This window comes from Semicossyphus pulcher, unplaced genomic scaffold (genome assembly GCF_022749685.1).
Source record: "Semicossyphus pulcher isolate SPU_LCO1_2020_fin unplaced genomic scaffold, fSemPul1.0.p SCAF_12, whole genome shotgun sequence".
Taxonomy (NCBI): Eukaryota; Metazoa; Chordata; class Actinopteri; order Labriformes; family Labridae; genus Semicossyphus; species Semicossyphus pulcher.
Genome location: NW_027211626.1, coordinates 10859262 through 10931350, shown reverse-complemented (window position 1 = coordinate 10931350; position 72089 = coordinate 10859262). Strand labels below are relative to the sequence as shown.

Here is a 72089-nt window from a genome sequence, read left to right as displayed (position 1 = left end):
TTTATTTGGGGGGAACCTTATCGCTATGAAACGCAGGACTGCTGAATCCTCACATTAGAAGGTGTTTTATTCGTTTCAGAAATGCAGCAGTTTTCACAGCTGAACATTCGTTTTGTAGATGCCACCTGCGTTTAAATTATCTTGGCTTCTCCTGAATGTAGAAGGGGATTAGATTCCCTGTAAAAACAGTCGACACCGCTGCATATATATACAGACGCACAAGAGTAAGCAATTCTGAAATCTAGAGCATTACACTATTTAAAACAGGCCTGTTGTGCTCTGCAGGTGTGTTAATACCTTGTTGAAGCACTTGTAACTCATTTCAGCTGCAGGTTGATGACTTGTGTTATCATCTCAATGACTTAATGCCTTTTATTGATGAGGCAAATGAGCATCACTTGCAAACTGTTTAAGTATATATTCTTATAGTTATAGTATATTTCTGCAGTTGCAAACTCTAAGTGTTCTGGTTGACATGAATATAATATTTACTGTTATTACCCCACATTCAGCTCTCGCGTAATTTACTAGTCAAACCCCCGGCACGCTTCTCATTAACCAGCCAGGCTCCACACAGTGGAATTAACTGTCACCAGCATGATTCAAATGACATGTGAGTAGTGTTAAGTGTCTCAGTGCTTTCAACCTACTAAAAAGCAGCTCGAAAGCCATTGGCTCGCCTGTGTCAGTGACATCTTTAAACTGCCATCAGAGCTCTCACTTCATTATAACACCCAGTAACTCCCTCATGCCACACTGGAGAGCTGCCACATATATATATGACTAACACTCCGCAAGCCTTTGGTGACTGCACTGAATTAATAGACGGAAGCTAATGTGAAAGTCATTTGAATGTTATTGATATGGAGATTATGTTTATTCACATCAATTATGAATTGGGGATATTTGGGCTAAACTTCCCCTAAAGTCCAAACTGTCGATTTTTATTTGGATACGGAGCTGAGAAAAGGGAGAGAAATCCATAACTCTGTTAAAGTCCAACAACAAAAATGACAACAAACCCACAAGAATTGTATAATGTGGATGTGCAGTATGCAGACTCATTTATTCATGCTTAGGGACAGTGGTGTATCTAGGACATCTGGACTGGGGTGGCCAAGGCCCGGATCTGGACTGGGTGGCCATGGTATGAAAAACCTTAAAGAATGGCGGTTGTTTAATGCATCACATTGTTTCAGCATTAGGATAAAAGAATCATGAATTACAAAAGTTAGCATCCTTTGTAATGTTTTTATTTAAGGGCCATTTTATTATAAAGCATTTAACTAATGCTGACTTCCTCATTAACTAAAGGTTATATTACAGCCCTCACTTGCAGCTATCATTGCATCCAGCCAAAGTCTGTGCAGAAGAGATCAGCTGGTATAGCCGCACTATTGATGTCCCGCCCTTCCGCAAACCAAAACACACATTTATCTTCCTTCATGTCAGCACAGTCAACAGCAGAACGGCTTCTTTTGTTGGTCTGAAGCGGATATTTACGGTTACGTAAAGTTTAAAGGCTGTAGTAAATGTTTTAGTTATATGTCCTCTCACCGTTCCTCCTCTACTCTGCTAACCCAGAACAGATCGGCTCCAGGAGCAGGATTTGTCAACAGAGCTGTCAATCATCCTTTTGACAGCATCAAATGAGTAAAACTAAATGATCACTTGGGTATACATCAGCATGATATTAACTAACTATAATGACAGAAACCATGTTTGAGAAAAATGTATTTGACGTGTATTTTGATTTTATAGTTTGACTCATGTCCCATCTGTTAACATGGAGGAGGCGGGCTTTATGACCTATACTGCAGCCAGTCAGCAGGGGGCGCTCGAAATGTTTTGGCCTCACTTTTAGGGAGCTGTCATGTCGTCCATCTTTTTACACAGTCCAAGATTTTTAATCATTAACTACGCTGTGCATTGGCTAACCATGCTCTAAGAGTCATTTCCTTGTAGTGGATTAAAACAGTCATCTCTTTAAAAAGCAAGCTAGCACTGTGCAGTCTGCCTCAAGGGGTACTGCAGTAAATTAAATATTAGTCATTCAAGATTACAATTACACTTGACCAGAATCAGAGGAGGTACCAGGCTTGAAAAGGAGGCAGAAAGGCTGTTTGCTCTGGCAGGAGTGAGTAAGGTTGCCAGCTCTTTCCTCTGTGCTCTTCAGTGTAGGTATAAATGCAGGGATCAGAGATGTTGGCTCAATTATTAACTCAAAAGAACCTGATCTGCAGTTTGCCAATGTACGCTTTTCAATGTAAACTTGACGTAACATAAACAAATATTATGTCCTGTGTTTATTTTTAAGGGGTGTCGTTTGTGTTTCAACAACGTGACTCAGAGCTAGTGACCACTAAAGTCAGAGAAATGACTTCCACAATCGGGAACTGGAGTTAGACTACATTTTCATTGTTCAGCAGCATCTTGTCTCCCTACAACAATGTCACCAAGCATCTGTCTAGCATATGCTGTCTACCCTGCTTATGGTGCTGCAGATCAGTGCTGCGTTCTGATTGGCAAAGGCGCTTCCCTGTTGCTAACTTGTTGCGGCCAAGCTGAAACTAGCATATGCGCTGACGTGTTGATGGACTAAAATATGCAAAATATCAGATCTGGGATGGACAGTGATGGTGGCATTGGATGCAGTGGCCCTTTTAAAACTGTGGCGAAAGAGAACTGTTAATAAATTGGCAAAATCCCCTAAAAAAAGATGTGCAAAAATGTGCTGCCTTATTTCTTGATCCAAATCTCAGAGGTTGTTCTTGTTTCATGTAAATAAGCTTTGAAAATGTTAACCAGCAGATATTGGAAGGGGAGGAAATTATACCTGAAATAGCCGGCCAATGGCAAGCTTTAACTACGAGAGAAGGCCTCATATGATTGCAGTGTTACATGGACTGTAGCTGGCATAACGTGGCTTGGCAGCAAACACAATAATGTTGCTGCTGTCTCTTTTAAAGCCTTTTTCTGGAAAATATAAGTACTTTAATTCTAACTTTCCATGTTAGCAGCGTACTCCGAATAAGACCTTAAAATAGATCCTCTCACTGTCTCGGTTACAGTGAACACAAACACTTCTACAGTAAATCCCTGTCAGTCGAGCTGAGGTTGAAAGATGTTTATTTGAAGTCTCAATACCTGGCGGGACTTGCTAATGGAGAATAATCCTTTTACAACTTCCTCTGCAAATCAGAATATGAATAAGGATTCTTTTCCATCATCCAGGATACGTCCTTATATTAATAACTCAGACGACCCATATGAGAATGAAAGATGTCTTCGGAGTGCAATCGGGGAAATGACAGGGAGCATCGTAATCCGTTCCAATTTGGGCTTTTTAAACCTTCAATCTCTGAATGCAGTGTGTGCGTTTGTGTGCTTTCTGTCTGCATTTTTCTCTTTTCGGAAAATCACATTTAATGTTATGGAAAGGAGGCACTGAAGCTTTCACCAAACAGTCAGGCAACCTAAAGCCTCCAACTGTTTATACGTTAGCCCTGTACATATCCATCTACTTTCTGCTTGGCTGTTTCCCACATCAGACTGTGAATTCAGACGCAGCCTGAAGTAACCTGAATAATGTTTACTGCTTTGCATGGATTCAAACAAATCGTACATCTGTGTGCGTGTGGAGGGGGGTCACACCTGGTTAATTCCAGCACTATACCGAGCCTTCTTCAATCTCGCCGCTCTGCTGTTGCCTTTGTAAGGGGGGAGGTGTGTCTGACTGGGGCATTGTTGGCGCATTACTGTCCATTGATTCAAAATGATGCATGCTGGCTGAGGACAGAGGGTCTGAATACAGATTAAAGGGAAGAGCAGGCAACAGGTTGTTGATTTGTTTTTGTATCGAGTGTGTTGGATGCAGCGGAAAGAAAAAGAAACAACAGAGACATGCTGCAACCTCCCTTGGAAAGTGTTCTGCTTTATCTACCGTAAAATACATACAGCATCTAACAAACAGTACATGTGATTTATTATTACACAGAGGTTAGCTTGCATCTGAGCCACATATTATAACATATACTCCATTACAGCAGAAGTATCCTTCATTTTAAAAGCAGTGAAGCAGGACAGTATTGAAGCAGGTTGTATTCCTTTTAACTCTCAGGCTGCAACCCCACCTCAACCCCCTCCTCCTCCTCCTCCTCCTCATCCCCGCTCGTCATGATGAAGAATGGAAACAGAGGACATGTGTAATGGTGTTCTCCACTATCACTGACGATCATTCATGGAGAAGGAGAGTCTATTAACTGGAGGTTCGTGGTGCATTTCAGACCCTCATTTTGTCTTACGGTAGTCCTCACTGTGTTTGCACCATTCACACTGGTAATAGAGAATGTGTAGAGGATGGTACATTTCATGATAGATTTAAAGACTCTTTGTTGGTTATTTTGCAGAAATAGGGGATTTTATAACTTGCATTTTGTTAAATATCTTTCATACTTTAGATCTAAACAGCAATATTCAACGGTACATGCTGTAAAAGTCCTTACATTTCATTGTAGACTACAGTGTTCATTTTGGCAGCTTCTTTTTAGATGTATCCACATTTTAATCATTTATACACTTTGTAGTTTTAGTCAACGAAAACTCAAAGTATTTAGTCCAGTTTTAGTCCATAAAAAGTCATCACATTTTAGTCATAACTTTTAGTCAAACATTTTCTCTCTTTAAAGCTGCTGTGAGCAACTTTCCGTTTGTGTTGATTTTGGCGCCCCCTGTGGACAAAGCCATCTTATCTCTTTGCTGATTTTGTCCTGTACATGCTTAAGTGGTGGTTTTTAACAAAAAATCTCATCCTGCTTTCTTTAACAGTCATATGTATCACTCACTTTAAATTTCTGCCCTGGAAAATGTAAACAAAGGCAGCGTGCAGTTAATCACCTTGTCTGACACCTACCCCGCGGAAGCAGTTTCAGGCATTAAAAATAACTACATAGATATAATCAATCTTGTCGCTGATGGTCTGGTTTGCTTTTGTAGCTCATAAAGAGTAATTAGAATTAATTTCAGTTTGTTTCACAACCAGTGAAAAAACTCATCACAGGAGCTTTAAACTAATTCAGTTAGCTTTATACAGGTTCAGTCTGCTGTAAAGCACCATCCTTTCATTAGTTATTTCCTGACAACGTTCTCCACGGGCAATATAGATCCTCAGCTGAGGTTATATGCATATGGACACTTCTGGAACGTAACGTTACGCATGTAAAGCCACAGAACAAAGCAGTTACAAATACTGCACATTCCTCTCTTGCCTTATTTGCAGCAGTAGTGTTGGTATTTACCTTTAAAACTTTTTAAAGTCATCATCACTTCTCATTTAAACAGTCTGACTTAAGCAGACAGCCGGTGATCATTCCTTTTTCTGTCAGCACATTTTAGTCCCGTCTCGACTCGTCAACGAAAACAAAACATAGCCTACATGTCGTCACAGTTTTTTTTTTATCAACGATCCATTTTTAGCTCGTCAACATCTTGTCTTCATCATGGAAAAAAGATGTTGACGAACATTTTTCGTCATAATTGTCAGTAACGAAGTTAACACTCACAGACAAACATGTTGTGGCTCCAGATGTGCCCAACATGAGTATTCACATAACCGGCTCTGCTGATGGTGCACATTATATCCTACAAAGAGAGAAAGAGAGAGGGAGAGAGGTATCAGTGATACATTTACCTTGTCCATTAAACACTATGATAAAATATTGCTTTCTGTATGTTTGGATCAAATGACTCAAATTCGTGAGCATAAAAGCGCCATCAGAAGATAATCCTGTTGGGTCCACTTTATTAATTTTATGCATGATACTCTACAGAGTGGATTAGTAATACTAATCTGTAATGTAGGTTGTTATGTTGCCTGGATACAGTATGTTGGCGATTTCCATCTGAAATAGGTCATTTTTTTTGTTAGGCAGCTTAATTATCATGTGATGCGTTGCACTGCTTTGATGTTCATGTATATAGGAAAACAGGAATAATGCATGCTTATTGGCACCAATTTTCAATGAAAGCAACTATTTATATATGTATAGGTTTTTATTCAAATGTATCTGCGAGTCGAGATTTTAAATGACTGAAAAGGAACTGGAGAGAGAGACACTGGACTTGGACAGATGTTGGATTTTTATTGGAAATGAAAATTAAGTTGCCGTCAAAACAAAATGTTGGCTTTACATCAACCACCGACTTTATTAGATGTGGGATTAAAGTTGAAATTTCAAACTGGATAAAAGTCAAAACGCGACAGTTGCTTTAAAACAAACATCAGCATTGGACAGATGTTCAATTTGGTTCCACATCAGAATCGGAAATCCATCAAAACCTAACGCAGAGGTAACAACAAAACACAATCTGGAGAGCTATCACTCTTTCCTTCCTCTATGGTTTATATCTTTATTTTCTAGCCTCTTACATACTTTCCTTCTTTCTTTAGAGAAGCAGAGTTGATAGAAGTGCTAATGTAACATTTTGGGATTCCACCAGAGTCCTGTGGTGATTCCCCGTTGATGTGTGCAGTAGCTGAGATGCATGGGCAATGATGCTGGCTGAGTTTAAAAAGAAGTGGGTGGTGCGGCTGAGGAATCGGTAGGAATTAGCCCTCTAAAGTGATGTGCCCGGGGTGTATAAGGAACACGTATAGTGCTGTGGGAAAGTCACACAATTGGGAAAAAGATTCCTGATTGCCTCCGTCGGTCATGATTTAAGTGCTGACCTCTGTTCAAGTGCGAGCTCGCTCAGCTTTGCAGTGGTGTGTTAAAGAGCTAACATAAGGCTCATTCTGGACATGTGAGGATGAGAGGATGGTGAGAAAAGCAAAATCTAATGCCCTTGTTATTTGAGGCTTCAAGGCTTTAACCTAAACTGCACATGAATATATAAATCTGTAACATTTTGACATGAGTTTTTTTTATGTGTGTGGCGCCCCGGGTTGGGAAGAAGAGCGGGACTGGTGCTTGCCCCACACGTCGTGTTTTCCCACTGTGCAGGTAAAAAGGGCTGCATGCATTGAGATGCAAAAATGTCACGCATAATGTGATTACTGTCTCAGCAGAGCGAGCAATGGAAACACATCTCATGCCATTATTAGGCTCCCTATTCAAAACACCTAGCGAGAATTATTCGTTCGCTGCATGGCAAAGTGTTGATTGTTTTCTTTTTCTCGGCATTTCCGCGCTGCTGACGAGCTCTTGAGGGAGCAGCAGGTGCTCCTTGATCCCCGCTCTGCTGCTCCTGTTCCTCACTGTGCTCCCTGCCAGAATGACACCTACCCCTGCTACTTGTTCTCTCTTCAGCAGTCTGTTTACCTGACAACAACTAAATAAAGCCTCTCTACTGTATCTTCACACCTGCTCTGAAAGTCTGTGGGTGAGCCTGCTGTGCTTGAATCACCCTGTATTTTTTCCCTCTCATAATAGATTTACTGTGGAGCAATTAAACGGCCTAGGGAGAAATAAATCTGAGTCTAATTTATACACTCACAATTCAGTCAAATTAATCGGTATCATAAACTGCACTGCGGAGCACTTATTGAAACTCATACTTAAAAGCAGAAAAAATATTTAATTATCCTTCTAAACAATTAAACATTTGCTTAATCCCCCCCGAAGAACAATTTTCCAAACAAAGTTTAGCAACTATACGCACAGCAGGCCAAGATTTGTAGTTCTGCACATTCTGAAGTAAGAGAGATACTGTATTAAATAAAAGTTTTGGAGGGTTGGTGTCCTTTTTTAGCCCCTAAAAAACCGAAAGATTTTCAGGAACATATTAAACAACAGCCCTTTGTACTTTGTTCAAGGATGAACAGGACGTCCCTGTTACACCTCGCTGCCTGTATAAAAGGTACGATAGAGGAAAGGTCAGGCAAAGTAAAACTCGCTCTGTTTTTTTCAAACGGTGTGCCTTTTTTGCTCCCGCAACTACTTAACACTTTGTAATAAAATCACACACTGGGACACCAATATAATGGTGTTTTTTGGTTAAACTTAAAAGTCTAATTGCGGCGTAACAGTGCAGCTACTCTTCTCTACTTAGATTACTTTTTTGTTGTTGAGTAGTGTAACGGGTTACTTCTGCAATCTGAAAAAATAAAATCTGTTACTTGGAAAAAAATTGCCGTATTTACCTTTTTCTTTTGTTGCCATTAGAAACAGGAAATCTCCACAGCACTGTTAATCTCCTACATTTTGGTAGGGGAAGGTAAACACGGTTGTGTCAGTGCGCATGCGTAGCTAGCTAATTCAATTAGTGAGAAGTCAGAGAGGAAAGCATTTACTTAGTGGAAATAGTCAATGGACAAAAGGGACAAGAACAACATCACGGTGAAATGTAAGCTGTATGCTCATCAGGTGTTAAGAGCTCTATTTCTAATTTGAAGGAGCATCTGCTAGCTAAACACAGCTCTGCAACACTGGTGGGACTAAGAGCCTGTGTTGTATTGTTGTTATTGAAACAGCTGTGTCTAAAACTGTATGCCTCTGCCCAGTTCAGTCAGATTGTTAGCATAATAAAGAGCTGTAAAGGTTATACTGCATCTGTCATTCCTGTTATTAGGCTGCAGAGTTACAGATTATGGGCTGTAAACGAGGCTATGTAATGACGGTAGAGTCAATAATTCAAAGGTTGACGAACAGTAGTTTACACGCCGTCCTGACAATATAACCGACATGAGTTTTTTTTTTATTTTTGGTAACCATAAGTAATCCAACGCACTTTTCTCAGTAGGTATCACAGTAATGCAACAAGTTACTTTTTAATGGCAGTAATCTTGTAACGTAAGGTGTTACTTTTAAAAGTAAAGTTACCCACAAACTGATTGTTAGCATATCCATTAGCTGCCAAGCAAAACCTTAAACTTTTTCTATTTTAACTTTAAAGGGGAAATAAAATGTTTCTTTTTCCTTTTCATTCTTTTAATGCTAAGAATACTAAGAAAAAATGTGTCATACACTGGGATCATGAGCTAGTGAGGATGGTGACTTTTCGAGTGGGACAAGCAGCTTTAGGATTAGCTACAATTTAACATGATATCATGTAGCATATAACTGCATGTTGAAGACCTTTGATTAATTTTTACTGAAAAATGCTTCAGCTAGAAAAAAAAAGTCAGCTGTCACTTTCTAGTTACCTCCACTCTCATCAGTTTTAAAACGCAAACACCAAAAATGATTTAAGCTGCAATGACCATGTGTAGGGCTTTGTTGTTCCAGGGACGTCTCTAAGACCCTCCAGATGCTGTATTGATGTGGGTGTTTTGTGGCGGCAGTGGGTGTTGAGGGTCTTCTAGGCTTTGGCATTACTGGAGGCCGATGATGCGCAGCTTTTGATGGCCGCTAATTTTGCCGTAGGTGGTTATTGACTGACGTACTGTTTTTTTCCGTGTACTTCGGCTGGTCACTGTAGGCGTTAAGGCAGCTTGTTGCACCTTATAACCTTTTTGGTGCTTGTTCCGCTACTTAAAAGTATAGGGGTACTTAAAATGCTTTCAGTGTGTTAAGCTAACATTAGCTTAATTAGCTAGTTAGCTACAACTGCTAAAATCTGGCAGCTACATTTCAGCCAATACATTTAAAGGTCTCCATCTAGAAATAAAAAGAACTGTGATCATTGTAAACTATATGAAGCTTGGAAAGCATAACCACAGTAAGAAGGGCCGGTGTAGCATACTGAGAAGTTTTAGATGTCCTTGTCAAACCTCAATCTAAAGGATGTTCAACCTTAATGTGTCTTGAAAATGGCACGGAAAATTGTTAGGGCATAGAATATAACATAGCTGTACAATTCCATTTTGCTTGGATGTGTCATTGGCCACTTTCCAAACCATGCATTGCTCGATATCAGTACTTATTATGCACTTTTAAGTGTAATACAAGATGGCAGAGAGGCACTTTTGCCTTACAGACCTGGCAGTGGATCAGATCATAGGTTATTTATAAGAAATTAAATCAGAAGACATCCACTGATGGTTAGATTTATTTCATTATTTTTGACTTGTTTAAGGAAACATGCAACATTTATCTGTGGGTTATGTACCGCTGACTGCAGGCGACCACATCTATTTCCTGATCGAAGAAGTTCAATCAATATTTAATTGCCTTTTGTGTAAGATGTCTTAAGTTCAACTCAAGTATATAGCAAGGACTTTTGTCTGGACATTAGCTCTCATCTCTCTGAAGTGACAGGCTAAAATATTTAGACGGATCAGTCAATCATTGTAATGAAAACCCGCTTCACTGGGCCGTACTATTTCTAATGGACAGAGAACATCCTGTACATTAGTCCTCAAAAATCCCCCCCAAAAACATTTTTCAGCTTAAAACTCGCTGTCCTGCCTGAGTGTTACATTTTCCGACAACCTGCAAAATGAAATTGTATGTGCAGCTGCTGCGCTTCTTTAAAGGCTGCTTCACAAGTCTCCAGTGTTGTTTGTGAGGCTGCTCTGGTTGACCAAAGCAATGACATCTAACTACAACAGCAATCCAAGTAACAGCCCTGTGATCAATAAAGCACATATTGTAGCTGAAGGGGAAAAGGGTGAAGTGTGGGCGGGGGGACCGCTTTCATTTTAATGGACACGTGTTTTGAAAGAACGTAGAGAGAGAGAGAGGGGCGGTACGGTCAAATGTCTCAATCTTTGTCTCCCTTATCAGAGGACTCATTATGGTGTTTTGTCAGAGTCCTTCCTTGTCGATCGTTTGAACAATAACTTATTTCAACCTCTGACCTCAATACATGTTCACTTGACATTTTCTGACACATTTGATCCTTGCCCTTTTGGTTGTGTTTCCCAGTTTAGATCCACTGTAACAAAGAGCTATTTGACGCTGCTCATGGATGACTGATGAATTTATTTAACAGTTATACAGCTGCCTGTAAACCTAAAACCTCTCACTGCACTGCTGGCATTTTCCAGATTTAATATTTCGAGATTCAAGATGTCTACAGGTCGGAAGCACTTCCGTTGTGTTCACTGGATTTGCAGCGTTTTTCTTTTGCATGTGTTTTCTGGATGCGTTTCTGTACTTGCAGCACGTTTGATGATAATGCATTTATTTCAGAAATTTGCGGTACATTCATTTCATTTGCAGCATGTTTCCATTGTTGAATTTATTTTACACTTTTGCATGAATTGAAGCCTGTTTCAGTGCAATTTCCCTCGTCGGCTGCCATACTATTGTCACTCCGGTTATACAAGAACAATCGTGTGAAAGTCTTTTGCTGGCAGGCTCCATTTCAAAAGGGTAAATATTGAATATAAAGGACATATAAAATATAATAAATAAAATAAAAGAAGCAGTGATTAAAAATAAGGATATTTGAGAACATATGTACATTTAGGGCTAAAATTCATCCGAATTTCCTCCCTGGGGATCAATAAAGGATTATCTTATCTTAAATATATACATCTATGGCAGAATATAAACATTTAAGGCAGAGGCAGACATATTTAAAGTGATGCTTAAAGCTCCTGTGAGGAGTTTTTTGCTGGTTATAGAACAGACTGAAATTAATCCTGATTACTCTATATGACCAACAAAAGCAAACCAGACCATCAGCGACAAGATTGATTATTTATATATAGTTATTTTTAATGCCTGATACTGCTGGCGGGGGAAGGTGTCAGACGAGGTGATTAACTGCACGCTGCCTTTGTTTACATTTTACAGGGCAGAAATGTGAGTCATACTTTAAACTGAGTAGGACAAGATTACTTGTTAAAAACCACAACTTAAGCATGTACAGGACAAAATCAGCAAATAGATAAGATGTACAGCTTTGTCCACAGGGGGCGCCAAAATTGACACAAACGGAAAGTTCCGCACAGGAGCTTTAAATTTAATTTAAATTTACATTTAAGATCTTGATATTTCTTTTAGAAGTTTTTTTTACTGGATTTTGCAACAGACTCAACTTCATAAAGATGCCTCTATATGTCCTAAAAAAGCAAACCAGGCAGTTAGCAACTATCACTAGTAGGGGTAGGACAAAATATCGACATGGCAATGTATCGGTGTCCTAACTCCTGCAATACAGTTATCGATAGGCTGGCTCCAAATATTGATATTTTAATTTACAAATATACGGCGCTCTAAACATATTTTGCTGTGATTTTGACTCACCGCATCACTACTTTATGACTCCTCATGGTGGCGCTTAAGACATGAATGAAGGTACCGTGAATGGAAATTAATTGGCCGAAGAAGAAGAAGTTAATTAGATATCGATTAGATATTAGATGTATATGGATGTCTGGAAATATATCACTTATCGCAGAATCGTTGTGTCATGATATTATCGTTATTGGGGGCCACGTATCGTGTATCGTATCGTGAGTTACCCTGTGATTCCCACCCCTAATTACTTCACAGTTATTTTTATTTCCTGTTAACTCTGTCACCAAAAGACTTGCACAAAACACACCAAAGACTTACTCTTCAAGTCACTTGTGTGTGAAGCAGCATACAGGTTATGGTACCTGCTATTATCGTCATATGTGCAGCCAGGGACACCGAAACAGAGATATCGGGATTGTTATGTAAACAGAAATGTGTGTTCACTCTAATCCATAGGAAGGTTTCGTAGGCATCACCTTAACGTTAGGTGCTGCCTCGGGAATTTGCTTTATCTCATGAATTAGGAGGCCTTTATTTTTATGACCTGATAAGTGACAGCTGCATCATGTAAAGCAAAAAGTGATTTTTCTTTATCTCTCAGGGGACAGTAGTTTTGACTGTGCCGTGGTAAAGGCACACTGGAAATCCCTTCTATGCTGATGAGGGTTTAAGAGAGAATAGCTCATATAATGGGGTGATCCTGGGTGACTTATCCAAATCCCTCACTCATCTTCTTTTATTGCTGTTCACTTTGTCCCCTGTGGCCGCATCACACACGGTGGGTGAGCAACTCCGGAGAAATCCTCGGTGTCCTGCCTGTTAATTTGATCTGCTCAGGTTAGGTCCCACCGGGATGGACAGACAGTTATCAAGAGCATATTTCTGAGTGATTATTTTGAGTGCAAGTTTGATTGTATTACATAACACAAACTTAATTAACCAAGAAGCTTCCAATTTGATATTTTTAAAGCCTGTAAAATACATTAGTCATTCAATCAATTCATCTTTTAGTCCTGTAAGGACCACTAAAAAGTTAGAAATGCTAAAATGTTGCCCGCTTTTTAATTATCATGCTGAGGCAAAGTTCATTTACATAGTAATATGCTACATTTTGGTACTACTCAGTAAGATGTTCTCTTAGAACAGTATTTTGATGCTGAACATTATCTGCTGGACACTTTAATATAAAAAAAGTGAACATGTTCTGTCTCATACTTTAACCAAAACAATCTTTCCTAGCCTTAACCAAAGAGCTTTTGATGCCATAGCCTGACAACATGCAATGCAAACCTTTGTCCTGTCCTTTCCCATGTAGCCTAATTCGTATCCTGTTAGATTGAAGTAAGGCGCCTTTGCTGCATGTTGTACACTTAACCCCCTCTTTTCTTGCCTTTTCTTTGCCTTTAAAAAGGCATAAATAGCAGAAAGAACACCCTCATTTGTATGACTTGTGAGTGGTACAGAAATATAGCACTTAGCTTGGAAAAACAGTGCCTGATAACAAAATTCAGATACAGTGTTGTAGACGAGTCCCCAGTGTTCAAGTCTGAGTGTGAGTCCCTATTACCTGAGTCCGAGTCTAAGTTAGCTAGCAGCTAGCTAACGGAAACGTTATCAACAGTCCAAGTAACTTTAGCATCTCACTTACTTTTCTTGGTGCATCCTGGACAGATGTCTGTTAACGTCTGAGGTTGTCCCTGTCTTCTCCTCAATGGTTCTTTGACATATCCGACATGGTGCACTGCTCTTGCTTGCATTTGCTGTAAACTCTTTGAAAGCAACACACATGATTTGTGTTGCCTCTTTAGGCAGAACAAGACGGCACGTGAACGCGCATGCAGGTGAACAAAAGTGCCAGCCCATGCTCGAAACGGGATATATTATTAGGGCCTTTTCCAAAAAACAACAACAATAAAACAATCGTCAGTGCTCGAGCCACAAGTCCTGAAAATCAAGACTTGGAGTCCTGGGCTCGAGTACTGAAACACTGGTATAATGCTTTCCAACAAAACATAAATCAGAAAGAACTCCTGTGCAACCTAATTTTATCACACAGGCCAAACAAGGTAATTAAAACAATTTCAAAGACCAGGGTTGCTGCAGGTAAAACACACAGTCACACAACACGATTATGCCTGTCTCCATATCTGCTGCTAAACTGTGTCGGGCCTTTTGCATGTGAAACAATGTTTGTCCTTCTTTAACGGGCGAACCGACTCATTCCTGTGATCACTATTTGATGTTTGCACGTCAGATCCCCATAGATCAAACACTCATTCCACTGATGGCAAATAGTTTGAGCTGACAGACAAACGCACACAGTTAATGTTCTGAGTCTGATTGTTATGTTTGTGTAATTACACTTTGCAGGCGTTTATCAGCATGAGATGGTGTTCCTTTGTATCTCATTATATGCTGTAATTTCATGAATTAATCATTCTTGCAACATATCTGCCTGATCCAATTACATTGTTCTTTGCATGACCGGTGTTCAATTTCTCATCCTGGCATACCTCATACTCAAGTTTTGAATTAGGCACGTGGTCCTTAATGATGATTCAGCAACTAAATAGAGGATTAAAAATATAACCCCATAATATTAATCAGCGTTATCAGGTTTTCCTGAACACCTTCAGGGTAAATTAGAGCCTGCAAATGTAATGTAGACCTTCTTTTTTTATAACTTGAAAGCAGAAAATACAGAGAAGGGAAGATTGGCTGGAAAAGTAAGTGAACAAGAGTTGACCTTTTCTTTAAAAACCACTTATTGAGTTCACAGAGATGTTTCAGTTATGGATTTGTAGACTTTAAAAAAATATAAGGGGGAGTACAAATGGACAAAGTGCCCAGGAGACTGTGCAACATTGTTAAAGGATTTTTTTGTGACACACTTTATGTGTGAGAGTTGCAGTTAGCACTGCCTGTGATAATTTCTTCCATTATCATCCGGCATGTTAGAGAACAGATAGTTAACACATCTGCTGCATTTGCAAGTTGCACATTTCCTGCTTTGTTACAAATCTTTACACAGTTCTGTATCGAGCTGGTTGGTTATTTGGCCGCCAGCCCGTGTTGATTACTGTTGTTTTCCAGTCAATGGCTACAACCAATCCATCATGTAATGTGTTTCTGCTTGGAAATGTTGACCTCAGCAACTAAAGGACATAAAAAATAACATATATTGAATTGCACTGTAACAGGAGAGGAGTAAATAAAGATTGTTGCACTTTTAATGACGTTAGCTAAAGACCGCTGTAGCATTGTGCTGCTTAGCAATACTGCTGCTGCTGCTGAGAGAAGTGCTGATCTTTCTCTTCTCTTTTTACTTTTTGGTGAATTCCCATGTGACGTCATTAAAGGTGCAGTTCTTATGTAAAATATAGCTGCAGTGGACACAATGAAAAAGGTTTTTATCAGCTGTTGTGATGTGAGGTAGCATGATAAAAGGCCCCAATCCAATAGATTTAATCTGGTGAAGGTCGTCAGAGTCGGCAAATAACAAAAAAGTGCACTGGAATACAACTAAAAAAAACCTAAAAGGATTACAGTTTCTATTTGGAGGGATTACATCAGACCAAGATTACACTGATTGTTACTTAACCACTGCTCTGTAACCTTGAATATATTCACAGCGGCTTTTAAGTGTGTTTTCTGTAGCCCTAAATAAAATTATAACATCAGGAAATTGAAATTTATTTTTAAATTGAATTCTATTTTTTAGTTTTTATATAGATTAGAATACAATAGAAAATACTTAATGGTCTACTTTTGCATGCAAATATATGCCATATAAAACACAGGGTTACACATTTATAAAAGGTGGCACATTTAAAAACCATTCAAAACGCTTAAAACACAACATATACATACATACAAAAAAAGATACAGTAGAGCTAAGGAGGGCACCAGGTTCTTAATGGTAATTATTACAGGGGTTTATAGATGGATGATGCGTCTCCATCTGCTGTCATACAAAACAGAAGCCAAAATAGCCCCTGTGACGGGCGTTTTCATCTTGCAATGGTGACGTCATTTGGAGCCAAAGTTGCACAACAGAGATCGACGAGTGGAGCTGCTGTAGCCACTTCCGCAAAACACACATTTAACTTACCGAAAAAAACAGCCAGGATCCTGCACGCCGGCGTGTTTAACAGCAGAACAGCTTCACAGATATGTAAACTTCAATGACTGTAGTGATTGTTTTAGTTATGTCTCCTCTCGCCGTTCCTCCTCTACTCTGCTGATCTGGAACAGATCGGCTGCAGGAGCCGTATTTGTCAACAGAGCTGTCAATCATCCTTTTTACAGCATCAAATAACTAAACTTATCATAAAAATGACACTTGGATGTAAATTAGCATAATAAGAACTAACTATAATGACAGAAACCATGTTTGAGAAACATTTATTTGGCGTGTATTTTAATTTTATGGTTTGACTCATGTCCCATCTGTTAATATGGAGGAGTCAGGCTTCCATGTTGTCCCTCTTTTTATACAGTCTGTGGTTGAACCACTTTGGAAAGCTTTGCCTTGCTATTGGCACTCATACCATGATACGATGTTAAGAGTGAGCATACTTCCAATTACTGATATACTGTATATATGTGTCTTTTACTTCTTTGTGTACATGTGGGATACCAAGATAGAGTTTGTATACTTTCTCACGCCATTCTCACACTCTATTTTTGTGTGTGTGTGTGTGCGTGTGTGTGTGGAGGTTATTTGGTGTGAAGCACTTGTGTTGCCTTAACGGAGGAATTGGTCACTGGAAGATTCAATTTTTTTAAATGTAAGCCCAAAATAGTTGAATTCATCCATCTAAACTCTGCCCTGTAGTGAGACAGTTTTGTTTGTGTACTGCGTGTCTTTGCCTTGTCCTATGAGGACTTTAGTATTCTGGATCAGGATTCCTCACAGGGTAAAATTACCAGCCACATCAATGACAATGGCGATGTTAGTGTATAAATAAACCAGTAAAGGTCAGAACCTCCTCCCCTCTAAAACCACAATTAAAGCCAATCCTAAACTGGTGTCTCTTGAGTACCAGGGTTGTGTACATCTGACCCCCGCCCCCATGTTTCCCACCAGTTTAGTGTCAAACAGAGCGAATGTGAGTGGGAGGCAGATTGACTGTGATGCTCTCACACTGTTTACGATTTTTCATACAGCACAGTGGCAGACTGCGAGTGATGCTGACATATGCAGCGGGATTCTCTCTTCTTCTGTTGGAGCTTATTCGCTGACACATCCCGTGTATGAGTCATGCATCGCCCGATGGTTACTTTGTGGAGTTTACTCCGGTGTTATTAGATGTGAAATCCATTCAATATTTAAAAAGCCTCTACAGCAATCCAGGATCTGGCTGACAAATATGTTAGTGATGAATAATTTAAAGGGAACAATTTACAAAGGCTAGCCACAGCAAAGGTTATGATGCTCTCTGTGCAGTGGCGTCTCTGTGATATTAGAGTGAGACGGAGGAAGAGGATGTGCTTGAGTGCTTGTGTGATATTTTATCTGCACATTATTTAAGATATGCTTACACGTGTGGGTGCAAGATAAGAAAATTATTTGTAGGGCTATGTCCAGAAGGTTTTGACTGTGCTGGCCCAATTAGGGCACTGACCTATGCAGGGATGGCATGAAGTACATGTACCCACTAATGACTGTATGGATGATGCATCTCCACCTACTCCCGTTGTCCAGAGTCTGTGCAGTAGAGATCGGCTGGTGGACCAAAACCCACATTTAACTTGCAATTAAAACAGCAAGATTCCTCATGTTCTTGCATTCAACAACAGAGCAAATTGTTTTAGTTAAGTTTCCTCTCGCCGTTCGTCCTCTACTCTGCTAATCCGGAACAGATCGGCTGAAGGAGCCGTATTTGTCCACAGAGCTGTCAATCATGACGTTAAAGCCCCTTTTTAAAGCATCATATTACTAATTAAAACTAAACTTGTCATTAAAATCAACACTTAAATCAGCATGAAACAAGTAACTATAATTAGAGAAACTATGTGTGTATTTTGATTTTATAGTTTAAACAAAGTCCCATCTGTTAACATGAAGGAGGCGGGATTTATGACCTATACTGCAGCCAGTCAGCAGGGGGCGACAGAGATGTTTTGGCTTCACTTTAAGGGAGCTGCCATGACGTCAATCTTTTTTTACAGTCTATGGTACCCACACATGCACTTTAACAACTCACATTAACATAATCCTGATGTTACTTTTTTTAGTGGTTTTATTAAATTAAAAGACCTATACGCAGTAAAGGGGCAACATAACTCTTTTATGCTTAATTATTTAAGGAAAGAAGCATCTTCAAAAGTAAAGTAAAACATGTTACATTGACATGCCACAAAAGCTAGAGGCTGCCTATTAAAATAGTAATAGTTTAAGGTGTGGTCAATCCGATTACAGGGGGGCGCATGCCACCCCAGGCCACCCCCTGGATACGCCCCTGCTCATGGAGCATCAAGGGCACGTAGATATTTTTGCTGTAATGGCAGCGGCAACAGAATACACTAAATCTGTTTCTTTATAAAAACTGATTAAAGCTGATCTAGGTGCTACTTTATTATCAAGATATACAGTTGTTTTTAGTTTTTTATGAAGCCGAACGAAGACTGTCCAAACTGTGTAATCATTGTTTATGATACAGCGATGATGCAGCCAAACATTTCCAAGGTGAAATGCACATTACGAAATGTTGTTTATCCCAGCAGGGGAAGGAGATCTGCCAGGTAGAGAGAGCTAACCTGTAAAATTTATATTTGTCTCATTACACGCTGAGAAATCTGGCTTGTAAAAGTTCACTGTAAAACCAATCTCAATGATGGAGAGAGTCATGGGCCAGGAGGTTTATAAGAGACAAAGACTCGGACAGGGTGAGCAGAGAGATGCTCTGATATCTCTTTATGTCATTGATTCCTTCACACATGGAAATGAGGGCAAAACAGTATTTCATGAGAGCGATTAAAACTCAAGAGGAAGAGGGAGCCCTTGTGTCTTTGTCGTCGCTGCATATTCATGTGGTTTCACGTGGAAAGAATAATTACACATTGATTATCCATGTCCAACACCCAGGGCCGATCGTTACCCTGTGAGAGAAGCCCACCAGTGTCCGCAGACCCCGAAAGACGTCCTTATCTGAGGAAAAAAGAGCGTTTGTGATGTATTACGTGTTGAAGATGCTAGTAATGATTTTTTAATGAATAATTAGTGATGATTAATTCTTACGTTAACATTGAAAAAGGGTACTAACATAGGACGCTTTCAGCCATTTAGTTAATGATGCAGTATATGAAGCAAACACTGACCAAATCATAAGGAAGAAGGAGAAGAACAAATCAAAAGTCCTCTGTATTAATCACTGAAGCTTTTATGGTTTTCAATAGCCTGGGTGTGAATGTATCATCTTTTAGGCAAGGTGAACCTCGCAGTAATGGAAACAGTACGCTGATGTAGAATGCAAACTTCTGACACCGGTCACACTTCAGGCATTTGCAATTAAAAAGTTGTTTATCACAGCTCCCAGTCGTTGTATTGAAAAGCATAGCAATGAGCTGCGGAAGCTTTAATCAGACCAAAGCAGCGCTAAGAATTAAACTATCCGGGTGAAAGATGATAGCCACTGCCGCTTTTCACTATTAGCTTTATGACACCTGCTGAATAATTAAGAGGTTTACTAATTGCTCTGAAACAGTTTATCCCATCAGCGGTATAGGAAAGAGTTCACCTATGATCTTATTTCAGAGTGATCAACAAAGAATATGTTGTGCTTGCACAAGTGGGCAGGTAATGGGGACCAGCAGAAGAAAGTGAGAGATACAGTAGTTAAGACGGCAATGAGGCAAAACTTAATATGGTGCCTCTGCAAAGAGAGCCTAATGATTTGGAGTTAATTGTCATTAGAGGCTTTGCTGTAATATGTTTGAAAATGTAGAGGGTTTTTATGTCTTTACTGCACACATTCTGCAAATTAGCTTTAAAGGAGGAACAGAAATGTGCTTTTTTTGCTTTCTGGAGAAGATGAGTAAATTAATACTACTCTTGTATCTGTCAGTTAGATATCAAGCTACTGTTAAGAGCTGGTTAGCTTAGCTTTTAAGGTTTAAGTCGGGCACATGAACTCATGTAAAAAAACACAACAAAACATAATGTCTTCAGTTTTTGTATTAGTCACACAATATAGAAGATATAACATGTAAATAAGTAAGCTTTAGAGATGCTGAATGCCCATTTTGTTAGTGAGCTAGGGTACCTGTTCCCCCCTGTCTCCTGGTCTTAGTGCCATGCTAAGCTTAACCACTCCTGACTGAAACCTCCCCTTGAAGGAACATATTTTAGGCTGGTACTGTTCTCTCATCTGACTCTCAAAACTATCCCTGTTTTAACACAAATATTCTACATTTATTCTATAACTTTCCAGCTTAATATGAAGCCACTGCCATTAGCTAGTTAGCTTATTTTTAGCCTAGCTTAAAGGATTGAGGCAAGAGAACGGCTGAGCCTGGGCCTGTTCAAATGTAGCTATTCAGAATATAAAGTCGGTCAATTGTCGGTTTTACACTTTTTTAAAAAATTTATTAAACTAACAAGATATAAAAACATGAATTAGTAAGCTTTAGGGGTTTCCGACTCAGTGCTAAGCTAAGTTAACCAACTCCTGACTGTCCTATTGAAGGAGCAAATGTGAGGATGGTACTGTTCTCTCATCTGAGGCCACTGCCGGTTAGCTTAGTTAGCCTAGCCTAACAGCTGGAGGCAGGAGGAAACAGCTTGTTCAACGGTAGTACAATTCAGAATATAAACTTGGTCATGTGGTTTTTACACTTTGTTTTTTTTAGGTATTGACCTAACAAGATATAAAAACATGAAACAGTAAGCTTTAGGTGTTTTGATCTCCTGACTGTCGCTTCACAGATGTAGGCCTACTGACCATCTCATCTGATTATCGATCAGAAAGCAAATGATGATCAAGCATTCCTTTAAACTATGACATTGCTTAACACAGTTTTACACAAGTATTCTACATTTATTCAATAACTTTCCAGCCTAAATGTGAACCCACTTCGATTAGCCAGTTAGTTTAGCTAGCTTAGCCTAACCCAACAGCTGGAGGCAGGAGGAAACGTCTAGCCTGGGCCTGTTTAGCACTTCAGAATATAAAGTCGGTCAATTGTTGGTTACACTTTTCTGTATTAAGCTAACAGGATATACAAAGTGAACTAGCTATTGGGGTTTTGGTCTCAGTGCTAAGCTAAGCTAACCAACTCCTGACTGTCACTTCATACTGATCTCTTGTCTGATACTCCATCAGAAAGCAAACTACAGATTTCTTGGTATTCCATTAAACTATTGCCAATCCTTCACTGCTTTAAAATGTTGTCCTCAAACATTCTATAATTATTAACTTTCCAGCCTTGAATGTTTTTTTCTGCCTTTATCTCCTCTTTGCCCTTCCCTGACTTATCAGTTTATTTCAGCTCTTTGTGCTCAGCTCTGACTTGCAGCATACTTAGTTCTCCTCTCTTTCGTCAAGGACACATATATCATCTGATGTGTGTCTGTGTGTGTTTGGGGGTAGAGGTGGCGGGGGTATGCAAAAGTCACTTAATCGCTTTCACTGTGTTTGTCTGCCTACATTTTAGATTCTCTATTTTTAGTCCGTTGCCGCCTCACTTTGTCATGACACTCAGCAGGGTTGTTCTCTCAGCCAATATTCTTCATTACTTCTCTTCCCCCCTGCTGTTTTTACCCTGCAGACATCTTTTTTTTCTTCTTACCTGGCTTGCCTTGTGTAGCTCACCCCTCCCTCTTCTTGCACACAACTCTCACCTGCACTCCTCAAAGCTGCAACAAAATGCTTTAAACTGGCAGCCATTTATAACTGAGAGCCTTTGCAAACCAGAAGTCAAATCATCATCTGTCACTGGCTTTCTTTGTAATTTCAGTAACATTTTGTGAAATGTTAAGCTCTGATTGGCAGCCGTGTCAATGAGGAAATTGTTCTATTTACAAAGAAAGCTGTGTGTAAAGTGTGGTCAGGGAGAGTTGATGCTGTGGTTTGTGGTTTTTAATGGATTTCTGCAGCACGTCTGCACACTTGGTCATACCTAATGCTTTTTTTTGCAGGTTTAAGGAGGCTTGTTGCGTCTTTAGCTCTCATCTGTATTTTCTGAATACCAAATGAAGACATCGCGTGTGAAGAATCTGGATACCGGTTTATGTAACAAAAGAAACATTTCCAAAAAATATTCTGCCCCGCTTCACTTCTCGCAGCATCTGTACGGATGCATAAATATCAAGATTGCTCTCGCTGTCGGAGGGAAATGTCAAAACTACAATGAAAAGCGGTGCAGAGGTTAAAGTCACAGAGAGCCCTACACACACACACACATGCACCAACCTTTCTCTGTTATATTTAATTCATACTGACTGAACAAACTGTCCAAATGATGCTGCACCTTTGTTTATTTATGCGTCCTTTGAAAGCAGAAGAACAAAAAGTGGGTTTGACACAGTTACAGCTCTTTCATCTACAATCAGATCACGCCAGATGTTGCGGGCTGTGTTTGTGGGCCATATGCTCCGATGCAAGTCTTCATTCATTCATTCTACATCAATCGTACCGTATAACATTGCGGGCTGCTGCGGGCTGCTGCTCGACACGGATTCAAGTTTTAAAGTTCTGACCTCGACGCTGCAGCATTTTAAAGGTACACACAGTTAGCCCAAACTGTGAGGAGCTGTGAGATCTTCGGTGTGGACGAGCGTCTTCTCGCAGGCCGCTCGCAGTGTTACTCCTGTAATGGGTTTAGGCCGCGCGGTGACAAGTTCCCTGATGGATGAGGTGATTATATCCCTCTTTTGCTTCACTCGAGGACAGCCCCCACTTCCTAATTGGTAAGAGAGCAGACGACAAGAGGAAGAGACGTCTCCCTTTCTCTCTGTCTCCCCTCTCCCTCTCTTACTACTTCCCCAGTACCCAGTCATTTAACTAATCTTGTTTTATCCCCTTGTCGACAGGCACAGGACTCGGGCAGTAAAATGGAGTGCGGTAGAGATAACTTGCATGGCAGGGCCACAGTAATTTAATGGGAACAGATGTTTCCCCTGCTAGAGTGACAGCAGATCCTTCTCCAGCTCCCTGCGGGGAGGAGCGGACACATTACAGATGGTTGTTGTGCCTGTGGTCATCATTACTACGGCCCAGGTTTAGACTGAGCGCCCATCTTGGTGAAGATATGAGAGCAGTGACGGACAGAAGAGCTGTCGGATAAAAAAAAAAACGACTTAAAAAGGCCGCTAGCTTAAACCTTTGAACAGAAGCAGTGATGCAAACACCGAGAAAGCGACAGAGAGAGGTGTGTAGACTCTGCTGTAAGTGTGTGACAGTATGTGTGGGCATTTGAGACACAGTCTGTACAATCTCATCACTAGAGATGGCCTCCGCAGACAGACGCTGATCGACCCAGGCACTGCACAACAAACACAGGCAACAACAGAAAATATTAACACTCCCAAAGAGAGAAAGAAGTGTCTGGAATATTTCCCTCTCTGCCTTTTTTTTTTCTCTCTTTCGCGCTTTGCAGTCAAAAGATGAATCTCTTTGTATAACCTTCTCAAGTTGAATTCTTCCCTCTTGTGTCGTGCAAAAATGAGAAAACATTTCATCAAGTCTTTGCTTTTGCATCATGCTTGTAATGCGAGTTGTCAGCTGTGCTCTGCAGGTCAACAACACAGCACATTTCCCAGGCTGTAGCACTGTCTTTCATAGTTTTTTCCCCCTTTTCTCTATGTTAAGACAAATATTAAGGTTTGAAAGATACACAGAAATTAAAGCACACTTTAGTTTCCCTATGAATATGAAGTTTGTTCTGAACACAGGAATTCCTGTGCAACTTGAGCTTAAAGTGATAATCCTGAAGATTTTCATGTAAATAAATGTCTGTTAAGTCACTGTCTATCGCCGAATGAGGTAACACAATGGGGATTGAGCCTATGGCCCACTGATGAAAGCCTTTGCACTTGCAGTATTACAGACTGGGTGTCTGCTGCACCTTTCGCAGAAAAAAATCACCAGCGGCGCCCAGTTAGTGACGCGTTTTCCATCAGCCAGCAGTGGTTGGTCTGCCAGAGAGGGTAGGTGGAGCTAAGCAGCTGTTTTTCCGGTCTCAGCAAGTGTTACTAGTAAACAGTAATCTACTATGGCTGAACAAAGAAAGAAAAGATCGATGACTACAGATACAACTTCAAAAAGAAGTGAAAATCCAAAGAAAAAGAAACAAATTTGACGCTCAGATGAAGGCAAACAGTCTAAAAAGGAAAGCAACCGTCAGCGAGGAAAATCAAGAGTTACAACCGGAGCCAACTGTGGACGTCACACATGCAACACTGTCTGGATATCTGGGAAGTGTGCTCCCGCAATTACACTTTATCGCCATAGGTGCCGCCAAAGAGAACGAAAATTAGATCTTTGAGATTACCACTTTAAATAAGTGAAAATATACTGAAATTTAGAAGAAGACACACTTAATTAATCCCTGAGGAACTCTGTTATTACAAACATGCTACACACACAAAGGCCTAAAATCTACAGGATTCTATGGACATGCACTAATGAGGAGATGTCAGAGTGAGGGGGCTGCACAGGGACATGCTTCCTCGACAACCTCTCCAGCTACCAGCTCTAATTCCATGCTTGATCCGTACTGGGACTTGAACCGACCGCCCTCTGGTTCCTGAGCCAAGTCCCCTCAGACTGAGCTACCGTCAACCCCATTTAAGGGGGTTTCGTGACGCTGTACACCCAAACTTACACGGAATAGAAGTAGTCACACGATGATTCATTCAAGAAACATGACTGAAGTGGACCTGCACTCTTAAAGCACAAACCTTTACTCTCAAACCTTGTGACTCCGGGTGAGGATACGAGCTCCATATAAAACATCCGCCCCAGCTCTTTGTTTTGATAGTCCTGCGAGTTCATTCTGCACAGAGATTTCCCGGTGATTGCACATCCTAACAGTTCCGCTGAAAGGTAATCCATTCAAGTAAACAGTGATTTTGGCAATCACTCTCTGCGCCCTCCATCCCCAACCCCCCTCTGCACAAATGCATTTTTACGATACAATCTAACCACATTGTACAAAGGGAGACATTCTGCTGTGTGTCTCCCATGAGTGTGTTTCTTACAATATGTGTCCTGCAAATCACTTCTCACCGGTCAATTGTTCTCGTCGGGTTTCGAAGTGTTAAGACGGCTCTATTTCTTCGTGTTGTAGCTTGTTGGCAGTGCACATTACGTATTAATGCCAAATAAAGGTGTTAACATGCATTACAGCTGCTTGATTACAGCGTATATGAACCGTATATTACTCTTTGACATGCATCTGCACTCAGAAAATAACCCACACTTTGCATGTGTTAATATTACATGACCCCAGATATTAAATTAAGCCATATTTCAGCGCATGCATTTGCCAGAAGGAGCCTTTTTTTTCCTCAGATAAACCGTGAGGATGTACGAGAAAGGCGGGCACAATGGGATCATCGTAACTTCCACAAACAACTGACACATCCAGTGTCAAAAAGCAGCGTCATACTGATTGTACCGTATGTTCTCGCTCCAAGCGGCTCCAACTGAAAAATGCAATTTATGTGCATATTAAATGCAAGATCACTCCTGGTTTGGGGAAAGAAAAGCTGTCATATTCGTAAGAGGATGTGCCAATTGGAAAGGTCACAACTGTCTATAGAGAACAAATGAGGCCGGTAATCGTTTTTCCTGCCAGCCTTCTACAGGCACATAAAAGACCAGGTGCTTGTCTGAATCTTGATGATCCCCTCTAAGTGAAATCATTGACGCACATCCAGCTCAATTAAGCAGCCACTATGGTGAGCAAGAAATGATCACATTCTGTGGTAGTCGGTGAAAAAAAAATAGTCACACTGTGCGGTGACAGCATCATGGCGAGGAGTTAAATTACTGGTTATGATTGGCTGCGATGTCGGCGACGACTCTGCGAGGGATTGTGGAGTTAAGAGCGCTCCTTAAATCCTGTTTCAAAACAACTATTTTTTTTTTCTCATCCACAAAATCCAGCAGCAAAAGTGCCTCTGACATTTACAACACCTCTGTGAGAACTGTGGAGCTGTTAAAAGCCGTGTGTACTGTTACACCTCAAGGTCGTGCGTGGCGGCGGGTGAGGAGGATTACGAGGTCTTAATGGACAGTGCTTGACTCTAATGAAGAGCCCTGATGAGGAGGCAGATTGGTCCCCATCGACAGATCAGATACTGCCAGCTCCATTTTCATGGGTGCCCTGATGCATCGAGGGGGGATTTTCACGGTTTGATGCTGATCCCTAAGGACAAAATGTACCCTTGCAAATACACACGTGTGTGTCTGTATGTTTCCAAGAGTTTCGGCTCGGACTGATCCCTTTCAGATACAAGTTCAGCTGGATTTTCAACATTGAATTATCTGATTCTTCTGAGTCTTGAATCACCAACATGAGCCCCATTCAGAGACATAATGTACTGTAAATGGATTCCAGGCTCGAGCTAGGGCAGCTTTACACACATATGGCTCATATGAAGAGTTATTGTAAAGCTCTAAGGCCTCCTGATTAGAAAAAAAACCCTCTGATGCAGCTTTTTTTAGCTACCTGGAACATGGATTGGATTCTTGTTGCGTCCATGGTACTTAATCTTTTTCTTATCAGCGGTTGCTGTCAGAGCTCAGCTAAGGAATGACCCCAAAAGAAAGAGGAGAAATGAAGGACGGAGGGCGCCACATGCTAGCCCGTCGTCTCCTTTCTGAGCTGAGTGCAGTGACACATCTGCCTATTGACACCGGTGCTTTATTCCACCTGAAATCCCCTCCTGATACCGACTCTGTGAAGGTTAATGGGGGATAAAGCGTTTTGTCATAAAGCTCACAGCAGCACCTTTTCTTTGAGCCAACAGGCGGGACAGAAGGAGAAATTTATATCACCGCCAGCGGTCACTAGCGAACAACTTGTCATCATGGCCTATTTCAGAACAATGTAGCCGCTAGTGGCAAGCTGTGGATGCTTCAAGTACAAGGGCACAGCTTAAGATGTGGAGTGCTGCTTTGTCATTGGTCGCAGGCAGATTACTCCAGCTCTGTGGTGAGCATTTATAAATCAGATCAGGGCAACCAATCGCGGTATTCCAGTCGGGATAATACAAGACAAATCATAGAAATGGTCTCATTAAATGTTTTAAAAAAAAAACACTTGAATTAAATCCCTCAGATGTGATACAATGAAGTGATGAGGGTCAGATTGGCTTGGTTTTTCAAAATAAAAGGCCATTTGACATGCAGGTGGAAACATTTTCCTCCTTAAGGTCTCCTGAGCCTTCAGGAAGTGAATGCACCTACAACATACTGCCACAGAGTCGATCAAAGCGATATCCTTTTACAGTTAAACCAGTACGTTTTAATATAATCTGGGAAAAACAAACTAAAATGAGCAATTTCAGAGCAATCAGGTATCCATTTGACACACCGACCCTCTTAAGTGGCACACAGCATAGATGATTTAAACTTTAAGGAGTGAAAATAAAAGATTGTTGCTTCACCGATTAGGACAAAAAAAAAATGCTCTTTGAAGAGTCTGTATGTAAAAGATAATTTATTTTCTTCTTTTCAGCAGGATAAATGTTTCTTCGATGGAAATCAGCCTCAGCAAGGCGAGTATCCACATGATCACTCACACCGCTTTTCGGTAATTACAGCAGAGCATGACGGTCGCATCTCTTCTGACTTCAATGCGGAGTGAAACCAAAATAATTCAATTATATGATGAGGTAAATTAGGTGAGTGATTGAGTCAAACACACACACACACACACACACACTGAACTTTCTGAATCAGTAAGCAGTGTGCAGCATTGGTAGACGTTTCCGCAATATTTATGGAGCAACACTGCCCCCAGCTGAAACATGGTGTGAGCTACTGGTGCTACAAGTTCAATGGAGTGTCTGATTTTCAGCTGGTAAGTCACAGCCAAAGATGAAGTGATGCAGTAAATGAAGTAGACATGCTTTAAGCATTACAGGCTGGAAAAAGAGATCATGTTCTTTGGGGAAAGATCTGCCCTTTCAAGAGCTGCAAACAATCACCCGAAAGGTTTAGGAATTGTTTTTCATTTAATGTAGAGCCTCTTTCACTGTGCCAACTGCCCAGCACAAAACACCTCTATAATATGTGCTTTATTTTGCAACAGGCAGGCCTTTTATAACAAAAATGGCAATGGTTCTCAAAGTGGGATCTGTGAACCATAGCCTGGGGGTCCACAAAATAATAATACATTTAGAATAAATTATAAAATTGTGCTGCATCATTAAAAACTGCATGTCTACAGATGAGGACCATTTTTGCCAATGAAACAAGCATACTGTGTCCATTACTCCCGCCCACGTTAGCTTTGGACTAATAGATACTGACGTGATTGTGACACATCAAGTCAATCTGTCATGAATCACTCAACTCACTGACGTCGCAGCGAACCGTTCCTGCGGCTGTCTTGCTGCTATAAATTTTCTGAAAGCTTTTAAGATCAATTACTTGAAAAATATAAAGGCTATCAAGTTGAGTCCACACGCTGTTTGAATAAAATGACCCTCTGTTTTAAAGTATATAAGTGGTATTAACATGATTCAAATTGAAATGTTTTTCTGTTTATCACTATGGAACAGGTCTGAAGTATAGATGTTGATAACTTTTACAATACAATCAGAATCAGGTTTATCGCCAAGTAAGTTTACACATACAAGGAATTTGTTTTGGTGAGTTTGATGCAGAACAATTAACACAGAACTACAGTAAAAATAAGTAAAAGACCTAATAGAATAAGCCATCCATAATCACATCCTCTGCAGAGCGGATGATACGCTGCAGCTTGCGCATGTCCTTGGCAGTGGCAGCAGCATACCAGACGGTGATGGAGCAGGTGAGGATGGACTCAACAATGGCGGTGTAGAAGTGCACCACCATTGCCTTTGGCAGGTTGGCAACTATTTCAGCTGCCGCAGGAAGTACATCCTCTGCTGTCCCTTTTTGATGAGGGAGCCGATATTCAGCTCCCACTTGAGGCCCTGGCTGATGATGGTGGGTCCTGGCTGATGATGGTTAAGTCCTAGCTGATGATGGTTAGGTCCTGGCTGATGATGGTAGGTCCTGGCTGATGATGGTGGGTCCAGGCTGATGATGGTGGGTCCTGGCTGATGATGGTAGGTCCTGGCTGATGATGGTAGGTCCAGGCTGATGATGGTGGGTCCTGGCTGATGATGGTTAGGTCCTGGCTGATGATGGTGAGTCCTAGCTGATGATGGTAGGTCCTGGCTGATGATGGTAGGTCCTGGCTGATGATGGTGGGTCCTGGCTTATGATGGTTAGGTCCTGGCTGATGATGATGAGTCCTGGCTGATGATGGTGAGTCCTGGCTGATGATTAGGTCCTGGCTGATGATGGTTAGGTCCTGGCTGATAATGGTAGGTCCTGGCTGATGATGGTGAGTCCTGGCTGATGATGGTTAGGTCCTGGCTGATGGTGGTGGGTCCTGGCTGATGATGGTTAGGTCCTGGCTGATGGTGGTGGGTCCTGGCTGATGTTGGTTAGGTCCTGGCTTATGATGGTTAGGTCCTGGCTGATGATGGTGGGTCCTGGCTGATGGTGGTGGGTCCTGGCTGATGTTGGTTAGGTCCTGGCTTATGATGGTTAGGTCCTGGCTGATGATGGTGGGTCCTGGCTGATGATGGTTAGGTCCTGGCTGATGGTGGTGGGTCCTGGCTGATGATGGTTAGGTCCTGGCTGATGATGGTGGGTCCTGGCTGATGATGGTTCCAAATAGTTCCAATGGCATCTAAGAGTGCAAATGGTGGTAACGGTGTTACGATTATGAGAGGGTCCTTGGAAAATGTTCTTCCCTGTAAGGGGTCCCTTGCCCCAAAAAGTTTGAGAGCCCCTGCTCTAAGGCTTGTATAGTCTATACAGACAGCTGAGAAAGGCCCCAGCAACCAAACCGGGATTTGAACCATCTGTGAGGTGACTGCAGTTACCACTGCACCACCATGCAGTTTAGTATTGTTAATATTAAGAATATATAGACAATTACATTTATTTAAATCTTGTCAGTAAATCCTCAATAAGTGTCAAATTCGATAACTGATTTTGTAACCTTGTTCCACTAATTCCATGAAGTTTGTGAATCAACCTGCTGCACCGATGTCCATCTTGTTCACAAACTCACTACATCTCTTGATTTACTAAATCTTTGCCCTGGTTTCGATCTTACTGACACATTACATCATCATTTGTAAATGATTCCTCCCACCTCCTGAATGTATTTGTTTGGCAGCAGTCTGTCCCCCCTCTAAATGAAGATTAAATCCCTCCATTAAGTGAATGCAGCTTCCACAAGAGGTCAGCAGAAACAGCACAGTTGCACTGACTAATTTGTTTTCATGTCAGCGGAAAGTCAATGAAAGCCACAGAGAATCATCCCACATGCTGCGGCGCATTTATTAATCACATTCTCTAACCATGATAAACAATGTCAAGGAAAATGTACTTCTTGTGATCTTCACAAACCTCTGACTGCAGAATGTGCTTGTTCAGCTGCACAGCCTGGGAACAGAGAAGCTTTTTTACACAGCTGCCCTTTAACAGATCTGCCCTCCAGTTTGCCTTGAAGCTCATATTTCTGACTCATGAGTCACTCGTGCAAATGCCACTTGTTGTACACAACTATAACATGATTGTGCTCTTAATCTGTAACGCAGCAGTAGATAAAGACATGCTTTCAAATAGTGTACTTGTTGGACATAATTAAAAAAATAAAATAAATGTAATTAGATGAAACAAGTACATAAAATAAATGCTCTTATACTCTCCTACAATGCTTAACTTACACCAAGGCATTTATGTAATATTTTTTCATTTAATTGCTGACAAGAAATTCCCATGTTACAGCCTATACACTCACCGACCACTTACAGGTACACCTGTTCAACTGCTCATTAACGCAAATAGAATGAAAGTATGGATCCATCCTGCCATGTATCTGGTTCAGGCTGCTGCTAGTGGTGTAATGGTGTGGGGGATACTTTCTTGTCACATTTTGGGCCCCTTAGTACCAATTAAAAATACCCTACCTGAGTATTGTTGCTGGCAGTGATTTCACTGTACTAAAATGGCCTCCACAGTCACCAGATCTCAATCCAGTAGAGCACCTTCGGGATGTGGTGTAATGGGAGATCGGTATCATGGATGTGCAGCCGACAGATCTGCAGCAACTGCGTGATGCTGTCATGTCATTGTGGACCAAAATCTGTGAGGAATATTTCCAGGACCTTGTTGAATCTATGCTAAGAAGAATTAAGGCAGTTCTGAAGGCACCTGTGTAGGTGTACCTAATAAAGTGGCCTTTGAGTGTAAATTATGCCCTCATTTTACTGTTTGCTAATCCTATTTACAACTTTTTTGGAGCACATGAAGGCAGCATGACAGGTTCACCATTGCCAGCAGATGGCTCTTCTTACATTAATGGCCTAAAAGTACTTCAACCTTTAGCTAGTTCTTATCATTAGTAATTAGAATAGAATATGATACAATAGGCACTTTATCGTCATTGCATAAAAGAATACAACGAAACTCTGTTGGGCAGCAATCCCGTGGAGCAGCAAATCTATATTATTATAGTTCTACCCTGGTATAATCCATAAAATGTCTCAATATGGCACCGAACACACAAGTTTGTAGCATAACATGACGTAGAAAATATAGCATTACGTTTGATAAGGTCAATTTTAATTCCTAATGTAAAACCCCCAGAGGAACACTACAGGAATGTCACAGCTTAAAGCCTTTATTTACCTAGCTATTGAACAAACGTCACGCGTAAATGTCAACCGTGAAAAGTACCAAAGGGGAGAAAAACAAGAACAAACTGAGCCTTTTTCCGCACACTTCTGCCCTTTTCCCGTCCAGTGATGCAGGAATGTGAAGGATGCTCAGTGTCCACCTGATACACTCCTCTGCGCCCGGGGGAGGGTCTCCAGTCTCCACTCCGGCTGCCATAACAGGATCCGCTCAGCTCGTGCAGGCAGGCAGGCATCCTCAGAGAGATCTGCCGGGAACATGATCATCAGGGGAACCTAAACCGCGTTATTCGGCTCCGGTCAGATGATCCGACAGCTACGTGTGTTTTGTGTTATTCTCAAAAGGACATAACAGAGGAAGAAGAGCGTTGGATCCGTGCAGGAAAAGACAGAAGCCGACATCATCAGCCGCTGCGCCGTGTGAGGCGAGGTCACCGCAAAGTACCACGGTAAGATGCGGGAAAAAACAACAGCGCTGAAAACCGGCCGGGCTACTCAGGCTATCCATCTGCGTATTTATGCGTAAACACCGACGGATTTCTGTCTGTTATTTACCCTGCCTTATTTCTGAAATCCCTCCCCGGCTCTGAGTGTATCTTTGATGCGTAATACTCCACTTAATTCTCTCATAATCAGACCTTCTGCGTTTCGCTAAAAGCAGAAAATGCTTCAACAAATCTGCAGGGAGGGAAACGAATGCATTCTGCCTGCCATTCCTGAACACAGACCAACATGGACTACATACAGTAAATATGGGTTAGTGGAGCAAATCCATACGCCCTGCGACCACTAGGATGCTCCATGTGATGATTCTCGCTTTTACCAATGACATTTACATTAGCTGCATAGTGATCAGATGCGTTTCATATTAAAATCTCGATCAAGTGAAATGGGGAAGGGGTGCATTGAGTATGCAACATCCTCACTGGTCTAGACAGAACGACAGAGGGGGCGAGTACACGTTGTATACATGTAGTAGACAGGCCTGTGGGCTGCATGCTAAACACTGGATGTTGCACGAGCTTGCAGGGAGAGTAATACTGTGTCTGTGGATTGCAGGGGTAAATTCAGATCAGATTTTTTGCTATTAAAATAAATCTCAAAACCCTTCCTCCAATTGCTGCCATATATGTACCATTTTCAACGTGGCACTGATTGCAAATACTTTAAGGAGAATGTAAAGCGATTGTACTTTGATAGCTGTAATTGATGAGCACAGACTCTTATGCTAATGTGACAATGAGATAACACTATGTCTTAACTGTTGCAGTATGGGAAACTGGTGGAAACGCCATGTGTTCACACATGAATTATAAATGTCCCTCTTTCACAATGACTTCACCTGCAGCTCTTTTCCTGATTAAATGGCCCAATAAAAGCTAATTATAGAATTACCTCAGATTCCTCATCTGTGGTATAAATATGAGACTACATAACCCACATCTCGTTCACTTGGGGAATACACGAGCTATACTTGGACGCATGCTAAGCTCAACTCCCTGATGATGACTTTAGGTGAGAATGATGCTGATGTTCATCCACGCTTTCTAACTAGCGCAGCACAGCTGTGTATGTTACCCTGCATAAACCCTGACACATGAATGCAGGACATTGATATGACAACAGCCTGGGTAGAAAAACATGAGTCATTGTTGAGTCAACGTGATCCACTTCCCTCGGTTAAAATGATATCCATCTGCTCGGGGGATAATTCAGAGGGTTGCCATAGATGTTCCGTCCAACGGCGGTCATAAAAAGTAATTCGGTGCTTCCCTGTTGTCATGTGATTTGGAGATTGGTGTTGAAAACATGGCATGAAACTAGAATGGATTAAGAGAAGTGGGGGTGGAAAAAGAGAAGTTGAGTTGAGGACATTTTTATATGTAGGGCATCTAAAAAGAATCATTTAAAAAACACTGGCATTAACTTTTCCAACCTAAAACTCTTATGTAAAATGCTTTCTGACTCCTCTCCCCAATCACAGCCCGTCTCGTGTGCACTTGAAGGTTTTGTTTTATAGATTTTTTGTACACAGATTAAGCTGTTTTGGTGAGTTAATGCTTCACACTGAAATATTTAAACCAGAGAGGATTTGTACAGCGTGAGAAAGCAACTCTTTCATCCTCCCTGATTTATATTTGAACACTTTATATTCCTGATTGCTCTGTTACGTCGCGGCTGGCACATTCAATAATGTGTGGGCTTACCAGAGGTTAATTTAGCTGTATGCATTTTTCATTAGGTGCCTCGGTAATTACCTCTCACTGATCTTAACTGCCTGACTTTTGTCACTGCTGCAGTTGTTCCTGAATGGACTGCTCTGTAACCGTCCCTGCAGTCTTCATCATGACAAAGTGTGTAGGATGGAAATTAATGTGTTCCTCATGCGTCTGGATGTAGGCCAAGGATGTTCTGCTCTGTTACCACGCTTAGGCACCGTCCACTGCACCATCACACCCCAATTTAAAAAGATCTGAAATCATATTCAACTCCTGACTCAACTCTGTCTCCTTTTTTTTGCATCATAATTCATAAATGCACAGCAGCTATCTGAAGCGTAGCTGCTTCCAGTGCTAACGTGCTAGGTCAGTGTTTCATAAGTAAACCATGACTTGTGGTGTAAGTTGCTCAGAGGAGAGGAAGTGCTCGTGTTCTCAGATGGTGAGGGAAGATACAGAGTGTTCATTTTAATGAGAGCTTGCACTAGAAAACAAACACACTCATGCTGGAGGAGACAGAACGGAGCTGCAGCAAAACAAACAAGAACAGGTCAGACTGTAGCCACAATGTTGTTTAATCCATTGCAGCTAACATGAGTTTGGAGATGTTCTGGTAGGGTTTTTTTCCTTCTGGGGCTTTTTTCACAAAGATGTTTTAGACTGGTCTATAGTGTTAGGCCAGTATTAATTTTGCTCATAGATTAGTCTAATGCAAGTTAGACTGTTTCACAAAAATTAGACACCTTACCACCAGGCTAACTCAGCTCTAAGACCCATGTTACCATGGCAACAATCAGTAACACCTGCTGACCAGTAGCACCAAATTCTGAACGTCTTTGATGGTTGGATTAATAGTGTTTACTGTTGCTGCAAATTTTTTCCATATCAGTTTTTTGTTGTTGTTGTTGTTGTTGTTGTTGTTGTTACACTCTTGGCTGAATTTTCAAAGTAAAATGCCCTTTTAACCTCCAATAGACAAACATTTTCTGCTGGGGTAAACGGACTTGAGCGGTTAAATGCGGTTACTCGGTCGGCCAGTTTTTTTGTTTTGAAAAAAGTCTTAATTTTCCCAGAATTCAATGCACCATAGTCCTGCTTAAGATAGTCAAGAACTAAACTGCTTTGTGAAACGGATGAATTTAGACGTCATAGTCACCGATTAAGATACCTAAACTTTCAGTTGGCCAATTCCAAGTACTCTTCGTAAACAAGAGTGATAAAACAATATCCATTCATTTATCCATTATCCATGCCGTTTATCCTGTTCAGAGTTGTAGGGTGGCTGGAGCCTATCCCAGCTGTCTTTGGGCGAGTGGTGGGGTACAGCCTGGACTGATCACCCTGCAATCACAGGGCTGACACATAGAGACAGACAACCTTTCACGCTCACATTCACACATACACAGGCCATTCTAGAGTCACGAATTAACCTTAAGAGCTTGGCTTTGGACTGTGGGAGGAATTACCCGGAGGGAACCCAAGCATGCACGGAGAGAACATGCAAACTCCACACAGAAAGGCCTCCTACAACCAAACCGGGATTCGAACTAGCTGGTAGGCAAACAAATGATGGTATTGGATTGGTGCATAGACTGACGTCTTCAGAGCAACTTTAAATTTGTTAATATCATACATGTAAGTATGTAACAGTTAGGATCAGTCTGCTGTTGCAATGTATGCTTGAGTCACAGTTTTAACCTACTTACACTGGACTCTAGTGAAAGGAACATACTTGTTATCCCTGTTGAGCCTTAGTAGAACGAGTGGAGGAGCTGTAATTGCAGCGATGATTATCTCTTGTCCCTGGTTTCACCTACACTGTGGCCCAGAAGTGTCATTTTCAGACTCCTCAAACTTGAGGCTGGAGATTACTGCGCTCATCTTCTGATATGAAGGCGTTAAAATAATATTCCTCAGCTATTTCCCTCGGCGTCAGCCACTTATTTCACGGTATGGGTGTTCTAGAATCAGGCTCTGACATGCTCAGTAGACCAGACAGTGTGAGCTCAGGACTCGTTTGAGGAGGAAGTATGAAGTCTCAAAGTGAACATTAAGAAATCTATTTGATTTATTTAGTAAAAGACTCAATTGTTTCACATTTCTTTTAGCATGGAATATATTTCTCTTGTGCCTCAAAGGCAGCATTTTGTCTTATTGTCCAGTTAATCTCTCTGCAGGGAACGTCACAAATCAATTGGAATTAAAACATACAGATACTCGACATGGTCTGAGCTTGTGTGAAATCAAATTCTCCATCCTGACTGACATAAAACAGCCTCAGCTTCCTCTCCACGTGTGATGGTTATAGCAGCATGCATCTGTGCTACAAGATAACCCCCATTATATATGAAACAGCAGATTTGTCATCTTAGATAACTCTGTGCTGCTCTTGGTTAGAAGCCATCAATATTAGATTCGTGCATCAGGAAGGCAGCATGTGATAGCATGAAGAGTGAGCTTCATTAAACTCATTGAATATGTCGGGTGTTTGAATATCACCCATTTGAAGATGGATGTCGTTATTATTTTTCAAAATAAAGCTCTGACTTTTCCTCATAATCGCTCTTAGCTACAGTAATCAGTGTTGTCTGTTGTCCTATGAATTAATGATCGAACCACAGAGCGCTGGGTGATGACTGCACTCCCATAAAACTTTAATGGCCCTGCATGTTTCGTCTCTTAGTCAATGGACAGAGCGGCACAGAAAGGAAGTGCTTGTGCCTTCAGTGATCGCATGTCGTGAGCATGACTCCCCCTGCTTTAGGCTGAATGTGGAAGGCTGAGACGAGAACAATAACTGTGTGTGTGAGAAAAGATGAAGATGACCTCTTCAAAATCTCCCCAAAGACTTTTAGGAGAGTGAAATATGAATATGAATTGATACATTTGAATATTTGCCACATACTGTATTTTAAACCTATTTAGCCCAGCCTGTAATAGTGTATAACAATGCTAAAAAGCCTGGCATAGTTCTCCGGAGCGTGTTATTTCTTCAGTGTTGCATGTTACCTTTTATCTATTATTAATATCTCAGTATCTCTGCCTGGTAACTAAACTTTTCTTTAATCTTCTGAATCACAATCAGCAGCGAGTTAAGCTGCTCACATCCTGAGAACAGCCTCGTTTCTCCTCGTTCTCTGCCTGTGATTCATCTTTGATTGACAGACTCGGTAACGAGATTAACGTTTGCAGGCCAAAGGTCAAAGGTCACATGAACTGTGTAGTGACGTTTTTTTTCTAAGTATATGGTTCTTTTCTTATCCGCACATTCATCAGCTCCACATATTGAAGAGTAACACATTTCTCTGCTGTTCTAATCAGAGACATTTTAGCCCCATGTTTCCTCTTTGTTACCCTAAAGGAGCACTTCAGTGTTATGTGACAGCTAACTAGTTATAGGGAGTCCCACACAGCCAGTGAAAGCAGTTGTATAATGCTGTCTGTGGTTCAGGAGGAGTCCAGCCTGAGAAAATAACAGAAATTACATCATTTGAGTCATCTTAGCTTGGGTGTGGAGTTTGTAATACATGGGTGTTAACCAGGCAGGGACTTTCTATAAAAGAGTTACATTTTGGTCAGTGTAGGTTTCTGAGTTTGTGGACCTCAACCCATACCAGGGACACAAAGTCAGGATAAGTGGGCTGCTGCTGCTTTGATATGAACCTTTGTGCTTGTATACCAGGTGCAATTATGGTGAACGTCTACAATCTGATGTAAATAACTTGTCCATTTTTGAACCGCTCTAGTTTGCAAAGCCCTTCAAAATACAGATTTTATTTTACTTGCGAGTTCTAATTTAAGAAAAAAGATCAATCCACACTGTTGAATAGTACAGTATGGATAAATCAGACATTTCTTCCTGTATTCTATTGTTTTTAGTTTTTACTTTGTGCCTTTGATCTTCTTCTTGTCACAGTGTTAAAACAATACGGAAGCGGACATGCATCCGTACAGTTTATTTCCTGTGATAACCATAGACTGCATAAAAAGATGGACGACAGCTCTGGCTCCAAATGACATCACCAGTGCAGGATGGCGACGCCTGTCACCGTAACATCAGATAATTACACCTTGTATCGCCAGAGATGCGAAAGCACAGATCAAACTTCGTAATAGACTTAACTTACCTCATTAGTGTGGGCAATGGCAGCATGGCATGTTGTGGTCTGTCATACAAACAATTGCCAAACAATTATCCCGTTATCAAGAGAGAGCAGAGTAAATAAAATGTATGGATACATGTGCACTCAGGGCTTCTGTAAAGTCTTTAAAATGATACCAAGCATAGTTAAGTGAAACAGTAATAAAGTTCCCTGAATTAAGCCTAAAGAATGCACCAGTGTTTATTTGTCGAGTGGTACATTCACTGCAGTGTGTGGGTAAATTCATGGGCTGCTTACATTGACAGAGCTGCCAATCACTAATAGCTATCACATCAACATGGATTTCTCCATCATGTCTGGCTATGGACTATATCTGAGTGTGTGTCACTTATTATCAAAGCCTGGCTGTGGTTTTTAACAACAGAGAGAAACTGAACCGTAGGAGTGGGAGTACATTTTAAAGCCGCATTTATTAAAAGTCTATTGACCAGGTTTACAGTCCTCGGGTTAAAGTGTGTGCTTTTAATGGCAAACATGTTTATGTTCGGATGCCAGAGACTTTGCATCATTTGGAAAAGTTGAGCACAGCTCCTGCAGCACGGCTGGGAGGAGAGGTGTTTTCCATACCTTGTTCATTCATTCTCCTCAGACTGAGTGGGCCCGTCCAGCTGTGTCTGTGTGACTAACTCACCTCTTCTTCTCTGCTTTCTGCTCGGCTGCGTCACAGCGGCCAAGTGTTAACAATATGGCTTTGTGCCTCACACCTGTGGGCAGAAGGACTCTGGGCGAGTAGGAGTGAGAGGCAGAGGGGGGCAAGGTTTCTTTCTCAGACTCGGAGAAGACGATAGAATGACACAACAGTAAAGTCTTTGTGTAAATAGCGAAGAATTCACTCTAAAATACTTTATGTAATTGTATTCTTGTTGTCATTTTCTCATATGGATTCAAGGCTGTGTTTAATTAGGCTGCGTGGTTTGTGAACACAATTCTTCTGTTTGCTTTTATTAGATTTGAAGGTGGTTCTTACAGTTTTATTGCTGGATGCAGGCGGCGAGCGTGTGCAGACTTCTCATGTGTGGGAAGACTAATTTAGAGGCTAATTTGTGTAGAATTAGTTTTGCATGGTTGCCGATGAAAAGCTTGTTAATGTTTTTATTTTGCAACAGTGGGTTCTGTAAGATGATACAAAGGCTGCTGCAGAGCAGAGCATTAAACTGCATGTACAGCACGGATCTTTCCACGTCAACACACTCAGCCAGTTAATTAAATGCAGTGCGCAGTCATTCTCGCAGACATATTGTGCACAGATGCAAGCTCCCACTCATCCCACTTCTCTTTTGTGCAACTCAAGTTGTTTTTCAAGCCTGCCTCTGTGTTGAGTCACAGAAAAACTGCTTTGGTTACTGTTAAACAATGAAATATGTATAAAAGCTTGAGTTTAACTTTTATACATTTCTAACCTTTGTTTAATTTCCCTTCTTCCAGTGATCCTTTGTGTTTTCATCCTGATCTGAGGCTCCGACGCACCTCAAAGTGACCTCAGGCAAAGCCACCAACCTCTTCATCCACTACTGTTGCCAATACCTCTGAGAGGATGTGAGTACGAGAAGCAATAAGGGTCAAAAAACCCCGACAGAAGAACTGGGACCACATGGCTGCTATGGACCGAGGGGTCAACTGATACCAGATCACGCTGGACTTGCTTGGAAGTGTAAGTCTTTTATCAACCCCTCTGACCACACACCAGGTCAGTCGTCTTTCAGGGAATCAATTGAAATTCAATCCATTAAAGGGACATAATCCAATTTATACAGTGTCTCCTATCTATATGAGACTAGTTGGAATTCTAATCATCCCTTTAGATTGATTCGTTTGACCCTAACTGTGTAAAAGACAGCGATCTGAGACACCTATAGGGCTTAGAAGATATACACAGTAGCATTCTCAGAGTTATCATGTGTTTGTTCTGTTGAAAAATGATGTACAAGGAGAGGCGGTCCTGTTGAGAGCCTCCCTCATATGTGAAACACAGCCAACTCCATTTGAAGAAGTAGCAGTGACTTACCACACTGCACCGCTTCATCTTTTATACTGCCTCTGTGTACTGAGGATGTCTACCATTATGGCTGTTATCTCTGAACCCACAATCTAGACATTTATCTCCTGCAGCTCCTCTCCTCTCCTCTCATCTCTCCTCTCTCTCTGCTGCCATACTTTACTGACATGTGTTTGTGCTCTCGCTCCATCCTTTTCTTCGGCACTTGTGAAGTAGAAGTGGTGGCTGTTCCTGGTTCTCTGGTTGTCTTTTTTTGTTTTTGTTTCGCTCTGCCTTTGTTCCTGCTCTCCCTGGAAACAAAAAGAAAAAAAAAAATCTTTCTGTCTCCAACACAAGCCATCCATTGTGTGCCACAACACAAAATGTGGATCTGTCTTTGAGGCTGTATTGATCTGCGACGAAACTGAGACATGATTGGATGCAGCTATCTATTTGATATATGTTGCTGTTGTTTGAGATAACCCTATAACTGGACCATTTTTTACCTTTGTTATAAAGCCAATTACTAGCCAACAGTGCATGCTATCCATCTGTACTCTTGATATCTCACTCATGTTTAGAAATTAACGGTCATGCATCCTAATTTAATAAGCATTTTAGCTGGAAAATATCCACAAATGTTTAGTACAGTAGCTGTGTCCTAATTCAGGGGCTGCATCCTTCGAAGGCAGTATTTGAAGGCCGATTGCGTCACTGCAGAGCCTTGAAGGCTGTCCAATTTCATCATTCAGATGCGGCCCACAAATACATCCTCCTTTTCCTTCGGGCTCCAACATATCCTGAGAGTCATTGTGCGCCAATTCAAACAAGATGGGGGACTCTCAAGCGGGCGAGTAATACTTTTGAATATAAAACTTTGTAGTTTCTACTCAATCGAAAAGCTAGCAACAAATATTAAAACACATAAGGGGCCTTGATACTTTAATTAATCTTTAAAATAATAGGTTAGGTTACGTGACATTAGTTATGTTAGCTAATTAGCCAGCTAGGTACCTGTTGCTAGGCGACCGGAGATGCGCTTTGTGGCGCAAGGGTAAGTGAAGGAACAGCTGGTGACCCTCCGTGGACCAGACTCTCTCATTTCAGTTCGGACTAAGCAGTCTACACAGGCCGCAAATGACGCGGCCTTGTAGACCGCATCCTTTGAAGGATGCAGCTCCTGATTCGGGTCACAGCCTTAAACAGTTTTAAAGTCTGAGTTGAAAGTTCAAAGTTGGTCTGTTGGTTGGTTGGTCCACCACTTAAGTCGGGGGGGGACTTAAACATCTCAAGAATTACAAAGAACTGCCAAAAAATGTATTCATAGTTCGTGGTCCCCAGAGGATACATCCAAGCACTTTTCACAAGGACAAATTGCCATTTGATGAACCCCTGTCTGTTTATCAAACACCATGATCAGGCTGAATAATTTCCAAGCATCTAGAGTTACTTTTAAAGTAATAATCTGGAAGATTTTCATTTAAATAAATGTCTGTTAAGTCACTATCTATCGCCGAATGAGGTAACACAATGGTGATTGAGCATATGGCCCACTGATGAAAGCCTTTGCAGTATTACAGACTGGGTGGCGACATTCGCGGAAAAAATCACAAGCGGCGCCCAGTTAGTGACGCGTTTTCCATCAGCCAGCAGTGGTTGGTCTCTGAGCTAAGCGGCTGCTTTTCCGGTCTCTGCAAGTGTCGCGAGTAAACAGTAATCTACTATGGCTGAACAAACAAAGAAAAGATCGATGACTACAGGTACAACTTCAAAAATAAGTGAAAATCCAAAGAAAAAGAAACAAATTCGACGCTCAGTTGAAGGCAAAAATCAAGAGTTACAACCGGAGCCAACCGTGGACGTCACACATGCGACACTGACTGGATATCTGGGAAATGTGCTCTCGCAATTACCATTTATCGCCATAAGGTGCCGCCAAAGAGAACGAAACTGAGATCTTCAAGATTATCACTTTAATGAACACAATTCAACACTAATAAAACAAAGAAACAAAATGTTGCCTCATGACCAGCAGATGTCCTACTACAACCTTTGTTTTACTGCAGCTTTGTAGTTAAACTGAGTTCAGAAAACTGAATTAATTCAACATAGTTCATTGAACATTTTATCTTTAAAATGTTTTATTTTAACATCACACATTGTGCAGGTGCATGGATACATTCCTGCAACTAAGGAGCAGAGCCCATACTGCAGCAGGAACAGCAGTTTATGGAGCAGGTTGTCTTGTTTAGAGACCTGCAGCGCCACCCAGTGGCCACATGTTATAATAGTTGGTGACCAGAATAAATGGGGTCAGATATCTGTTCCTGTTTTATTTATAAGCTACAGAAATATTGATGCAGAGTAAGAAAAGAGGAATGTGGAAAAATACTGATGAACTCTAAAAAAAGGCTGTGCAAATATATTTGAGTGTATTGAGGTAAGAAAACATGTTCTTTTTAGATGTTTTAAAACATTTCTTCAAATCCTGACTATGATACTGGGGTATGATTGTGTACGGTCGCTTATTAATTAGTATTTTTGGTTCAAGAAGAAGTTTGTGTATTTGTTGTTTTCTGTTCAAACAGCAGAACATTGTTATGCTCACCTTGTCCTCATACTCCTTGTTTGGTCCTTTAAAAATCACTTGGTTAAACTTTGACCTTTGACCCAGGGTGTCATTATAACACAGGTGCAAGACTGGCTTAACCTGACCCAGGACCTGTGGGCTGTTTAGACCATGATATTTAATTTTCTCACTCGCGACTGTCAGCGGGGAATCAAGAGTTACACCCGGGGGCCAACCGTGGATGTCTGGATATCTGGGACGTGTGCTCCCACAATTACCATTTATCACCATAAGGTGCCGCCAAAGTGAACAAAACTAAGATCTTCAAGATTATCACTTTAATATGAACAAATATCAGTAAAAATGTGCATGAGCTGTACCTTGTACGTTGTGCCAGCTAAGATGCTAATTTAATGGAGAGTAATGTCATACCTGCTAAACATACTGTAGGCATGTTAACATTGTCATTGTGAGAATGTTAGCATGCTGACCTCAGTATGAATATAGTCATCGTGCTTGTCATCCTGTTAAACTGTGTGAGGCACGAACTGTATTCATTAATACAGATTGCATGAAATGGCAATCAACTATTGGCTTTGCTTGGGGCTATGTGATTTTATGTATACCCTCCATTAGGTCATAACTGTAGACCCTAAAAGCTCTTTTGACAGACTAGAGTGCTTTAGAAGGGACGATGAAATTTAACATAGCTGCTGGGACAGGCTGCATGCACCAATAACCCTAAGCAGGATCAGCAGTTACAGATAATGGATAGATTGTGAATGTAAAAGCAGATTCAAGCAGGAAGGGATTTAGTGGATGTAGATTTTTAGATGAAATGACACAGTAACAGAGTACATAGCATGTAAGAGACAGTGTTTTCAGATTTGAAGACTATACCTTTTAAACTGACCATTTGAAACTGGTTCCCATTCAACCTCGTTGCAGTGCAGCTGAAAAGGTGTAAATATTTACTCACTGCATTCCTGTATGCTTTGAGTAAAAACGTGTCTAATGAGGTACCTGTCTGTGAAGTTGTAATAGATTGCTCGTAAATACAGGGCTGCAATTTATTGTGTATCAAATTAAAACCCTTTGACAGCACGTATATTAAAAAAACATGACCGCAGAAAAACATCTGCAGATTAAACAACACAGAAGGAGGAGGAATAAAGACCATGTACGAATGTGCACTGTTAACACTAAACAACAAATGAGCAACAATCTAAATAATGTAATCTTTCTTCTAATATTAATGTTAAATCTGTTCTGTAAAAGAGACGGAAAGTGGGGTTGAATTTTTTTAACACAGAATACAGATGAATTATCTCCATGTTTCCTTACAAGACACACACAACAAACCCTTCATTTTAAGCTTGCCAAAAGATGTCATGTGACAATTAAGTTACAAACTACAGTAGCTGCAGTTGATGTGGCTTGCTTAACAGTTAAAATAAAGAGTTAAGTTTAGATACCTTGTCTTAGTCCAAGATGTCAACATGGAGTGATAATATTATGCTTTAAGCACCATATTTTTCATTAACACATTTTTCTCACACTCAGATTTCTGTTCTTTAATTCAGTAGCTTCTGGGTTATGGGAAAGGGAAATCTGTCTTCACGTTCAATCTGTGATTTTCAATCTGTCAGGATTCAGCTGAAGAAGGAACTTAGATTTTATGCGTCTGGTCGTAAAGGGGTAATACATCACCTTCCCCTGCCCAGTTCGGTTTGAATTAATGATGGAGATAAGTGAACGGGCTGCAGGTCTGGCATGAGAAAAAGAGACGTTTCAGTGGTTGGTGTTTCTGTTTTTGATGTCTCAGGTTCTCATGTGAGACTGGAGGTGAGGGAGATGTTGAAGTGAAGCAGAACAGATTCATTTCAGGGTGCTGTGAGTCTTGGGATTTGAGAAATGTGCTGTATATTTCACAATTTTTCACTTTTTCTCAGCTGTCTAACCTCTAATGAACTATCATGTGACGTGCTGATCTTCATCTCATCTCAAAGTCCATCAGTGTATAATTCTGCATATTTGTGCACAAAATATTACCATTACCCCCGAGGGGTTAACTCGCATGTGATGCTTCTGAACGTTAGCGTTGCATCATGCATGGGTGGGATGGTTTGCTTCTGCACTCCCAGCTCAAGTGATGCAGTATAATTTAATTCACTGAGAACATTTATGTCAAGCAGGTGCTGGAGGTTGAAATCATCACGTTGTTGCCAGTTTTTCATGAAGCAGACAGAAAAGCATTTGGATCTGGAATGAATGATGCAATAGCCGGTGGGGATGGCAGGAAAATCATACCAAAGCTTTGTTTGAGATGTGTCTTTCACTGTCATATGAGGATCAGATGATGTCATATGCTAATTAAGATATTAATATACACACCCGCCAGCCATTCATTATGTGCACTTGAACAATCTAATGGGATCCAATGCAACAGTTCTACCATGATTTATACTTCTAAAAATCTGTAATTTTTCAGTTTTTCTTAACTACGGAAGCTCTTAGAGGACAGGCATCCATACATTTTATTTACTCTGTTTTCCTGTAATAACGAGTAATTTAAGGTTGTTTTCTTGAGATCTCAATTTATTTATCTCGTTATCTCAAGATAACATCGTTGCACCACTGTAATGTCAGATGATCACAACACGTATCCCCAGAGTTGCAAAACCACAAAACAAACATAGAACCAGTGACCAGCCTGTTGTTTCGTTTTCTTGATCGCCAGAAAATAGCAATAAAGCAAGCTTTGTTATCTCGAGATAACGAGATAAATTAATCCATTATAATGGGAAAGCCAGCTTTGTTATCCCAAGGTGTCGAGATAAATAAGTCGAGATCTTGAGGAAAAAAAACGTACATAACTCATTATCACAGGAAATCAGAGTAAATAAAATGTATGGATGCATGTCTGCTTCGGGCTTCCGTAGTTAACACTGTCAGAAAGATTATTCTACATCATGTTTGTCATCGTGGTGGCAGAAGGGGTGGTGTTGAATTCTATTAAAAGGTGCTTTTACCAACACCCTTAATGTTGGTATGAGGTGGATGAAATAATAGGAACACCTGTAAATATGATGCAGTCCATTTAAACACAACCAAGATTTTGTATAATTAATACCTCTGACTGTGTCAACAACAGGACTACAGTAAAAACCAACAAGTTTCAGGAAGATAAATTTAGAAATGTTGAATTTTTTTATAATGGAATATATGACTAAAATCTTTACAAACTGTTTTATTAACACTAATGTCACTAAAAGTGACAATGAGTTCATTAAACATGCAGAAATAATCTAGCGAGCGGCTATGCTGGTAATGTTTAGAGTCATCTCCTACCTCTCCATGCACTGATGTGTAGCTTCCTCTGCTCAGCTGTGTTTTAAAGCCCCTCTGCTGGTCAGAGAGTCACACTACAGCACAAACTACATTAAGACTCAATTACATTCTTTTTTAACACCACTTCCTCTTTTTCTCCTCAGCGTTACAGGAAACATTTAATCTCGATCTGAGTCATCATTTTTCTATTTAATAGAGGCACTTAATGTGACAGAGTATTCAACACATTTCTATGTTCCTCTGTTTCCTGGCTATACGCTGTCTATACTGTAGCTGCCAGGAGATGACAGATATGCGGCGCCCTGTGCCGTGACCCGTACTCCCAGCATGCCTTGCGGCATAGAGCTGTAGGATGGCTCTGTGTGAGTGAATGTGACTTGCCCAGTGGGGTAGAGTGGGGAACAGGTGCCGACACTGTCAGCTTGTTAACACTGGGAAGAGAATTGGCTCCTCCAACAGAGTGTGGCACATATGCAACACATAGCCTTTGGCTGCGGGACGTATGTGCAGGCGTGCGTACATGTGAAGGAAATCAGTGTGCGTGGGTGTTGTGTGTTTTGCAGGCAGTGAGAATTCTTGGATATTAAATGCTTGCGAGGGGCGTTTGATTTTGTTTTCTGATGATTAAAAGCATGAAAAATAGCGTCATCAATTTGGACTGTGAACATTTAATAATGTCCGCATTCCGAGTGTTTTATTACTACAGAGAGAGACAGTATAATGTGCAAAACACAGAGCCCCTCATTTGTTGTTCTTTGTAAGATTGGACATAAATTTTAGCACATTGTTAGTGCATTATTATTTTATGCTCCATTTTCCACAAAAGCTTTGGGAAAAGAAACCCCCTAGTGTTACGTGCTAGAGATTCTCTCAAAGATCACAAATTAGGCCCCTAGATGACCCATTTCTAGAAGAACTAAATTGACACAATGAATTATTCCATGCTGTCTTGTGGCTTCTATAACGAGAAGGGGACTGGGAACAGAGGATAAATTAGGACACTCGTTTCTTGCTTCTTTCATTTATTCCATCAAAGACATTTAGGCAGATTTGCCCCGTTTGCCCAATTTATTCTGTGATTTCTTACCCTTTTATTTGGAGGACGGGAGAAAGAAAGATATTGATGTGAGTTTGGAGAAATTGGCTGCTACATTTTACAGATAATAAGACACAAGGATGATGTGTCAGAATCTATTTAATCCTGGTGTAGTTGTGAGGATCTTGACGTATTCTTTTTCCTTTTTGGAAAGACACTTGCGGAGCTCTGCCCCAAATAAATCCCTAATAGCTGCCAGCAATAAAGTAAGAGGGAAGAGTGAGTATGTGGCTGAGAATGAAATGATGGTTCATTGCAGAGGGAGGGAAAGAGGGAGGGAGAATGATGGAGGGAGAAAAGGGGAGAAGCTGCAGTAAAAGGAAAACAACACCATCTGGCCTTGTTCAGGAAGCCAACAGTATAACCTATATACATATGCTAATTTTCACACAGCAATCTAAGCCTGTTTATCAGTTTAAATATTCCACTGGAAAAAAAACAAAGGTTATGGCTGTTGACCCTGTTCTCATAGCGGTCATTTTCCTCTGACGCCTTGCTCTGGTTGGGAAGCTGTATGCTGTTATAATGCTTTACTATGTGTTCCAGGTTATAGGTCATTAAAATGTCGTGAATGGGAAACATGATTATCATTTCACTGCTTCAAGATTTACAAGCAACTGAAAAGAAAATTGGTAGAAAAATTATGAAGGGACAAATTTCAATTTAGACAACATATTTGATAACCCATTAACTAAATATAGATTAAAAGCTAATGTTAGCATTCAGCCCTTTCCTAGCTAAGAAGGGGCTGGATGCTACACAAGGATAGGAAAGACACAAGTTGCTAGCTAACAGTTATGTTAGCTAGGAAATGGTTGAATGCTAGCATTAGCTATTGTATGAGGGCACCGTTTCCTAGCTAACGTAACTATTAGCTAGCAATTTATGGCTTTTTATTTCTATCATATAGTGTAGCTAACATTAGCTGTTGCTATCTAACAGTTATGTTAGCTAGAAAATGGTTGAATGATATTGTTAGCTTTTGTTTGAGGGCATCATTTCCTAGCTAACATAACTCTTAGCTAGCAATGTATGCCTTTTAATTTCTACCATATAGTGTAGCTAACATTAGCTGTTGCTATGTAACAGTTATGTAAGCTAGGAAATGGTTGAATGCTAGCATTAGCTATTGTATGAGGGCACCGTTTCCTAGCTAACGTAACTATTAGCTAGCAATTTATGGCTTTTAATTTCTACCATATAGTGTAGCTAACATTAGCTGTTGATATCTAACAGTTATGTTAGCTAGAAAATGGTTGAATGCTATTGTCAGCTATTGTTTGAGGGCATCATTTCCTAGCTAACATAACTCTTAGCTAGCAATGTATGCCTTTTAATTTCTACCATATAGTGTAGCTAACATGAGCTGTTGCTATGTAACAGTTATGTTAGCTAGGGAATGGTCAAATGCTAGCATTAGCTATTGTTTAAAGGTACCATTTCCTAGCTTACGTATCAATTAGCTAGCAATTTATGCTTTTCCTACCAAATCGTGGAGCTTACATTAGCTGTTGTCTGAAGGTAGTTAATTGGTTATCAAATATGTTGCTTTATCATTAAATATGGCCTGATGTCACTTCAGATTTTCACTATCTATTGTCTTTTCAGTTGGTGGTCAATCTGGAAGCGGTGAAATGATAAAATATTTGCAGATTTCCAACAATATGTTATAGGATTACCAACCTGAAGCACATTAGTACAACATTAAATCAGTATTTTAGCTTCCCACCTTGAGCTTACCTTGTTAACGTGGTGAATGGACTGTATGAAACAATAGCTGGAAGGTGTGCTTGTCCTTTTTTTAACATGCAGGCAGCACATTGTTGTACATCAAAGACAACACAGCAAAATGAGATGGCCTCTAACAAATACTACCTGGAGCTAAACTTCACTGCCAAGTGTCCACAAGGGATGTGGTTACTGTCACCTGTGGGCTGGAGCCTCCTCTCGTTTGATGTCTGAATATCAGGTTATTTGATACGCTGCTGCTCTTTTAAGTCAGCCTGACAGCTCAAGACTGCGAGCAGTTTTCCCATAAGGACTTAAACTGCTCAGCAGAGAGACAGACATTGCTCTCAAGCCTCTTCAAAGCTGAGCTCTCCTCTCTGCCCTCTGTATGTTTCACTGAGCTGCTCATGCATTTCATGTTGATTCAGTGCCCTCTAGTGGAAATTTGAGCAATTACACGGTTCATTCTGTGTTTTTCTGACCCTTTTTCTTTTCTTTTTTTATTCACAGTGACAATGGTGTTATTTCTGGTTGGGATCTCTATTGCTGTGAATAATTCATCTCATGACAACCAGACTGCAGGTAAGTGTTAGCAATAACTGGAGAGCAGTTATACTGAATATTGCAAGAATCATACGTTAAAGCGAGAAATGGGCATAAATGAAATAATTTATTTAAGCATTTAATTACTCAGTTTAATACGCTTAGGGATCTTGCCTTTACAATATGTACTGGTCAGGTATGACCCACATTTTAAAGATACAGTAGCCTATGTAAGCTAATAAGCTAATAAGCTAAATAGCAAAGTTTAGACAGATATTGCTGTGTAAATGATTGTTCAGTCAGTTTGCCGGCCTCATGACTTCTACTGTTGCACTGCGTCTTATATTTTATCAATATCCAGTCAGCTAAGTCTCACTTGTGCCTACAATACTAATCTTTCAGCAAAAGCAACATGGCTGGTGTAGGTGAGAGGATTAGCATCATTAGTTAGCTTAACAGGAGCTCCCTGTTAGCTGAATAGCTCAAAGAGTTGAGACACTAGGGCAATTGGGATTTCCACACTGTTACTTTATTCTATATTTTAATATCAACAATTCAGTTAGCAGGTATCCAATGCACTATTTTCTCTGTTCATACATGAGCTGTAAAATATAGGCAGAATAAGCTGCACCAACTCTTGGATGACCATTAGATAAGCATGTCAGCACTGCATACACTCTCACCTCTAGTACATGACAACCAGACAAAGGAAGGCACCACCCTGTGGCCTTTTACGGAATTGCCGTAACACCACATTTACAACACTGACTAAAAAAAACAGTTAGCACGACTCTGTCCAAAGATATAACAATCTGCCTACAGGCACCTCTAATGCTAATTAACACTCTTTATCCTTGTGACCTCCTCTCTTCAATTTGGATTTTGTAAAGGTTAAAGCAACATGATATAATGTGTTTTGGCTTTCACACTGTTGAGATGATTTTTGACCTTTAAACAAAGTGCGAGAAACTCTGTCCTCCTATTTAGTCTTTGTGCCAGCTAACCAGCTAAGTGTAGCTCCATACTTTAACGAACATAGGGAAAGAAATCCAGCATGTGCAACCATCCAAAAATGTTAAACTATTCCTTTAAATCATTCTTTCTCTGAATATATACTTTTTAATGAAGCTATTATGATCCCTCTGTGTCCTCTCCAGAAAACCCCACCCATCAGGGTGCTCATGTGCTGCCCTCAACACTGGTCATATCCCTGCTGCTTATCATCGTCGTCCTGCTGACCATCTACTGTCTGAGGTGAATAAAGCTGCACACATTCACTACTTTCTCTCTCTACTACTCTCTGTCCCTTTTAGCATGTGTGTGTGTGCGCCTGCGAGTGAATGTATGTCAGGTCAGGACATCAGGGTGGGGGTGGTTTGAAAACAGGCGGTGAGTAGTGGCTTGTGGGTAAACAGCTGCACCTCAAGTAAGACTGCAAACAAAAACAGCCAGGTCAGGTCGAGCCACAGACACTCATTCACCGCCCGGCCGGCTCAGACGTCCTCCTCCCGACGACGACATGAGGAAGAACAGCTTTGCCTCCCTCAGATGGTTGATATTGGTTTTGGTATTTGTTGTTTGCCTACCTTATGTGCTTGACAGCCCTGTTCTAAAGACCAGGGTCAGCTCATTTTTGCTTTTCCAACACCGATATCTGCCCTTTATCTTCTCTGACTGTTTTCCTTTCTCTGCTTTTCTCTGTGTTTTTGCTTCAGGTTTAAAAACCACAGGAAAGGTCTGGTTACCTCGGTCGATAAAAAGATTCCAAATGGCTTCTTGGAAGAACAAGGTGCTGTTGTGCTGTACTCAATATAACCACCGGTGCATGAAAATATAAAGCAGCCTTTCACTTTTTATGTCTTTTTATGTTTTAATTGCAGATTTACAGTCTTTATAGAGTAGGAAAGTTTCACGATGTGAAGTCCAAGGTAGCTGGAAAGGCTTTGGAAGGCCCCTTTCCTTTTTTCAAGCACACAGGGAGCCGTATAAACTTTCACTTCAAGTAAAAAATAAATAAATAAACGGAAAAGGCCAAATTCTGAGTTAAGACAGTTTCATGCAGCAGCAGCAGCCCCATGTTTACGACTCTAGAAATCATTTTTGTCATGTACCCACTAAAGTAGGAAATCTTAATGGCCATGAGGCTTGTTTTTGCAGGTGCTATGAGAGCTTGTAATGTTCTCTATTGGGAAACGTTAGCAGTCTGACCGCCATATATTCCTTTAAAACACAGGAGAGCAGACAGTGGTCCTCCTCCCTCGATCTCCCTCGCCGTCCAAGAGGTACTTCCCCATCCCTCTGGACTCGCTGGAGGAGGAATACCGGATACGCTCGGCAGACGATGGCAAGCTCTTCAGAGAGGAGTTCAATGTAAGCGTGAGCTTGTGTGGTGTGGACTCTGTACACAGTCTGCATCATACTCAGACCTTTGTCCTGCAAGCTTCAGACAAGTACAGAAAATAGCAATAAAATGTTATGTTAGTAGGCTGTGTACCTGTGGCTTTATTTTTACCTCATGAGGATTGGGTTCTTTCTTTATAGTCGCTGCCGTGTTACTACCACCACGGGTCCTTTGAGGAGGCGAGCAGAGAGCACAACAGAGAGAAAAACAGATACCCAAACATTTTACCATGTGAGTGAGGATCTGTGTTCTGCAGCAGATGATATTAATATAACCTTTTATGTAGTTAACCTGCAGTTTTATGTCCTTATATTGGCTGGAATTAAAATAAGAACCTTGTCTGTTTTCTGCTCTTTTTCACAGATGATCATTCAAGAGTGGTGTTAAGTCATCTTGATGGACATCTGTGTTCAGACTACATAAATGCATCTTATATAGATGTGAGTGTTAATCACAGTTGGCTTTAATGCTGACGAATGAAAAGTGTCATTAACATATTTGGTTTTTACACAGGGCTTTAAAGAGAAGGGTAAATTCATCGCAGCTCAAGGTAAATCGATTTTTTAGCTTAATTTAGTGTTAAAAGTAATTTTGCGAGTAGCTCACTTTATGACCATTTGTTGTGTATTTTTTTTAACGCTTCTTTTATTCTGCTGCAGGCCCAAAGCTGGAGACGGTGGCCGACTTCTGGCGGATGGTTTGGGAGCAGAAAACGGCAACTATAGTAATGCTGACAAACCTAAAAGAAAGGAAGGAGGTTCGTCTCACATTATTTTCCCTCTACGCTGCATTCTTCTAATTAGCAATTGTTAAAGAGTGGACCTTTATACAATCTATACCATTAGTAAAACCCTTTTGTATTCTCATGACCCAAAGTCATGGGCATAATTTATTTGACCCTTTACCCAACTGAGAATCTATACAAAGTGTCACCCAGCAGATTAGTTAGCATCGCATTTAATTCAGCCTCAAAGGGATGATCAATTGAGAGCTCAAAAGCGGGTTTGATAGGGCAGAATGGAGGCATTGGGGATCAATGACGGAATAATTGTTGATAAGATCCTGAGAGGCTTCACGATAATTAGTCTGAGAATCTCGTTAATGAGTTGAAACGTCACCGTGAAGATCTTATTGACTGACAGAGGCGCACAAAGTCTCTGTGATTGCCTTTGAATTAGATTGTGAAATACACACGTTTCTATACGTGCACATGCGATAGACACAATTCATGCCGGGGTACAACCATTACAGATGTACGTTACAGTGATAACACTGTTTTGAGATCTTTACAGACATAAGTGTGGCTTCTTTTTTAAGACAAATAATCTTTATTGTTGTGATTCTCTTTCCAGGACAAGTGTTTCCAGTACTGGCCAGAGAAAGGCTGCTGGATGTACGGGAACATGAGGGTGGCGATGGAGGACTTCACTGTTCTGGTGGACTACACTATCAGGAAATTTTGCATTCAATATGTAAGTCAAAATGTGCATCATTTACAGTTATACATTTTGTGAATAAGGGATGCATTTTTGACACACAGCAGTGTTTTGTTTTGCACAGAAAGCAGCCTGACTTACATCTCAGCACATTTCTTATAATTAAATTAAAATGGAAACATTTATCAGGAAAAATCACCTAAGATCCACATAAATTTCACTTTTATTTAGACAAACACCTGCTAAATAATAGTGTTTGTTTCTTAATATAGTTCTTACTTGCTATAAAATAATATAATCATAATAGCTCGACTCTTATTAAATATTAACTAAAAACAAAGCTGCGTTCAGATAGTGTAAAACCCTAATGTTTCCCATGGGAAAAGTGGAATGTTTCAGTAAACTGTTCGAAGATACAAAATATAATAAATAAAAAAAAACAATATGGAAACACATTAAAGAATATTAAAGGGTGTATGTAATAAACACAGCATGGTGTTGTAGGTGTATTTAATATACAGTAAACACTGTTGGAATGTGCTCATCTTTAAAGCTCATCTTAAGAGGTTCTTACGCACATCATGTTTCTTTGCCTGCGTCTTTGACTGCCGGCTTCCTTCTCAGTGTTCTGCCAAGCCTTCAGATTGCAAAATTCACTTTGTTCCCTTTTCCATTTGAAGCCAGAGCGGTGCAGATATCCTCTCACACTCTGTGAAAACTGCGACTGAGCCGTAGCAGCGCAAGCCGACAGACTGGCTGCTTTTACATTCAGCTCTCTGAACACAGAGAAACCGAGTGTTCAAGAGAGTGAAATTATGTTCTCTTGAGAGATGTGAGAGCGTGAGGCAGAGGCAAAACCCGGACACATGTTTAATAATGATATTCTGTCTTACACACGCATGAAAATACAAATTGTTCGGTTCATTTGTGGTTCCTTTCCTGTCGCCAGTTTGTAGTTGACTGGCTGCATACAAAAAATACCACAATTCAGTTGAGGTATTTGTGTTTGCACAGGGACATTTCTTTCATGCACAGGGTTAAAACTTTGCGTGTCTGTGTTTCACAGCAGGGCAGCGACGGACCCCGAGCTCCCCGGCTGGTCACCCAGCTCCACTTCACCAGCTGGCCAGACTTCGGGGTGCCATTCTCGCCCATCGGCATGCTGAAATTCCTCAAGAAGGTCAAGGCTGTCAATCCGTCTTACGCTGGACCCATTGTTGTGCACTGCAGGTAAAATGTGCAGCATGGCATCTAAGAAAAGACACAGACATAGAGTTAGGGGTGATTGAATTTATTGTTTCGGAGGTAAAAACACTTCTGAGCAGTTCTTAATATATTCAACAACACTAGAAGCAAAAATATATCCTGGTTTTCTTTTTCTTTTCTTTTTTTCTTTAATACATTTTCACAATTGTAAGAAAGAAAAAATAGCAAAAATGAACATTACATCAGTACATCAGCTTTAAAAAAAAAAACAGCTCCAGAAAAAATCAGGAGACCACTCCAAATGTTCCTTCAATCAGCATCTCTCTCTACATGTCGTGGCCAGCCCAATCCAGATCTGAACCCCATTGAAAACCTCCTGAATGTGCTCAAGAGGAAGATGGATGGTCACAAGCCATCGAACAAAACCAAGCCGCTCCATGAGTGGCCTAATGCCACCCAACAGCAATGTGAAAGAGTGGTGGAGAGCATGCCAAGACGCATGAATGCTTTAATTACAAACCAGGTTATTCCACCAAATATTGATTTGTAAAAACATTAGATTCTGTTGTTTCAAAATGAACATGAATGAGTTTTCTTTGCATTATTCGAGGTCTGAAAGACGTCTTATTTGCATCTTTTTGTTTTCCTAACCAGTCGTCATTTTCTGCAAATTAAAGACTTAAATGAGATTATTTTATTTGGAAGAAAAACTTAATTTTACACAAACACAAAGCTATTAATAGAAGAACCAGAGAAAAACATCTTTTTGCAGTGGTCTCTTATTAGTTTCCCGAGCTGTATAGTGTCACACGTCCATTATTGTCCAAGGAAAGTCACCTGAAGGTACCACTGTTTCCTTCACTGTATTATAGGCAGGCCATTTCTCCCATATTTTGGAAATGTTTGCTCCTTTAAATCTAAGTGAGAACATCACCCTTTTTTATCACAAATATTACCTATCCTTTCCCTGAGGCTTGGAGGCTGAGGTTTGTACCATTTTACTTACAGTTCGTTCTTTTTTACCAGCAATAAACAGCATTTTACACAGATTCCAGTGTTTGTTTTAATCAAATCAAATCAAATCAAACTTTATTTATATAGCACCTTTCATGCAAAAAGAATGCAACACAAAGTGCTTCACAGAAAAATTAAAATCATATCACTAGAATTAAAAACATATCACAATAATACAAATATAGCCACATCCTCTATTATTACACCAAGATACAGGACATTAACATCATTAGAGATTCCACATCCAAAAATCTTTCTCAGAGCTACATGAGAAGGTTTTACTTTTTTAGACATGTGTTTGGCATCCATGATCCTGCCCTAATCGCAGAAGAGGTTTAAAGTAAAGCTTCCTATAACTTTATAGTATCATGATCAATACACTAAAAAGTGAACCTTTTCACTATATTACTAAAGGTCAAATGTGCTGTGTGCGTGTATTTTTCTGGTCGATCAGCGTAAAGTCTCACCAAAGAAATCTGTAGCCGATTGTAGCAACTGCTGCAACAGGTGCTCGGGGAGAGGGACTGTTGTTCTTGAATGGGGCCCATTGAAGAGGCTTCAACACCCCGCTGTGGAATCCCTGCTCTATGCTCCCAGAGGTGCCGTCCGCTGAAATGACCCTTGTAAATCTATTAGGAGTGGGTTTGAGCGCTTTTACACATGCTCGAGGCTGTCCATACGTGACGTCTGTGTTAGGAACACAGGGATGGTTTGGAGAAACATACCAAAAACTGTTTCATATCATTGAGTCGTGTCTGTTCTGTATTTGACTATAAAATATGACGCCCTGTTGATATTTGTCTTCACAGAGTTCTTATGTGACACATTCTGTTTTGTCGCTACACCTGGCTTTTTGTCAGAGATAAGACCTTGTGCCTTGTTGTTTGTGTTTTCACAGTGCCGGGGTTGGGAGGACTGGGACGTTCATTGTCATTGACAGCATGATCGACATGATGCACATGGAACAGAGGCTGGATGTCTTCGGCTTTGTGAGCCGAATACGAGAGCAGCGCTGTCAACTCATCCAGACAGATGTAAGTGTTGACCCTCTCCGACCTGTTGTTCTTTGGACTGACAGCTCCACTCGCTGCTCTGGTTGCGGCATAAACAAGCGAGAACACGGAAAAACAACCACGTCTGTGATGCGAAAATGCTGGGAAATAGTTTGGCAAACTACTTCTACCTTTTTTTTTTTTCTCCGTCTCCTTGACTTTGTGTGTCTTCCTCCTTAGATGCAGTACTCCTTCATCTACCAGGCTCTGTTGGAGTACTATCTGTATGGAGACACGGAGCTAGATGTGTGCTCTCTGGAGGGCCATCTGCAGAGGCTTCACAACACCAGGGCTCCCCACGACAGGCTGGGCCTGGAGGAGGAGTTCAGGGTAGGAAGAAAGAAGCTCACTCTTGAACATTTTCAGTCAGTAATGAATCGTCCCCATCACCCTGCACCCTACACGGGTATATTTTCATGGAAAACTTGCCCAGGGTGCCACTCCTGGCGGTAGTAACATAAATAACAATGCTTTGGATCAACTAAAACGTTATAAGGCACCACCATCTGCCACACACCATCCACTGAAGCTTGTGGAAAATTTCTCAATTCTGCTACAAAAAAATACCTCAAAAATCCTCCACACTGACTGCAATTATTCCCCACTGCCTCGTCTTTACATCATGCATTTTCTACTTCTTTTACTTTTTTGCATTTTTTTCTAATATTTGTCTTAGCTTTAAACAAAAAAACATCCAATATATTAGCATTTAACCGCCCCGTCCTGAGGCAAACAACCTTTTGATCAATCACTCCGCTCATTTTTCTCCCCCGTCAGAAGCTGACCAACGTGCGCATAATGAAGGAGAACATGAGAACTGGGAACCTTCCTGCCAACATGAAGAAGAACCGTGTGCTTCAGATCATTCCATGTAAGGACCGCTCTCATACTCCGATCAGTTTCATAATACATCACATCGGAGTAACATCAAAGTATCACGCTGCTAGTGGTTTTATAGATGCCGTACACAGATATCTGCCTAATCAGCCCGTGTCTGTGTGATCAATGACATTTAAATCAGGCTTGTATCCAGACGTAAAGTTGGAGAGCGGGGAAGAAAAGCCCGGCTGTAACTTTTTATAGTGAAAACTGATATTGGCTCTGGCGTGTTTGGCCTTAATAACACAGCTAAAGTTTTACTTAGCTGTTTTTCTTTCCATCAACCTCTTCAAAGTTTTATTTTATTAGGAATCACTTGTGGAAAGTTTCATTTCCCTTTTTTCTTTTGCAGATGATTTCAACCGAGTAATACTCTCAGTGAAAAGAGGACAGGAGTTCACCGACTACATCAATGCCTCCTTTATTGATGTAAGCACTCCCTCCCGACCTCCTGTATAGATTTCCCATAAAAGTATATATAAAGCTCATTGTTTCCTTTACAAACAATGCAAAATATTATGTTTGCCGCACTCTCAAGTGTTGTTTACCGGATGATCTGCCCTCCAGGGCTACAGGCAGAAGGACTATTTTATCGCAACCCAGGGCCCCCTGTCTCACACAGTGGAGGACTTCTGGAGGATGGTGTGGGAGTGGAGGTGTCATTCAATCGTTATGCTCACCGAGCTCAAAGAGAGGGAGCAGGTACAGTATGCTGCTCTCGCAAAAGTACAGGCTGGAAAGTAGAGTTGCACATTAAAAAAAGAAATCTTTTTTGATGCTTCTTATTTCATTGTTTTATTCCCTCTGACAGTCTGTGTATGTATTTAATACTTTCGTATTGTTTTTGCGGTGCACCCTGAAAGTATAAAAACAAAGATAGGATGTAAATCAGTCAAGTGGAGCCCCTAATTGCATTTCCATCTGACCTTTCCCACCAGGAGAAGTGTTTCCAGTATTGGCCATCAGAGGGCAGTATAACATTTGGAGATTATACCGTGGAGCTGACTGCAGATACAATGTGTGAAACGTTCACGCTCAAAGACATGGTGCTCACCTACAGACCAGTGCGTAATGCTTCATTGTCACATTTAAAGCTCTAATGTTAACATATTTGCCTCCCTGTTTTATCTGCAGCCGTCACAGATGAAACACTTTTTAGAATTCAATTTTTCTTGCTGCATAAAAGTAACAACGTAAACTCCCTGTCTCACCAGGAAAAGCAGTCACAGCACGTCCGGCACGTCCACTTCCACGGATGGCCTGAGATCGGAATACCGGCCGAGGGGAGAGGAATGATTGACATTATTGCCGCTGTGCAGAGGCAGCAGCAGCAATCTGGAAACCGTCCCATCATTGTTCACTGCAGGTGAGGAGCTGTGACGATCCTGCAGCATCATGTGCATCATCAGTATATATCACATAATGTTTCTGACCGCTCCTTATTTTAACGCCTTCCTTTTTCCGCTCACCTGAATCTCTCCGAGTGATATTGGGAGGAATTTCAGTTTTTCTTTTGTCTGTTACAATAAATTTTACATTTTGCCTCGGTAGGCCTGGTGTTCTCTGCCTAAACCACTTATGTGATCCCTTATAAAGACTTAGCAGTGAAAGCTTTGATCAGAACCTAGCTTCAGGTGAAGTGATTCTAAAGCAGCATGCCCCTGTGGGATTGATCCAATCCACTGATTCACAGTCAATTAAAACCTCTCAAAGTGAAATCTCCTCTGACTCCCACTATGATTAATCTGATAAGATGAGCTAACGACAGGAAATGGTGTCATCACTCTCTTCTATTCCTTCATCACCACTTGTCTAAGAAGGGCTTTTTAAAGCTTTTTCTCTGCCCCTGGGAGATGGGGCTAACCCGATGCAATCCCCAACGTCTCTCTACACTTCTCCTCCGACTCGCACATCACTCTCGCACTCGCTCCACGTCTCTCTCTCTCTCTCTCTCCATCCCACCATCATTGTAAACATTGACTCAGTCAAACACTGAGCTTCCAAACTGATTAGTGTTAGCGTTTGGATTAGCCTCTCTTTAAGTGAGGATGATTATTAGCACTATTACACAAAGGTCACCTTTTCTCCGGCAAACTTTTTTCCTTTAAAAGGGAAAAGGATGTGCAGCTAAGATTACAAGAGTTTCATTGCTTCATTACTGTTTGTCTTTCTCTGCTTCTTAGCTGTGTTTCTAAACCATCTGTAGTTCTTCCAAAGCTGCAGTTCTGCAACAAATCCCACCGTTTCCGAAGGCCGTCCGAGCGATGTGCGCGATGTGATGTGCTTGCTGATAGTGTTGTGCTTCGCGTTGCAGCGCTGGCGCAGGTCGGACCGGCACCTTCATCGCCCTCAGTAACATTCTGGAGAGGGTGAAAGCTGAAGGCCTCCTGGACGTTTTTCAGACAGTCAAGAGTTTACGCATGCAGAGACCACACATGGTTCAGACTGTGGTAGGTGGAAAAACCAGATAATATCAAAGCTGCAGTGCACAAACTGCCGGCTTATTCCCGTTTGTGTTGTTTGGAAAGCTTTTCTACACTCTTCCTCTCTGCTCTCTCTTCCAGGAGCAATACGACTACTGCTACAGAGTGGTTCAGGACTTCGTCGACATCTTCTCCGACTACGCCAATTTTAAATAACACAGTTTACTTATGTCAGATTAACTTATGCATTTTTTGTCTGAATGTTATTTTCTAAAGCAAGCTCTTTTTACATTTTGCACTTGATTACAGATCTAAAAAAAACGTTGTAACATACTGTAAGATAATGGAGAACATCTGTGCTTCAGGAGAGTCCGTCTCTATCAGGAATGTTTGTAACATATGGACATTATAAAGGTTAATTAAGGGGTTTGTTTGGTTTAAGAGGGACTGTATTCCAACTCTATCTATATAAATGATGTGTATATACTGTAGTATGTTTGCTCACGACCTAAAATGTGTCACTGATGTGTTGAAGAGTTCATGAATCCTCTTTTATTTCTGCTTGATTTACCGACCACAATGCCTTTAGTTTGGTCTTGTATTTTATGCTGCCCACTCAACATGCTTGACTGCTACGAGGAGAATTAATAGTGTGTTTTATAAGTAAAATAATTAATGCTTAACGTGATGTCTGACATGTGTTAATGATATTTATGATCTACTTACAGCTCAAACAAACACATAAAACTGACGATACATTTCATTCTGCAATCTGCTGCAAATGACTTCACTCCTGTCTGTGAATAACTTAACAGCTGCTGCCTGTTGCAATTTCATTCAACTTCACCAACTTTCTTCTGTTGCCTGTGGCAATATTACTGAGTAGATTGGCGCCTGACGCTGCAAAATGCAATTAGCCCACATTGGAACAGGCAGATAATAATGCAGTAGTGAATCCAAATGTATCCTTCTTACAGATGTTTGCAGCCGAGCTTCACGTCCTGCTTTAAACATTTTATACATTAACTCGCATGTTTGCATAAAGCAGTGCCATACCGATTAGAAAGACTCTTCTAATCATGAAGAACTTGTCACCAAGTGACACAATTTTACTACAGAGAAGCCAGATGTTTATGTTTAATTCAATATAGTATACACCTTTTTCAAAGTGTATTGGTTTGTTTGTACAAACACCTCTCAGAATAATATAAGGATAACAAATGTACCATATTTCTGTTCAAATAAGTGTGAGTGATGAGAAACTCAGAAATGCATACATGTTTGTTTTAATGAAACATTGAATGAAAGTGATGCAGCTGTTCATCCTGAGGGACTGCGATGAAAAACGTCTCAGACAAAATATGAAATATGCATGTCAACGCATTCGGACATATTTTGACTACGATAGTCTTAGTTTCATATTCTAACAAGACCCTGCTGCAGAATCAAAAGCATATATTTTTGCAAGGCTTCTGCATACTTCTTTTTAGATCAGCGAGACTCAAGTTTGGGTAAAAAAACAAAAGTACTTTCTACTCTGTTTCTACTTCCATTCTTACAAAGTCATACGATTGATTTACACATGACGCACTGCTCGTTTGATTATTTATTGTACATACATTCGTGTGGTCATCACTTCATTTTAATGTGTTCCCATCGCTGAAAGACGCAGAAGCAGGGGCGATGACAGCGAGGCCTTGCAGCTGATGTAACATAAATGCACAAGCATCTCGTTTCAATGATGTTTCTGCCTTTTCGATCTGTACCGATCTGAACTGCTGTTTGTTTGCTAAAAGCTGATTCCAATAAATAATAGATGGAGAGAAATGTCACATTTCATCTTAATGTCGTCTTTTTTTGTCCGTCTCCGCGCGGATGCATCCTATACAAACACAAAGACGTTTGTGATATATATATTTCATGCTGTTTGGGCCCTCACGGTGATGTCAGCGTATGTGAGCACTTAGCCAGCTCCATTAGTCCTATTTTGTGTCCCATTAGTCAGTTAATGTGTCACACCTGCAGAGAGGGGATTATAATCCTGACAACAGCCTTCTTCAACACCTATAAAACCCCCCTCTGGCTAATGCACCACATGCTAACAAGGCAAATACAGAGGTGAGTCAGTCCGCACTGAAGTTTGTTCAATGTTCATTAAGTTAGAATCACTCCTCTTACTAATTACTGTCTGAAATGTTGTTTACTTATGTCGTGCGACGCCGCGTAACCTCTGGTCTGCGAGCCGTGGAGCTGTGCGAGAGGAGACTGTGACACTATTATGCTTTGTGTTGCTAATTTGGCTTCCTCTGCAGCTCTAATGGAGGCGAGCAGCAGAGTGATGGTGCAGGTGCTGTTGTTGGCGTTGGTGGTGCAGGTCACCCTGTCCCAGCACTGGTCCTATGGGTGGCTACCAGGTGGGAAGAGGAGTGTGGGAGAGCTGGAGGCGACCATCAGGGTGAGTGATTTCTACTGTTTCAGGAAAATATGGTGGATAGATAGAGAGGTAGATAGAGAGAGAGAGATAGATAGAGAGAGAGATGGAGAGATAGATAGAGAGAGAAAGAGATAGTTAGAGAGAGAGAGATGGATAGAGAGATAGATAGTTAGAGAGAGAGAGATGGATAGAGAGAAGAGAGCAATAGATAGAGAGAGAAATGAGAGAGAGAGAGAGATGGACAGAGAAAGAGATAGATAGATAGAGAGATAGACATAGAGCTATAGAGATGAGAGAGATAGAGACATATAGAGCGAATGATAGAGAGAGAGAGAGAAAGAAAGCGATAGATAGATCTATTTATCTATCTATCTATTGCTCTATCTCTATATATTTCTTTCTCTCTCTAGATAAATAGAGAGATAGAGTGATAAATAGAGAGGGATAGAGCGAGAGATCAGATAGACAGTCTGGTGGCAGCTATTAGAGAAAGGACTTCCTGTAGCTGAATAAAACCTAAAGCAAAGTTGAGCAGGACTTCCTCGTACAAAGCGGTCATTTGAGGCCGACTGAGTGTTTGTGTCTCTTTTACAATCCTGTGAATGTTTCCTCGGGTTCAGATTTCACAGCAGCACCGCCTGCCTCCTCTAAAATCTCTCTTTTACTGTGCTTAGATGATGGGCACGGGAGGAGTGGTGTCTCTTCCCGAAGAGGCGAGTGCCCAAACCCAAGAGAGACTTCGACCATACAATATAGTAAGTGCTTATTATACATAATTTATCACCAGTGTCTACTTCAATTGTACAATATTAATGTACACTACCCCAGTGTGTGCCACTGTGTTCCAAAGATGCAATGACAATATACAAACTGCTCGTGACGCCTTTTATTTGTCCCCTTTTGCTCGATTGAATGTGTGAATGTTTAATTTTTATCTTTTTTAAATGTTGGCAGAAGTAATGCTCGTTTGCTCCGAGTTGTTTGGTATCTGAAATATAAATGAAAATTTAAATATTTGCTATATTAAATATTCAAGAGGCGGATTAAACTGTTAACTGAGATGGACTTTCATTCCCTTCAGATGAACGAGGAGCCCAGTCACTTTGACCGAAAGAAAAGGTTCAAGGATTATTGAAGATAAAAAACACAGACTGTATTTTCATGCTGAATTCAACATATCATCACCTTTATTTCTCCGATGTTATGTTTCTCTGTAACATTTAAATCCATTTCAGATTGTAATAAAGTTTTTGAAATCTGGTGAAATCTCTGAAACGATGCCTTTTCAGAATAAAAGCCTCTTTCAAAAGCTTAAATTGCCTTTGTTGAGCAGCCACGACCGACAAGCATGACAAACCTGTGACACAACAATCCCAGCATGACAACAGCTGGTGATTAAGCCAATTTATTAGAAATCAATGACTTAATTGAATTTGTTACAGTTTTGGTAATTCCATTTTCTGCCACAGCGGTCACGTGCATATGTGATGTGGAAAATTACAGCAGCTGATTTTTGTGTTCCTACCTGAATGTTGATCAACCGCCAAACACAAAAGACAACAATCTGCTCGTGATGTCCACGGCAGCTTCACGCTCACACAAACGGTGATCAACTCCCCCCCCCCCCACCACCTCCTCGTCCTCTCGTACAGGAAATTGGTGTTCATTATAAAAATTGGAATTTCATATCAGGAAAGGCAAAGAATCAGCAGGGGGCATATGTTTTAAAGAGAACTCATTTTCTGGCAAAGCCCCACAGACGGAGCACCATACTAATCGCCTGGTGCATAAGGGGCCAGGATTCATGAACTGTGCTGACACCGTGGAGGCCCCGCATTGTTAGAGCGCCGTTGTAATGCACACCAATGAACCCCAAACTCCGCCAGGCTCAGCTGGGAGAAGGTGAACATTATAAAAGCACATAGAATTAAAGAGAAATTAAAGCACATTCCAGTGCACTTCCAGAACAATGCGCGCTCATTTGTGATACTTCACATCGTCGGGTTTAATATTCATGCCTGCGATTTGCATAACACAATCATTCCCTTTGACGGGGGGAGGACTTTTAAAACATTCTTTACCTTCTTTGACAAAGTTGCAGAAGAAAATGTTGCCCAGGGTATTTTATTCTGAAAGGGTGACTCCCTTGAATTGATTCACGCTTCTCTTTGTGGAGTTTTCAATAAGTTTTGCAGCATCCTCATAAAAGTTAATTATGCTTTTATAACATTATTCTAAAATATGGTTTTAATTCAATTTGGTATACTTGTGTGAGAATAATTAATGTTTACAGATAAAGCATAAAATCCCATAAATTCCCTTCAAATAATCCCAAAGCGTTCGAGTGAAAGCCAACTTTCTCCCTCCCAGTGTCCTCATCAAGGACCTGCCTAATTGCACGTATATCAGGACAACAAAACCTGCTGGTATCTATGTTTCCAAATTTGATTTAACCTCACTTTCTCCTTCCCGGACCCCCTGGTGGATATTCACTTTGTTTACCTCAAATTAAACTTCATATTGTTTACAGCCTCTCGGTCCCTGAACATTTTATAGCATTTTAGAATTATTTCTTTATTTATTTTTTGTAATGATTGTAGAGTTGGGATTCATTTGAATGTTTCCCTCATCTGCATGAAAATTATATAATTAACTTTTGATTAACCAGCTCAGTTGAGTTGGTTCCCCCATGCCCACTGGTGAATAGTACCCACCGCATTTTAATGACTGTTTTCCAATTGAGTGGCGACCTTTTCATCAAAGAGCCACAACTGGGGCTAAACAACGGTAGAAAATAATCACGGGGAAGACAATGGCAGAGGCCGACAGGCTAGGATGTCATCCTTAAATATAACAACAAAGATGAAAGCAACCTTGCTGCACGTCGTGGCGGTGGCGAGAAGCCAAGTGCTTCTGCGGCTGGATGCCCCATTGTTAAAGCTGTGGAGGTCACGTCCATTGGCATATAGAGAGCGAAAGCACAGGAAGCCGAGAATGGCCCATTGTTACGTGTCCTTGCTCAGAGGGAATTCCATTATGAAGGGCGATACATTTTTGATACTTTGATTTTTGTGCCATTCATTTGTGTGAAAAACAGAACATATTTGGATAATGGCTTCAGGAAACGGGGGGTCTCAGAGCTCCTTCCATCCAAGGCTACTGCACTGCATTAACACACCTGCCAATCAAGCCCTGCACAGCAGATGTGCATCCTCGCACCGCCTACCATCAAATAAGCATTCTATCATATGCATAATATAGTTTTCATTTCATCACAATTACGCTCCGTGCGGCGCGTGTGTGTGCGTTTCCGATGGGTCATAGGAAACTTTTATTGAAGCAGAGTGTATAATAATAAAGTCATTTTCCAGGTGCTTGTTGTGGCTCTTATTATGAACAGAATGATAATTTCCCCTAGAGGAATCCGGCGCTGCATATCAATTGAAGTTTAGTGTGGGTCTTATTATGTTCCCGCAGGCTATAGTAGAAGGCAAAGTCATCTTCAGAGAGAGTCTAAATGTCAGGGAGGTCTTCAAACACTTTTTTTCCCCCTCAGTCCTACTGAAAAGGGTCTTTTGGAAGTGCTACGTCTTGGAATTGATACGGCGGAGGTGAGGTAAAGAGGGAGGCCTAATGTAAAGCAGTTGACATGAAATTTAATTGGAAAGAAATATTTAAAAAACTAAAGCAGGGGGTCGCAGGAGAAGTGAGAATATGACTGCGTTCTCAGGTGCAGCAGCTGCTCTCGGGCCACTTCCGCTCCCCGCCACATGGTGTCACTCTTGAGCTGCGAGTTTTGCATCTCCTCCCCGGCCGTCGGACTCTCAGCAATTCCTTCACTTAAGTTGCAGAAACTGTTATTCCTCTAAATCTAACAAAGACTTCAATCAATCACGTCAAACTCTGCAGAAACAGTTAATTTTGTCTGTGATGGAGTTTGTGTTTGTAAAAAAAAAAAAAAAGTGTTTTGTACAGTTTTGCAGCAGAGCCCGTGCATGGCCTGGAACCACACTTCCTGTGTAATGTGGAAATTCATATAAAAGCATTTCATCTGCGGAAAGTCATGAATTTCTGAGCTCGTCTTAGTTTTGCATTTGCAAGGCGTTAATTTATTTTATTCTAATTCTTCTTTTTTTCCCGACTGAAGTTGAAGCATGCTATACGCTAGCATGTACACTTGCGCAGTGGATTGGCCTTCCTTCTCCGTCTTGGCTGGCAGGGAACCTTCCTGTTGTGATCCGACTTCTCTCCTTTGATCAAAGAACAGTGTTAAAGCACTGGGAGAAGGAGGAGGTATGAAATATGAATGAATACAGCTGTGTTTTGATGGATATGTCTCAAAGTATCCCAGTAAGAGACTGCTAAAGGCCAGGAAATCTGTTTGTGTTGTGGAAATAGGCTCTTCCTCGCTTGTTTCTCTACCAGCTTCATCTTGGGTAGCTTTTCACTTCATATTTTAGAGATCCTTTGTTAGGAAAGAGATCAACTCCTCATCCATGCATTTGTAGGAAGCGGTTCTAAGAGGGCCCTAGTTCATAATATATATCATTAATGACACCATTTCCTTTGTTTGGTCTTGAAACCACCTTTTGAACGAAACGAGCGCCAGCCACGAGACGGGGATATTTATTATTTTTCTAGGGTAGACCCAAAGTTCTCACAGATGGAATGAGATCTTATATGAGGTGATGGAGGCTTTGTCACTAGTTATGTCTGTGATTCCACTTCCTTTTTCTCAAACCCCGGCGGGAGCTGTGACTCATTTTGAAGCTGGAAGTTGATACTGGGGTGTAAAAACTAACGTTCCCATCTGAATTAGGAAACTATCAGACATCTGACAGAACCTCAGATTTCCAGAGTTGCATGAACTCATCTTTCACATTACACTTCTTTAATAAACACGGATAATAAAAGAAGACAATGCTCATAAAAACATGATTATTAGGAGGGATTGTAAAATGAAAATTGGCGCCTATAGATGTCTTTTAACCACACCGCAGCTCCTCTGTCTTATTAACAATCATTGAAAGGCCCTGTGCGCTCATTTAGGACTATATTAACTAAGATAAAGCCTTTGGACCTGTGGCAGGACAAAGTCTCTGGACTATACTGCAGGTTCAAAACTTTCTGCCCGGGCTTTATTAGCCTCACTAATAGCTGGGTTCCCCAAATGCCAGGGTCCACCTCTGCTGGGAGACAGGGGGCTCAGATCCTGTCAGAGAGGGGTCGCATTAACCAACTGTAATCTTTAGGGTACTCCACTCCCGCTGACCCACATCTAACGCCGGTTCCATCCCTCCCGCTTACCCCCGACCGCTATCCCTTCCCTCCCCAATCTGGTCTACCCATCCCACTTCAGTTATGCCACCCTCGGCTCTCCCTCCCACGTCTTACCACCCTTGTGTGATAGTATCCCCCCCACCCCGACCCGCCCCACGCCTGTTCCAGCCTCGTCCGGCTGGCCACAGCGAGGAGCGCGCCTTATCCTGTGGTAACGGCAATTAGCAGTGTAAAGCAAGCTGTGGAGAAGACTGGATCCCTGTCCACGTTTCAACCCCGGATCACGAGTCTCCAGCACAACTTCAAGGCAAAGCATGCAATTAGCTACAATAATGATAATGTGTTGTAGGGGAACAAAGAGAGGCTAAAACAGACTGCTGGTGTGAGGCAGAGTGGGGTGCTAATAGTAGGGGGGTTATTTGAATACCCCGGTGCAGATAGGAGACCAAATCAGACTGATTATCAAACGTATGATGAATTATATTTTTCCTCTAATTATCCGAGCCTTTTATGTGCAAACCAACTGAGTGAATTTTGCATTTTAGACATCTCTGGTCAGTGGTCTTTGGGCATCACACTGGGGTTACATCTTTTATTTCCTCTAAGAAACATACAAGGAGTTACTCATGTGGCTAAGCTGATGGGAAGAGGGGAGAGATGCGCCGACGATTTTTCTTAGTTGACTTAATTAGATACTTTCAGAAATATTTGGCAGCGGTACAACGATGGAGAAAAAAAAGGGGAAGTATGCGGTTTTGATGTTTGACTATCGCAGATGTGTTGACACGGAGTCAAAACACGCTGGAAACAAAACCACAAAACCCAGACCGCAAACAAGAACATTTCAAGTCAAGGTTGTGAGTAGATACAGTGGAGAAGCAGACTCACTGGAACACAAAAAGTGCAGCGCCTATTCTCTCCGCTGTGAGCAGAGACCATTCCTACAGTCTTACATCCAGAGGTTTATAGAGGATATTTTGCTGGGTGTTGTGCAAAACGAAGCGTGTCCCCAGAGCAGCAGCAACTTCACCTTGGCGGAGTAATGCTGTGATATTCTGTTTATTCTTCACTCACTTCATTTTACTCAGAGGAAATCCTCTGGAGATGGCTTATCTTGGAGCTGGAACAGGTGCACTCTAATTTACTCCTATTGCTTGGGGAGCCCAGGGGCCCCTGTAGAGAAGAAAGTAGCGATGTAGCACACTCCACTGTAAAACACAAACAGCCAGAGAAAGAGCATTTAATCGAAAGAGAAGAAAACTGTGAGCTTTGAGTGCAGCCGTATCATTTGGATGCAGAAAATCTTTTTTTTTGTTGTTGTTGTTGTTTTGGCGAGGAAGAAAAAAAAAATTGCCCCTTCATTTCATTTAACTTTCATTTGTTCAACACTGTTAACTTTGCTTGAAACTGTCATGCTACACTTGGCAAAGCAGCGGATGACGTGTGGGACCTGTTGTATTACCCCCTGCATAATAAAACACTTCCTCACCGGGCGTTCCTGAAGCATGTGCAGCTTTCAGGGCGTTAAAAAGAAAAGCCTTATAGCACCTCTGATATGTGCCACTTAAGTTAAAGTGCACATAAATTCGACTGCTATGGCCTATTTGTTTCTGTAATGCCGCACATTTTCAGCCAGGGAAAAAAAAAGTTTGTTTCATCTTTCACCCTCATCCCTGCATCCACTGCGAAAGCAGCTAAGCTTTCAACTTTGAATTTACTCTCCAATTCCTTTTTCTTTAGAGAACTATGGTTTTGAAGAGTGGAGCTGGTATGTTATTTGTTCGGTATATTATAAGTCTGAATTCAGTCAGTATTTTTGTTTTGTGTTGTTCGTCTCCTGGGAATTATGCAATCAAAGCAGATGCCTCAAGCAGTCTAGAAAGCGCCCCTTGTGAATAAGAGAAAATCTTGTACACAGCATTTTTTGTATGTGTGTATGAAGGAGGGGGGGGCATGACAACAAAGCAAATATATGGCATTGTTCTCTGTATACTATACCCGCATGCTGCACCTTTTTTTAAGGCAATATAACCATCACACCTGTACTCATTTTGCAGATAATGTCACTCCATTTGACTTATTCAAATTCTAATTCAAGCGCCACTGATGAAGCGCATGAGCACAGTTTGTGCGCCGCTTTGACTGACGCAACGGAGGTTCAACCGTCGACGCGCTGGATCTCTATTATGGAAACCAAGGTTTGAAGCCTGTGTTGGTGGTAGAATTTCACGATCTATAAACAGACATTTCTCAGTCAGAAAAACTCCAAAAACAAACAAGCGAGGCAGAGAGACAAAGGCTTTGGCGGAGAGTAAACACAAAGAAAGAGGCACGCAAGGACAACAAGAGAAAAAAATCATATACACTTTTAATGAGTGTGCCTGCCCCGAGCTTCTGTTTTTAATCACCTTTCCGTGTGACATAATTTGCTGCAAGATTGTATATGCTTGAGGGACTTTCAGTTCTTGTCAACTCAAGAGCATTTGAACCAATCAATACCTGTCTATCCTGTGGCACACTCATAGTTGGCCATTAGGAAAGAGCTGCTTAAAGTAAGCTCAGCCAATACCATTAGCCCTAGCCTAAGGGCAGTTCCATGCCTTAGTCAGGGTAGGCACCTGCCCCCGTCACCCCCACCTCACCCCCTTAACCCCCCTCCGCCCCTCCCCCCACCATTAAGAACCTCCCCTGAGACATCATTTGGACACATCGGCCAAAGAGCACTTCTTTATTCCCTCTCTTTTCTTTCCCCGGCTCCACCGAAAATCAATACATCTCCCCTTTTTCTTATTTTCACAATTTTGCCTCAATATTATTCTCTCCTCTGCCAGAAACCGATGGACTATCCTCCTTTTTTTTTTTTGTCTTTTCATCTACAATTTCCTGTGACTAATGTCTGCACACCTCGTGTTTTTTCGGAGGGGAAAGGATTGGAAAATAATTTAATTATCTTGTCATGCGGATATCAAACAGAGGTCCCAGTGTGCGCTGAGACGTTTAAAAACAATGTGGTCATTCTGCATTTTAACCCCACAGATTTCCACCTTTTTTTCCCCGTCTCTGCAAACTCAGCGGATTGTGCGGTTGTGCTTAAACCTAGCCATTGGTTTTTGACACTCAATAAGGGAGACATCAGCGCTGAAATATCTCCGCAGTAATGAGTGAACTTCCTCTGTGTCAGTGTTTTTCTGCTCCGACCGTGTCATAACACCAAGCCCCAGAGAGCAGAGCGGCGCACACAGTAATGCTTCCTGACTGCTTCTAATTTTATTGCAAGGCGATGACTCCACACGGCGCAAACTTTCAGAACAACTGATAATCCAATATAACGTCCTTAGAAGGGCCTCAGTCCATCACTTAGCGCTCCCCCACATTCTCAACTTCAAATACAAACAGCTCAAAAGTGGGGTTCTGCCCCTAAATCTGGGCCTGTGCTGTTTACGATAATAACTCTGAAGGGTGATAGCTGGTTCCGCAGCACTGGCGATTTCTGTGGCCGCCTATATCGATCGGGGGGTCCTAATGAGCAGCCGCGGAGCTGTGGCTAATGGTGTTGTGTCTGGTGTCCGTAGTAAACGCCCACGTCGAGATTATCATTCCCAGGGGGGGCTGAGAAAGGTTTTGCCAGCCCGAGCCCTCAGGGTGCGAGCGACACACTTCAGGGGTCAAGGTAAACTATCAAATGAACAGCCCGGCCTTTCCTCCCTATTTAAGGACTATACCATACTACACTACAACAGTAAAGCTTCAATCTCCATACAAACCTACACAAACCAAATCCTCCCTCTTAATCTTCAAGGATGAGAAAAACAACTTGTCTTAGCTGGACATTGTGCAATTTGTTGTTTGCAAAGTAAGAACATACTGCACGGAAAACTGACCTTACACTAACGTAGTGTCCCTGAATTAATTGTTTGTGCAATCTATTGAGTCCAGGCTGCCTGTGTTAGAAGCCAGAAGGTTCCTGGTTCAAATCCCGGCTCAGGCGTAGCCGGCCTTTCTGTGTGGAGTTTGCATGTTCTCCCCGTGCATGCGTGGGTTCCTTCCAGGTACTCCGGCTTCCTCCGGCAGTCCAAAGTCATGCTCTCTAGGTAATAAGTGACTCTAAAATTGGCCGTCGGTGTGAGAGTTGTCTCTATAGCCTCTTTTACACTGCCAGTTCAAGGCGGGATTATTCCGCCTCTCTTACGTTTCGTCTTCTATGTCAAACGCACGGTGGGGAAACAGTGGGGTGAAGTCGTTCTGCCTCTGAGCCGGCAGCAGAGGTAGTA

The 72089-nt window shown here is 41.2% G+C and overlaps 2 protein-coding genes across 4 annotated transcripts; both read left to right on the top strand.

Annotated features, from left to right (window-relative positions):
• The first annotated feature begins 32264 nt into the window (after nucleotides 1-32264).
• On the top strand, nucleotides 32265-61943 carry LOC138588417 (receptor-type tyrosine-protein phosphatase epsilon-like). Of its 3 annotated transcripts, none has more exons than XM_069658526.1 (21): nucleotides 32265-32498; nucleotides 39857-40082; nucleotides 49661-49732; nucleotides 50851-50947; nucleotides 51409-51482; nucleotides 51927-52063; nucleotides 52235-52325; nucleotides 52458-52534; nucleotides 52608-52644; nucleotides 52754-52851; nucleotides 53447-53566; nucleotides 54597-54760; nucleotides 56649-56784; nucleotides 56983-57132; nucleotides 57580-57673; nucleotides 58034-58110; nucleotides 58249-58383; nucleotides 58620-58745; nucleotides 58896-59047; nucleotides 59996-60131; nucleotides 60246-61943. In XM_069658526.1, the coding sequence occupies exons 3-21, from the start codon at nucleotides 49666-49668 to the stop codon at nucleotides 60318-60320; spliced, it is 2043 nt and encodes a 680-aa protein (XP_069514627.1). In that variant the 5' UTR covers nucleotides 32265-32498; nucleotides 39857-40082; nucleotides 49661-49665; the 3' UTR covers nucleotides 60321-61943. The 3 variants fall into 3 exon arrangements, with proteins under 3 accessions (XP_069514627.1, XP_069514628.1, XP_069514630.1); XM_069658527.1 differs by lacking the exon at nucleotides 32265-32498 and adding an exon at nucleotides 34777-34818; XM_069658529.1 differs by lacking the exon at nucleotides 32265-32498 and adding an exon at nucleotides 34800-34881.
• A 227-nt stretch (nucleotides 61944-62170) lies between these two features.
• gnrh3 (gonadotropin-releasing hormone 3) lies at nucleotides 62171-63814 on the top strand. Its single transcript, XM_069658525.1, has 4 exons — nucleotides 62171-62222; nucleotides 62417-62559; nucleotides 63213-63293; nucleotides 63620-63814. Exons 2-4 carry the CDS (start codon nucleotides 62422-62424, stop codon nucleotides 63671-63673), a joined length of 273 nt encoding a protein of 90 aa, XP_069514626.1. The 5' UTR covers nucleotides 62171-62222; nucleotides 62417-62421; the 3' UTR covers nucleotides 63674-63814.
• The last annotated feature ends 8275 nt before the right edge of the window (nucleotides 63815-72089 follow it).

What these genes read in the sequence shown, in the direction of transcription:
- LOC138588417 (XM_069658526.1), top strand. Translation starts at nt 49,666, where the DNA reads ATGGTGTTATTTCTGGTTGGGATCTCTATTGCTGTGAATAATTCATCT. An exon ending in TCTTCAGAGAGGAGTTCAAT is followed by an intron (nt 52,064 to 52,234) that starts GTAAGCGTGAGC and finishes CTTTCTTTATAG; the next exon opens with TCGCTGCCGTGTTACTACCA. An exon ending in CCCATTGTTGTGCACTGCAG is followed by an intron (nt 54,761 to 56,648) that starts GTAAAATGTGCA and finishes GTGTTTTCACAG; the next exon opens with TGCCGGGGTTGGGAGGACTG.
- gnrh3 (XM_069658525.1), top strand. Translation starts at nt 62,422, where the DNA reads ATGGAGGCGAGCAGCAGAGTGATGGTGCAGGTGCTGTTGTTGGCGTTG. An exon ending in AGCTGGAGGCGACCATCAGG is followed by an intron (nt 62,560 to 63,212) that starts GTGAGTGATTTC and finishes TACTGTGCTTAG; the next exon opens with ATGATGGGCACGGGAGGAGT. An exon ending in GACTTCGACCATACAATATA is followed by an intron (nt 63,294 to 63,619) that starts GTAAGTGCTTAT and finishes CATTCCCTTCAG; the next exon opens with ATGAACGAGGAGCCCAGTCA.